Here is a 67,666-nt window from a genome sequence, read left to right as displayed (position 1 = left end):
AGTTTGTGAAATGTTGCCAATACGTATCTCCAAATCGATCAGTGCCTCTTTCAAAATCTTTGGTAATTGTGCGCCACAAATCAATACTAGTACGGTACTCCGATCCTTGATTCATTACTATGATCTGGGTTATAATTGAGCAGAGGGTAATATAAATTGAGAGAATGATATGGATAATGAGGTAGATGTGGGTAATCATGCACTGGTTAGAAGGTGAAGGAGGATATGGATATTGGTAATAAGGGTTTCAATAATTTAGATGTGGATATGGATAATATTGATTGGGAATCTTTGGGGCATTTAAATTTTATTCTTCCTATTTGAAGATATATTGAGATGAATTGCAAATTGAATGGAGAAATTGTGAGAGTCAATAAAATTTTGAAAGGAAATATAAGTTTGGACAAAATTTGAGAGTTAGAGTATATATATGGATAGAAATATTTTTTTAAAAAAAATCCTCAATGATCAATTAGCTATTGAGGAGGAATAAAACTTAATTAAAAAAAAAAAAAATCTTTCGTCAACCATCAATATGACTGTTGAGAGAATTTAATTTTTTTTATATGATGTCATGGTGGGAAACAGTTGTCCCCCCACCGTGCGTAGCGCATGCAGGCCAGGTGCGTGCCTCCACGTGCTTAAAACCCCTTTTCTCTAGAGAGAACAATATCTCTGTAGAAAAAAAAAAAAAAAAAAAAAAAAAAAAAAAAAAAAAAACCTTCCCTCCCACAACCCTTTCTCCCCACATTGGAGATGCCCTTATCATCCCCCCCCCTCACTAGCCAATTTCACACATCCTAATTTAACTTTGATATACTTTTTTCTAATCTCAAACAAAAGCTAAGAATTTGATTCATCTTTTCCCTCTCTAGTTATGAAATTGATATATGTATATAGAGGAGTACGTTGCGAGATGCTAGAGGTGGCAAGAGCATCAAAGTCATCGTAGATCGTAAGATGCTTTATAAATTTACCCATGCCTTCAAGACTAAGATTATTTTTGAAGGTTTGAACTAATCACTAACAAAGGAAACTTTTGTTGCAAATGACAATGTGTACACCCTCTTCGATATCATTGAGAAGTTCGTTACAAATAAAAAGTGGTGGTTCTCAAGCTCAATTTTTGAAATATATGTCGTCTCCGGCCTCCAGGCACCATCAACAAAAATCCAATTCATCAATGCCCTTATTTATTCTCTCTTCACCAATGTTTTCATTGTTTGAAACCTCACATCTTTATCTCCAAACACTCCATGCACTTTTAAATGAGAAAAGCTACTGCATCAATTTACGAAGATCTGACATCAACTATTCATAAATTGGATGAAATAAAAAATTTGTATAGAAGATTCATGAAACATCCAAGAAATAATTTTGAATACTTTTTTTATGAGGTAAGTTTTGGAGTTTCAAGTGCAAGAGATTCAAAACAAGCTCAAGGCTTTTGAAAGAATAGTAAATCACTAAATTATTTACAATTTCTTATTGAGTTTAAAGATGATAGAGTTTTGATTTGAAGGAGGAAGTTATATAAAGTTCATGAAAATAATTTGAGATTATTTAAAAAAAAAAGGGTTATAACTGAAATTTTGATTAATAATATAGATGTTTTACAATTTGTGTTTTTGAATCTAGGTTAATTACACAATCCATTAAAATGTGTGTATTATTTTAATAAGTTATCACTAGAGTCGATAAAACAAAATGAAGTTTCAGAGTTGAATGTAGTGAAAAAAAAAATTACAAATTTATTCATAATTTTAACGGTTAATAAACGATAAATTGAATGAAGGATAATTCATCGAATTAGAGTTCAAATTTACTCATACAAATTTAAAATTTACATCTTCTTTTATTTCTAAATATAATTCTATTAGTTATTATTGGTATTGTTGAAATTATAATATATATGAAATACAATTAACAATAAATTTACTCAAAAAATAACAATAAATCAATTTAATTATGTAAATTTTCTATATAAATTTATCTAAATGTGTACATAATTAGAGACTATATTAACTATACAAAATTTTAATTTTAATTTAATGTTATGAAGATAGATACTTTACCAAATATATGAAATTGCAACTATATTATTATATTATAAATCTTAACATATTTTTATTTTTTCTAATTTTCATTCTAAAAAATAACATAATTTTTTTCGTGTATCGTACAGGTAAAACATTAGTAGAGTTTAAAATAATAGCTAATTTAGTTGCAAATTAAAACAATATCATAAGCTAATTTTTAACCTATATGTGTCAAACAGAATCTTGGTTAGAATTTTTTTTTGAATGTTGCTGACTCTATTACATTGTAGTATATGTTCATACTTTCTCAACTTATTAAAACACAAAGAGTCAACGACCTTCTTTATGAGAGAGGTCACTACATGGCTTTTGAGCAAGTAACTTAGAATTTAGTTGCAAAACAATAATAAAATGGAGGAAAATGAATAAACATACACTAGTACAGAAACAGTCATTCGCGTCCAAAGTTAAGACTAATTCGCGTCCAAAGTAGCTAGGACGCAGATGTCGGGGACGCTGATTGTATAAACAATCAGCGTCCAAAGTAGCTTTGGACGCGCAAAATGATTATTTGCGTCCAAAGTTGAAGAACTTTGAACGTGAAAAATGATAATTCGCGTCCAAAGTTCGTGAACTTTGGACGCGTATAGTGTTTATTTATTTTTTAAAAAATACTATACGCGTCCAAAGTTGAGAAACTTTGGTCGCGTATAGTAAAAAAAAAAATTTTTAAAAACATTTTTTTTATAAAACTACCAATATTTTCCTGTACATCCCAGCATAACTACCAAATAATATATTTCAACATTAATCAAATATTTTCCTGTACATTCCAGCATAACTACCAAATAATATATTTCAACATTTAATCAATTTAAGATGTACACTACACACCAATTCTATCAACATTTGTTTAACCTGCAAAAATTATAGATAATACAAAGGATTTAGATATACATAATTAACTAAATATGACCTCAATTTTGGCTTCCATGACCATTTACAGTGAGAAACTTTTCTTATATGTAGAAAAAAACAGACCAAGAATGAATTAAGTCAGAAACAAGGCCAGAAAATTGTCATAGTGGGGTCATCCAACAACATATATGATATATCCATCTATCAGGAATGCAAATAGCAAGAAACAATCCATCGATCAATTATCTGACCAGGTGTTTTGGAGCATACCATGTCCAAATGGGTGTAGTGCTCAATTCGTATGTTTGCAAACAACCTATACAGCAAAAATGGTTATGGTCACTTGGCCAGTTGCAGCAAAGAAACCAAAGACAATGGATAAGGGAAACCCTTGTTTTAAGGTGGAGTTTTATAAAATTTAGTCCTTACTTCTCATATGCAGTTTGGACTCTAGCATTCTGTATCTCTGTAAGTTCATTTACTCTTTCTGTTCCACAACCTTCATTTATATCCACAAACCCATAGAGAAACATGTTCCTTTCCAAAAAGATGCTATGATTAACATTCAAGCTCTTTCCTTTATAGGTCTAATAACATGTACTCTACAGGCAAAAGAATGAGTCAAAGTTAGTAGCACCAATTAAGAATCCATTTATAAGTCTTGTTTCCTTTCCTGAATAATCAATGTAAAATTTATATTCATATTTAGGCCCCAGGGGAGCAGGTTAGGTAGTGTGCGTTACTTGACAATAGACACTAACTTCAGCGAATGGCCAAGAACTATTTCATTTGGAGGAATTGTAATGAAAAGAGAGATTGGAAGCTAAAAAGAGAGCATGCTGAAAGAAACAAAGAGCAATAAAAAGTAAACCATTTATGCTTTACATGGCTCATAGCCTCATGCAGTGAAAGAAAATATAAATGCAGAACTCAAGAGAGGAGTTTAAATGAAAAAAAAAAAACATTTAATCCCAACAAAAATGTAATTGTAGACAAAATACTAAAATACAAGGAATTTTCAGGATCTGTAATTCTGTATATGTACAACATAGAATACCTTTGATAACATTTTCTCACAAGGCCACAACTCACAAGGAACACTTATTTTTTCATTTCATTTTTTTGTAGCTTTGAAGTGCTAAGAAGGTTATTTGAAAAACACTTTCAACAGATAAGCTAAAATATGCCCTGCCGAAACTGCTTTGAAATGCTTAGTACTAGAAAACATCTTTTCTTTGAAATAATTAATGATTTTCGAAATAATTACTGATTTTCTAATTGCAATTACAATAATTACTGATTTTCGAAAAAAAATAACAAAAAAAATAAAAATAAAAATTACGTACCTGCGGTCGGCCGGCGTGCGTAGCTGCGGCGGCAGTCGGCGTGCGTGGCTGCGGCGGCGAGCGTGGAGACCGGAGGCGTCAGCGGCGGCGAGCTTGGGCGGCTTGCGGTGGACGATGAAGCAGCGACAATGCGGATGGAGAGCGGCGGCCGGCTGATGGACGGCGTCGAAGTGAAGAATGGACGGCGGGGACGGCTGATGGAAAGCGGCGGGCGGCGGATGAAGATAGGAGCGGATGAAGATAGGAGCGGATGAAGACGATATGGATCGGAGCGGATGAAGACGATGGTTTACGCGTGAGAAGATAGGAGCAGCTGCTGGGTTGCTAGGGTTATTTGGGATTTAAAAAATATTTCGCGTCCAAAGTTTGCCGCTTTGGACGCGAGTGATGAATGGGATTCTATTATTCGTGTCCAAAGTACTGAGCTTTAGACGCTAATAATAGAAGACTTTTAATATTGGCGTCCAAAGTACAGAGCTTTGGACGCCAATTTTGTTTTAAAATTTTTTTAAAAAATTATTTATATAGTGACATTTTAATTACAAAAATACCACCACATTACACTTTAGGCGTCCAAAGTTCTAACTTTGGACGCGAATTAGTCAATTTTATTGATGTTTTTTGTACTAGTGATATTGGCTTACTGCACCAATATCATAATTTTATCAAATTAATATAAGTTGAACGGTTGAAGTATGTAAAATCCGTTTGCACCTAACGTTATCATAAAATAAAATAAAAACAAAAAGAATAGGTCTAACTTCAGATATATAATACTTTTCTATGAATAAAACAATATTACACATTTTATTTGAAATGTTCTAACACAAAACCAATTTTTTTTTAAAGGGATAGTGAATATTATTTTTGAGTACTATTAACTCTATTACAAATAGGTATTATCTGTTCTATATTTCTTCTATCTGTTGCAGTCCGCCATCCGAGTTTGATTCTATCAATCGTTATATCGTGCACCAGGGTGCATAATGCATTGTGCGCCCTGGTCCAAAACGACGTTTCTATAAGTTGGTACGGTGGAGAGTTGACGCGACGGACACCGTTCCGTTCGTCCAATCCCGTTACAGTTTTTTTTAACACTTGTGTTTATGTGTATTATGTTAAGAGTTTATGTGTATTCTACTATACAATTCTGTACATACGCAACAGAGAAATTTTTTTTTAGAAGTGCAGAAACGAAAAACAGATACAAAACGACGTCGTTTTGGATGCGCCCTGGTGCACGATATAATTTGCCTTGAGCCCTTGATTCTATGACCTTCTGGGGTTTGATCTTGACCTTTCCTCAAAGAAATGAAAAGAGGTGCCATATGAGCATATAAAGTGCTTGGCAGGGATGGTGAATATTTGAATATAGAAAGAAGAAATGAATATGTTAGATAAATAAGGGAATTCGTGTATGTTGTCATACACAGCGCCATACAGAGGCAGTTGTCAAAGGCTTATCTTGCCAAGCCAGAGAAATGGCCATCCCATCGTCTCTTTCAAACACTCTAAACCCACCATCAAACCTCACCCTACAGCAATGGCCGCCGCTACTCGCGATTTTCAACAGCAGCTTCGCTTGCATCACATTTTGACAGCTCAATCTGACCCCACAAAACCCCTCACTCTCCATCCTCCCTTTCCACGTCTCCATCTTCTCGTACCTCGGAACAATCAAGTCCCCCTCCCCACATCCGCCATTGTTCGTCATCACTCTCTTGATTTCGTTCCCCAGATAGTTCTTCTCGATGCTCAGCCTCTCCTGGCTGTCTATGGGGAGACAATCGTCTAGCGAGTCAAACATGGCGGCAAAGTAATGGAGGGACTCCATGAACCTCGACAAGAAATTCCGCGGGCTTCTGAAGAAGCCCTCTTGTTCCACTACAGTCACAACGGACGGGCTGAGGAGATGGACGGCTCTCAGAGCGTCGGAGAATTTGGGTAATCTGTTTAGGTAAAACACGAGGTTTACCGCGACGGTCTCGTGGGGGGTTTTGGTTATTTTGGCTAACGTGTAATAATCAATGGAGTTGAGCAACATTCCAGTGAAGGAGAAGGATAAGTTTCGAAAGCCCTTGGCGAAGCTCACTAGTCTCGCTTCGGTTTCTCGGAGCTCTGAGAGGGTTGGGCCGAAGGCGGTGATTTTGAGGGATATTTTGGTGGGTGGGGAGGAGAGGGATTGGATGAGGGAAGGCCATTGGAAGCCGTGAGAGACGTCGAAGTCGATGACGTGAAGGGTGGCGTTGTTGGTGTGGGATTCTTGGTGGAAGGCTTCGATGATGGCTTGGTTAGCGGTGAAGTGGGCGAATTGGTGGAAGGGGGAGGCTCGGTAGAGGTGGGTGAAGGCGAAGAGGTGCTCGTGAGGGGTAGGGGGTTTCATGATCATGTGGTAGAACGGGGATTTTCTCGTGAGGAGACGCGCCACCAGGGCGTCGGCAAAGTAGGCCGCCACGCGCTGGACCGCGTCCCCGCTCAAGGAGGCGCGTCGGTACAGCTCCGAGAGGCTCTCCGCAGCGGGGCCAGGGGTATTTTCGTCCACCGCGGTGGCAGAAACTAACAAGAGATGGATGAGGTGAAGACCCCCACCTTTGTCCTCCTCCTCGTCCGCCACCGCTTTGGCGGCTCTTTTTTCTACTTTCAGCATCTGTTCCCTCGTCTGAAGGAGGCTAAAAATTTGACCCTCATAGCTTTCGTCATCACTCAACACAAGTGTGTTGTTGATGAAGTTGTCATCTCTCCTCTTTCTCTTCCTCTTCATCATAATCTTCTTCTTATTTGATCCTGTGGCAATGCCAAGTCTAAGGCTCAACAACTCCTCATCTACACTACCTTCCATATTCCAGATCATGTGTAGAGAGGGGAGAGGTTTGGTGTAAAGTTGAGATCGAGGAGATTAAGGTTGGCCTTTTGAAGAGAAGTTTCGGACAACCAACAGCTAGAAAGGACAAAGGTTGGATATATATAAATATAAACTTCTAGAGAATAATTTCATAAAATTCAAATATTCTATTACAAGTAGTTGGAGAATCGTTTCATAAAATTCAAATTTGGTGTCTTGCACCAGAGAATTTTTATATTACACAATTTAAATTTATTAAAAATTTAAATTATATATATACTAATGCAAACTTACATTCATTTTCAATGTAAAATGACAAATATACCTAGTCAAACTTTAATTTGTTGAGTTAATACAAAGTATTTTTTAAAAAAAATCAAAAGCCATAAATGTTTTTATTTTTGCACCAATAAGTCAAAACTAAATAGTTAATGTAACGTAATCCTGTTATATCATTATTATAACACTAGATTATAACACTAAGATAAGTTATGATAATATTAAATATTTAATATGTGGTACGTGCAACACTAATAACCTGAGACTATCATTATGATTAGGAGTCTAGTTAGGGTTTGAGAATTAAAACATACAATCATAATGATGACCAGTGGTTATATAAGATCACTAATCCTCTCACTACTCACATTACATACCACATACCTCATACACTATTTAGGGAGAGCTTATTAGAAGTGAGAGACAAAACTCTGCAGTAGACCGGATCGCTCAATACAAGAACTAATGAGTGGAGAATAGCTATTATCACATATTATATGACGCATGTGATATATTTAATTCTAACAGTTAACAGTTAAGTGCTAATAACGCAATTATTTTCCAATTAAGAATGTAATAATACATATCAAATAACAGTATAACATACTTCACTGTACTGTTTCAATAAAGCAGTAAGAAAAGAAGATTGATGAAAAATTTCTCGATACCCTTGCCGCCAATGTCTGTACATACTAAAAAAACATGAGAAAGGTAGTAATATTTTGATGAAAATAAATAATATATATAATTGAAGAAAGGGAAGACATTCTTTCACAACTACGTAGTACAGAATCGGCGTAGTCGTAGGTTGCATTTGCATGTGCGGATGAGTGGTACACCCAATTTTTGTCATCTTATGTGGGAATGGCATATATCGATGGTTTTGGAATTTTGTGTGTGAATTTTTGCATTCCACATCACAACTTCTATATATTCTGCAGCCTGCGCCCTGCGGTGAGGTCTGCCTTTTTCATTTTCCAGCTCATGCATGTCTAATTGTTTACTGTATGTTTATTTTTATTGTCAGGTGTTTTGAGCAAGTCCTAATTGTATGAAGTATCATTAAGTTCGTACTATATTTCATTCGCACTGAGTCGATCCAACTAAATTGCAAAGTGTTGGCCAAATTGATTTTTCCATACAAGAGGAGAATTGAATTCCTGACCTCTTTTAAAAAACGAGAGTGGGCGATACGTTTCATTGTTTCCAGTTTCTATATGCATGCAATTCCAACCAATAGTTGAAACGTTAACCATATAAGATATAAATAATAAATGGCAAAATTAAATCTCTTGAAACTGTCTCATGGATCCTTAATTATTTGTAAGATAGATAAGTCAAATTTTTATAAATATTATATTTTTTTCTCATAAATAATTTTTCAACTCCTAACATTACATTTCGATTTTAAAATATTATAATTTTTACTCATAAGTATTACACTTTTTCTCAACTAATAAACAATTAATTTATCCATAATGATTAGTGTTATTACACTTTTTTTTTTCTTTCTCATAAGTAATTATTTAACATCTAAATATTATATTTTGATTTTACGGCCCGTTTGAAAACTTAAAAATGTTTGTCGGAAAATGACGCATCTTCTAAAAAATAGTTTAATTTGCTAGTGTTTCGTTGAAGGTCGTAATTTTTTTTTATTTTCTGTTTTGCTGAAAGTTAAGAAATTATTGCATTTTTTCTATTTGGCTCATTTTTCTTGAAAATAAACATATTTTTTGTTACTTAGTATATAATAATAATAATAATAATAATAATAATAATAATAATAATAATAATAAGTGGTCTCGTCAGAAGACATTTTATGCCATATTGGGCCTTTCGGTTGACTAGAATGAATATTTTTTTGAATTTATTTTCTTTGAATACCCGAACACGGAAAATTTCAAAAAATGTCTTGCAGGAATCATTTTCAGGGTTTTCAAATAGACCCTATAAATGTATTACATTTTTCTCAAAAGTGTTACACTTTCCCTAATAAACAACAAACAATTTATTCGCGAATGGATTACATTCCCATACCCGACCCGTTTCACAGGAGATTCACCCATAATAAATATATATACTTTATCTATCAATTTAAATTTTTTACTTATAGTTAAAATAAAACATAATTTCTTTTAATTTGATAACAAAATTAAACCCATATAAAAGGTTCTATATATTTTATTTCTCAATCGTTATATCGTGGACCCTGATCTAATACACCGAATTTATGTTTATAATGCACAGATCAGAATTCATGTTCATAAAATACATACACATAAATAAGATATAATGAACATGAATTATATTCTGTGTATTATATAGCTGAGAACACATAAACACTTAACATAATACACAGAATTCATGTTCATAATGCACATAATTCATATTCATTATATCGTGTTATAAACATGAATTCTATAGATTATGAAGTCAAATTCTATGTATTAAATCAAAATTAGAATACACTATGGATCCTGGTACACAATATAATTTGCCTTTATTTCTCTCTAACTCCATTTTGAGACGTATCGTCAAGAATTTCTCTCATTTTTACACCAGACATTATTTATTTACATATTACGGGAGAAACACATAAAGTTTCATAAATTTTATTCGTCAACCATTCATGGATGCCCAAAAGACAAATGAAAGCAGCACGCTTCTGTATATTATGGCGGCATCTAATGTTAGAAATTACAGTTTTAGAGATTTTTATGAGATAAAATTTAGTTTGTTGAATTTTTTACTATATTTTTAAATTTGGTTATTATCATAATAAGCTTGCCTAATCATATAAATTTTCCAAAGTTTTATATTAATTCTCCCTATTTTATTATTCTATTTTTGTTTTTACGAAGGTGATATCATTAGCCACCGGTTGGATCTATTTAAATTTTAACATCTAAACAAGTACTTCGATACTTACAGTGACAGTTTTTATGTTTTTCAGTTTCTTTTTTTGTCGGCAAATGTATTTCTCGATCTTTAGTTTTCTCGGAGGAATATAGTAAAATCTAAGGTTTGAGGATTCTTCAATGGTTTATATAAAATCTATTTTATTAATGTTAGTTGAAAGCGATCGTCTAAAAAATTAACAAGGATAGATAATCGTGTTAATGAGGTGTTTAGTAAATAAATTAAAGGATTTGCTAATTTTTTATGAATTTGTCAAACCCTTGGTTTTATGACTCTGCAGCCAAAGAAACAATTAGCATACTTTCAGAGATAAAACATGGGCGTCGGTGGCAAATTATGCTTTGCATCCGTTATCCGTATGCATCATGCATGGTGCATACGAATGCAAAAACGATGTCGTTTTGCATCAAAACGTGCGTCTTACTTAAAAAAAAAAAAAACAGTTTCGATTCCCAGCAACAACATTATGTTATTCATTTTTTAGTTCATTCATTCTGGATTTTTAGTTATGAAATTCTGGATGTATAGTTATGCAATTATGTATGTGTAGTTATGAAGTTATAGATGTGTAGTTATGCAATTCTGGATTTATAGTTATGAAGTTATGGATGTGTAGTTATGCAATTCTGGATGTATAGTTATGAAGTTATGGATGTGTAGTTATGCAATTCTGGATTTATAGTTTATGAAATTATTGATGTGTAGTTATGTAATTCTGGATGTATAGTTATGAAATTATGGATGTGTAGTTATGCAATTCTGATTTTTTTTTTTAATTTTTTTTTTTTTTTAAAGTTAGACATCAAAACGATGTCGTTTTCGCATCCGGATGCACCATGCATGGTGCATACGGATGCACAGCATAACGATTGGGGGTTGGTCGGGTTGGTCAAATTCAGCTCCTGCTCAATTGATTCGGACCCTATGGCATATCATTGAGTGATTTGTTAAATGATTAATGTGTTGGAAAAAAATAGCTTAAAATGGCATGTTAAGTGACTATTTTGTTGTACAATTATCAGTGAGGTCCACTTCCGATTTGGGTCGGGTCAAAGTGGTTCGGATTCTTCGTAGTGAGACGAAGAGATCGATATATTGTACGCTCAAAACGGATAATGGGTGAATGAGATATTGATTCTCAAAGTAGACCCATTTGAGTTGGAAAATGGTGGGAAAAAGTGAGTTTTTGTCCCACATTGGTTTGGGAAGAGGATTTGCCCCACTATTTATACAAGAGCACTTTTTAAGCTTATTCAATTGTATAGCATAGAGGTTCTCTCTTGCACGCGAGGGAGGTGGGTGGGTGATGCGCACGAATGTCGCCTGGAAATTGACGTTACGGAATTAATTCCAATTTTACATTTTGAATTAAAACCCATGTTAATGGTTGCTGTTACATGAACGTCGGGAAGGTGTAGGGGTAGCCTTAAGTGCCATAATAAAGGCTATTCACTCCTCAATCCCTATATAAGGAGTTGGGCAATAGCAGATTTACACACAACAAGAAAGTATAATTTTTTTTTCCAGCCTCAAAACCTCTCTGCTTCTACTCTCTTCTTAGCCTAAACTGCATGTGTTCATCCTGTTGCTCTAGTTCGCCGGATTCCTTGTTTGGGTGCTCAGCTCAAACATTGAATTGTAGCAAGTTTTATCTTGGGAAGCCTAGGCTACAACGCTCCTAGCACTTGTGGGAGGTAGCAAATAAGGTTTTAAGGAAAGAGTGATCGCTTGACTCTTGCTAAAAATCCTACACCAAACACGAGCCAATCTCTTTATCTTTCCTTCCCCTTTTCTACAGAAAAATAATCCTTATTTTATAGGATTATTATTGGGTTTTACCAACTAGATATCCAACATAATGTTCACCTATTTATCACAATTGATTTTAAATAGGATATGGCAATAAGATAGTCAAATTAAAGAACTATGTAGTTAAGTATATTTGACTTACAACAGTTACGAGATTGATGACCCTAACTATTTTTTTTATTATTTTTTTTTTCAAGTTCAAAATCACTTGATTTGATATCGGACTAAATTTGGTACATTTTCAATGGTTTAATATATTTTGAATTCAATAATTAAAAATAGAGTAGACATCAAAATTAAAAACAATCCAAGATAATTAATTGGATATTCTATATGCATTGAAAATGCTGTTTGAAATAATCAATTCTCCCCAGGAAACCAGCAAGAAACATGGAATCTGTTAATGTTGCTGTGTTGGGTGTTGAATTTCAAGCTTATTTTGGGCATCTTCTTGATGGAGAATATGCACTTAATTAATTATATATTTTGATTGTTAAAATATTAATTGCTCTCTTGTACGTCATCCTGCCTGCTAACAAGAAGCTGTCATTATTATTAAATGGTGTCTTAACCATATATATATAGTCCATAGTTAGTGAGTCATTTATGTTAAAATAATTTAAGATTAATAGATTACAAGTTGCTAGTTGCTCTTGAAAGAATGAAAGAAGAATAAGAGATTGAGTTGAGTTCTTGAATTGTAAAACAAAGCAAAAGTTAGAGTCCTATATTTATGGGGAAATTATGAGATTTAAAAAATGTTAACAATTTTATTAAAAAAAATTGCCTTTGATTAGTTAATATGATAGCTAGGTATAAATGAATGTTAAGTAAATATTAATGATTCATTGCACATTTGCACTCTTCACACTTCACAATAATATTTTACTGTGTTGAATTGAATAATGAATGTTAATGCTGCGTGCATGGGATTGCCTCATTGCCTGCATTGCTATTTGCTGCATTATATAAATGTTACTTTGTATAAATACTTACATATTAGCTGCATTATATAAATGTTACACTACTTTGTATAGATACTTACATATTTTACTTAAATGTTAATGTTGCATTGCAGTATTATTATATAAATAATAGATCAGATAGATTATAGAGCAATAGAGAATTAGAGACTAGAGTCCTTATTAATGTTAATTACGGTAAATTAATATTTAAAAAAGAGTGAATGGTATTATATATATGTTAATGTTAATTAATGAGGTAAAATAATAACAGTAAACTTCTGATAGCTGTTGGCTAATTGGGTTAGTGAGTTTGGCTAGTTGATAGCATTAGCTTATTGTAGAAAAGTGTTAGCTAAATTAGTTGTTAGCTGATAGATGATTACATTCAAAAAAAAAAAAAAAAAAAAAAAACATTCAAAATGACTTTCTAAAAAAGCCGACCGAAAAAGTTAATTTTAACAACTTTTTGAATTTTAACATTTTGGAGCAATGAGTTATTACAGAAAGCTAGTTAATCAAACATTCATATTGATTGTTTAACCAAGTCAAACAACTAATAGTAGTCAAATAAGCCAAAATTAGATGATAAGCTAATTATGTTACCAAATGGCAACATAGTGTTAATTGTTTTTTTTTTTTTTGAAAGTGTGTTAATTATTAATTGTATTGATGTATATTTTTTTTTTTTTTTTTTTTTTGGAATGTATTGATGTATATTATTTTTATTATATTTAAAAAAAAATGTACGGGCCAATGGGCCGAACTGGTCCATGGACCAAAAATTAAAATCCGACCTTGTCCATAATATAAAACGGACTAGTCATAGTCTGCCTATTGTAACAAATTGACTGAATCGGATCATGTTAGGACTGAATTCGGGCTAACCGTCTGTTTTACACCTCTGATACACACACATTATCTAAAGTTAGAAAACAATTAATTACATAAATTAATATTATACAGGTCGCATGGAAGGTTTTTGTGTGTGTGTATGAGAAGCTTGGATAAAGATAAATTTGAGATTGACCTATTTATGACGAGGAATCAGATTAATTATCTAAATGCAAATGGTATTCCTCTCTCTACCCCACCTAACTACCCATAAATATTAAACTTAATTTTCAGAACAATATTCAAAAGAAAATTATTACAAAATTGACTTATTATGTCATTAAAAAAGAAAAAAGAAAAAAGAAAAAAAACATAATAAAAAAATTCATCAACTTCATCGTATAAGCTTACTAAGATATTATGTCAGGAACCAAGAAAAAAGAATATTGGGCTGAGAACACAATGATATGAGAATACGTTGTTGTTTCCGTTGTGTTATTTTATTGCTTTTAATTAAATATCTAATATCTAATTCTTGATTTTCTTTCATTCATATAGAAGAAAAAAGGTCAAGGCTCTTTTTACATGGAAAGATGCCAATAATGCTTTAAAATTAAAACAAAATGGAAGTTTCCATGTTTTTACTTGATTTTGGTGTGAAAAGAACGTCAAGTTTGTTTCTATGTTCTTGTTTGCTTGTGGTGAAACACATACTTTCATTATATTCTCCCTTTTTTTTTTCTTTCTTTTGAAAACCAAACAAATAATAAATTTATAAAAGAGATAAAACAAAATTAGAGGAGAAAGAATCTCAATACAGATTATTTGCCGTCTGAGAATAATCTATTATAAGTAAAGCATGAGTTAGGCAATTAGTATAACACGGAATAAAATGAATAGAACAAGTAATAAAATAACTTATAAAGTTCCTACATTCACTATTGATAACTATTGATAATGTCAATATAGGATCTTAGATTAGTCTAAGGAGATACCAGATTATGACATAGATTGGAGCAACTGATTTCATCTGGTCTTCCTCCAACAACGACCATGCACCGTATATAACAACGAGCATTCCACTTTCACGCCAAACACACTAGGAAAAGTCACAAGAAATTAATGCATGCATTATTGTTAACATGTATGCCCTAAGAGTCAACATTTATTATTTTGGGCATTGATTTTTTTATTAAATAAATATATAATAAATAAATTTTTTATTTATTTTATTTTGACTTAATTAATATTTGATAGTATTCTGTACAATCTTCTTAATTCTTCATTCTTAAGAGTTTATAAGAATAATATGAGTGACGAAGAATTAATAAATGAAGTGTTGTAAAAATGTTTATAGTTATAGGAGTTCTAATTGAGCATTAGAATTCCGATAAAACTAGCATTTTGTCCTTATTATGGCTCTCATGTCATTCTGTATGAGATACAGAGAGTGGACATGTGGATGATTGTTAGAGAATAAGTCAATAAACACTGACTGACTATAACGTACCATACAGTATATACCTACATATCATCGGTATGTTGTATGTTACAAGTATGCAATAATCCTTTGACTTGAGACAAGACGACATGGTTGTCTCGTGCATATGGTGGACTAGTTTTTGCTAGTATGCGTCTTTTGCTCCTTATGGACTATAAGTGTACTTGGTGGCCTAGTTCAGTATTGTTCGAAGACATGTGTGCGCTCAATAGAGGATCCACCGCCTTGAGGTAACAAGGATGCTCTAGTCTATTCAATAATCATACAACGAGAATCTATGGCCAGAGTATAATGATGTTGGACTTCAAGTTAAGAATATTGAATAGACATATTGACCATGTTTATGAGTTTGACCATGACATTTACCTGGTTTGAAACAACTGTTGTGTGGAAGGAATGTTGCATGATATTTGTAACAGAAATGTTCATTATAATATATAAATATATTTCATTGTAAACTAGGTAGTCATTACATACTACTAGGTGTCACTCATAACTTACGAGTTATTTAATAATGGTTCGTGGTAATATTGAAAACTTTAAAAGAAATTAATAAAGAGTTATCAATATTGAATTAATACATTAATAGCTTATTAGTAAATTAATTCAATATTGGATAGTTTTGGGCTTTAATGGCTAGCACATTTGGGCCCAAACTATGCTTTATAAATAGTCTTGCCCATTTCTTAAACTAACTGAAGTGAAAAACAGAGATTTGTCAGAAAAGAATTTTCATATAAAATCTATGGGAGTTCTCGCATGCCCGGTCGGTGTACGGACTAGAGCCTGTACAATTGAATGGTTTTGGATTTGCATATGTCAAAGCACGTTTCAAGGGTAAAATATTCTAATTCTCTCTTTAAACGTAGAATCTAGAAAAAGGAATTGATGCTTCCGCTGCTTCTATGAATATTTTTCTAACAATTATATCTTCATTTTGGGCATCACACATAGGGCATGAGAGGGTAACATTCACTCTTTTTAAGTATAAATTGGTGGTGGTGGGTAGCATATTTTTCACAACTCTCCAAAGGAAAGTCCTCCACTAGGGTGGGTTGGGGGGGGGGGGGGGGGCTTTAACTTCCAAAATTTAGACCAACTTTTAAAATCAGTAGGTTGTTCATCATATTCACCCAGGATAGCTCTATAACCCTTTTTTACCGTGTAGCAATCCCGTGGGTCTCCATACCATTACTATGCATCTTCAAAATTAGGACTTATATGAACACATGTGATATGCTCAACATCAGAAGGTAAAAACAAGTCTCCTAACAAATATAAGTCTCATGATCTGTTGATAGATCAATTAAACCTGCAACCGTTGTGCCGCGGAGCTGTTGAGGCATGATGGTTTGGATCATAGGGTTTGTATTATCCAACAGCCATGGGTCACCTCGAACCAAAGTGTTAGCCCCATTACTAATTCTTCGTCTCACCTCATTACAAATTAGACCATGAGTAGCCATAATACTCCTCCAATAGAAGTTAGGGCAGTTACCAAGAGTGGCATCAATAAAGGAGGTTATAGGAAAGTACCTTACTTTATAAACTCGTGCAACCAATGATTATAGCTTAGTTAGGAAACACCAGCCTTGCTTACCCAACATAGCAAAATTAAACGCACGAGATCTTTGAACCCCAAAACACCAAATTTTTAGGGTACACAATCGGTCCCAAGCAGCCAATGAATCCCTTTATCATTAGAACCCCTTGAGCCCCACAAAAAAGGTTCATAGTACGCTCCAAAGCTAAACATAACGAGTCAGGTAAAAGAAACACGGTAATAGAAAATGTAGGCATTGCCTGAGCCACACTTTTGAGAAGAATCTCCTTACCTACCTTCATGAGCAGCTTCTTATTCCATACACCAATCCTCTACTTAACCTTGTCCTCAATATAGGTAAAAACAACCCGTTTATTTCTTCCAACAAAAGAGGGTAAGCCTAACTACTTACCAAAATTACCTGCTTGACCAACCCCAATGAGGCCTACAACAAGCTCACGGGTACCCGCAGTGGTATTCGTAACACCCCTAATTTTTAAGATATTTAAAGCCTATAAAATAAAGGTAAATCCAATATTTAAATCCCAAACAGAGCATAACGAAACATAATGGTCGGGGTGCTATGCCACATCTGAGCTAGAGAACCCAGATGCACAGGCTACATCATCTCATAAAGCATAAACCATCACGAATATCCAAATGTAAATCAGGGCACGCAGGCCATCTAATCAAGGCTATAACTATCTAACTAAGTCCACGGGTCCGTCTAGCACGCTCCGAAGCTACTCAGCTGGTCCTGAAAACATTCGGTGTAACAACTGTCAGCGAATAGTGCTGGTAACCCACTCCAACACGTTAAGTACAATATATGTAGATATAAGAAATTATTTTGAAACTAGAATACATATATACTTACGAGACTCTAATTTAAATCCAAGATCAAGACTCAAGATATATTAACAGACCCAACAGTATAGAGTTATCATAAAGACTAACATGCGTCCTAAGAATACGATACGAGACATAACAGACAGATAAGCATATAAATAGCAAATAGAGACAACAAAGGCATTCAAGGCAATCAGTTAGAAAGTAATCATCAAAGCACACAATCCATCTTCCAACCTTATACCAAGTTCCAACCTTGTAGCTCCCCTCCGTCCTTATATCAGTTCCAACCTATACCTCCAGGCCACCCTTATATCACCACCCCTTATTCCTCCGGGTAATTACATGCCCTCTCCGACAAACCACTTATCAACCACCAACATATCAAGATGGTGCCGCAGTGCCATTCACATGATCTGCACCTCTAGTGCCAATATCAAGGGGTCAGCGCATATAGCCCTGACATGACACCGCAACACTTATAACCTGACCCATGCTCCACGACAAGCTAGTTGAAGGTGGGTTTGTGCCTTTAGCACAATAACCGCTATGACCCGTACCTTTAGTACAATGACCGGGCACAAGTGGTGTCAACCGCCAACAATTCATTTCCACCAATCACAATCTCATCATCATCATCATTCACACCGGTCATTGCGCAATGACCACTGATAAGTGCATTTTTGTCTATATTTTTACCCCTTCTTAAACCCATTTTATTTGTGAATTGCTTAAAAACTTGTGTGAATTGTGACTAATTTATGTTGGTTTTATTTCAAGGTGCAATCATTCACAACAAGTGAGAAATTCAATGATTTTTGGAAAGATCCTAACAATTCTTGGACCAAGAGATCAATCAAAGAGTTTGGAATGCATTTAGGAATTTCAAGAGTACCGTACTGCCTCCCGTACGCCCATCCATCAGCCCATCCAAGATCTGAAAAAAGAAGCAGGTGGCGTACGCCCTGTCGTACGCCCGTACGCATGCCAGTACGACCATTCCAGTGTTCACTGGAAATACACTCAAAATGGTACTGCCTGGCGTACGCCCATCCCTGAGGGCGCCCCACTGTGCTCTGCTCTTTTTAGGCGCGTTTTTGGGTAATTTCAACTCGGTTTTGACCCATGGTTGAGCCCTAGCTTCTCTCTTTCACTTCCTTTCATATTGTAGTGTTAGATTAGGTTTAGATTTAAGTTTCTTAACATTTTTCAAGCTTATAATCAAGGATTCAACACATGGATTCCAAGATTTACCATCCATTTCTTAGTGAAGTTTTCTTCTCCCTTTTATCTCTTTATCTTGCAATGTTTATGCTTTACATTTATATTTTTGTATTCTTTATGCTATTGAATCATGAGTAGTTAGTTTATGGACTTGAGTTAGGGTTGTATTATATATCTTGATGCTTGATTTGTGATTATTGCAAAAAAAAGGGGAAGAACTCCAACCTAGGGTTCATGTGTTTGTGAAGGTTTTGTATTGATATCTTGTTAATGTTTGATGTACACATTCATTAGCTTGTTTTTGGAGGATTCCTTGCCTCAACGAGAGTTGGGTGATGAATCCAAGCCACCCCTTGCATAGACCCGATTTCTTCCTACGAAAATAGGGGAAATTGGGGGCTTTAGATGCTTTGTGTGCTTGATGGACTTGGAATTGATTCACCACGAAAGTGGGGCAATTCCTTGTTCTAATCCTTGTTTATTAATCACGAGAATGGTTCGTAGACTAGGATACCTAAGTGCATTCCCGCTTGTTTCCTTGGTTACTTGTTCTCCCTAATCCCTTAGGTTGTTAAAGCATTTAGATGATAATGCTCCCTAGCTTGAGTCCTATCTCTTTATTTTGTGTTTATCTATGTGTATATGTGTTAGTCTTATCATTTCCTTAAACTTGTAGTTTGCTTAGCTTCTTGTTGATTTCCTTATGCTAGTGCCTAGTTTATTGTGATTGCATATTGCGTGCCATATCCCCCAATCCCCTGAGGACGACATTACACACCCGAGCTCACATCTTATTTTTGCTACACATCAAAAAATTTACTCATCATCATTCAATTAATCAACACATAGTCAAATAACAATCAAGACACAACAACAATGACACGTATTACACATAAATTCCTAGAACGATATTCGAAACACCAAACGAGACTTATACACGACAAACGGGATATAACGGGACACAACAAAACAAGGGGAAACGATAAACGGGGAAAAACATCACGATCCTCATACATTTTCTAGTGGGTAGGTGGCGGGTGGAGGACCATCCGCCAGCCACCCGCCGGCGACCACTCGCTATTCCAGCGGGTGGCCGGCGGGCAGAGCGTTCCCGGGCAGCGGGTAGGTGGCAGGTGGTCACCCCCCCCCCCACACCTACCCCCACTGATACACAAGCAACTTTTCGGTCCTGGGATTTCTCTTGGAACCCGAAACCATGTCTAGACACATAACGACAACACCACAGATTCAATTAACATAATTAAATCAAGAATCACACCAAATACGTTCTAACACGATTCCTAAACATGCCAAGACTCAAAATTAATCATATAATGGTTCAGGAGCATCCGAAACCTCAATAACATCAAGAAATCTATATGCAAAGTCCTAAACACAAGTCCTAGGCTAGACTCAACACCCGATCTTGCACAATCCCACCCAAATATACCAAGAACATCATAATACGAAATTCACGATATAAACCCTAGGGCTCTAGACATAATCAAAACACAAGATCATTCATATAATCAATCACAATATCAAGAATATCAAGATTATCACATAAACACAATATAAATCATGTGCAAGGGCTCTATCAAGACTCAATCACAGAATTACACATCAAAGGAGGCAATAATCAAGATATAGAAAGGAAAATATGTTTTTGTAAGACATGGGTTACCTCTTAGCCTTAATTAATCCTCCATTGGCTATTAAGGTTCTTCTCTAAGATTTCCCTCTGATCGATCTCCCTAGGCTCGGTGGTGGGGAATCTCCTGGGAATAATCTCGTGTAATTAATCCTCCCTTTGCTATTAAGGATTCTAATTGCTTTCTAATCCCCTATTTATAGATTTAAGAATCCTAATCAGAGTCTGAATAGTAAAGACCTATGTTCTATTCCTAACAACTTTATAGATCTAAGATTCCTAATTAGAATCTGACTGGTGAAAGGTCTACTCTCTTTATTCCTAATAGGCTTAAGACTCGGGTCCACAATCCATGGTGGACCATATTAATTAATTAAAGGGAATCATAACTAAATTAAATCCTTTTTAATTATTATTACGGAATTAATTAAATAATTAGTCCAGGATTTAAGGCCGTAACACGGGGTGTTACAGTATTTCTGCTAAAACATATATTAGATTTGTGGAAATCAACTCCTTGACCAGACATGCCTTCATATGTGTAGAGGCATTGTTTGATCACTCCAGCTTCTTATGCATTGGCTTTAAAGAACAACATGCTATCATCTGCAAAAAATAAATGTGAGATAGCACAGACTCCCCTACCTACCCTACAACCATGAATGGAACCTGACATCTGAGCTTGTTTTAACCGTAAAGAGAGACCTTCAGAACAAATGATGAAAAGATAGGGAGAAAGTGGATCACACTGCGTCAAACCTCGTGAAGGGATAACCTAGCAACCATTGATCAGAATGTTATAAGAAACAAAAGTAACACATCTCATTACCAAGTCCACTCAGTTCAAATTAAACCCTAACGCCACCAACATATTCCTTAGAAAGGGTCATTCCATCTTATCATAAGCTTTAGCTGTTCTAGTTTAAGTGTCCCCATCCTACCTTGCCCAACTGTTTCCTATTCAGAAAATTCCATATTTCCCTTGTAACAAGGATGTTATCAGTGATAAGTCTGTTGGGAACAAAGGCACTTTGGGATTCAGAAATCACATCATTCAACAAAGGCTTCATTCTATTGGCTATCATCTTAGCCATAATCTTATACACCACATTACATAGGGCTATTAGCATCAAATCAGTCATAGCTTCAGGATCTTTCTTTTTCGGGATAAGCACTACATTAGTATCATTCAGCCCATCCAGCCATGAACCAAAATTCAGACAATCCAATACAAAATCTGTAACATCCCCGCCCACCACATCCAAAAGTGTTGATAAAACCTTGGATTCATCCCATCAAGGCCAGGAGCTTTATCAGGAAAGATAGAGAATAGGCTATCATGACCTCCTCTCTTTCAAAAGGACAACTTAACATTTCGTTCTGGCCTTGAGACACATGTGGTGCAATAAACGAGAAAAAAATCCCCACCATTACCAATAGATTGGCATGTAGAAAAAATATCCTCATAGTAATTTAATATAGCTGAGTTAACACCTCCCCCCTTGAACCTAGTTCCCTAGTTTATCCATGAGCCGCGAGATAGTGTTTTTACGTTTACTAACAGAGGCATACCTGTGGTAGAAACGTGTATTGGCTTTAGCACATTGCAACCAATGTTCCTTAACACTTTGTCTCAAGAAGGCATCCTCCTAAGCTTCCAGGCGAACCAACTTCGTATCCAACCAGCGAAATTTAGCCAAAGAAAAAGGATCAGTGTGCCCAAGACATTTCATCTTTTCCTTGTGAAAGATCCCAATTCTTTTTCCGAATTTGTGTTAATGGTCCCCTCCTCACCTCATCAGTCTATCACCACAGATTCGTACACAATACATCAGTCCTTTCTCACGCCTTTCGCATGATGCACCCTCCACAATCCCACGACACCCTTCATCTAACAACCAAGCCATCTCAAAACGAAAACCACGATTGCCACTACCACCCCTACTTCTTAACCCAGGGATATCTAGAAAAGGAGCCGAGTGATCAAATGTCCTTGTAACAACGTTTAGGACCCTGACAGTCTTTAGAATCCCACACCACTCTCCATTAGCTACCACTCTATCCAATCTCTCCTCCACCCAGGCTTTAATACCTCTGCCTCTTTCTCAAGTGAAGGGATAGCCTTCAGTTGGGACTTGAAACATACCACAATCATCCAAAGCTTTTCCAAAACCACGAAAGAGGCCCACAGGGTGTGGGTTAGGCCCCCCTTCTCGTACTAGTACATAAGATCGTTAAAGTCCCCTACAACCACCCATGGTAGCGTGGAACGATGACTGAGGTTCCTGAGTAATTCCCACGAGTCCCCATGCCTGCTACGTTCCAGATAGCCATAGAAATAAGTCATCCTTTAATGGGGATATCCAACAAGATTTACCACAACATCTACATGACTTTTGGAGAAACTTAACAAACAGGTTGTGTTATTCCTCCTCCGAAACAATGTTAAACCACCACTCAACCCTACCCTATCAACATAGAATATCCCTTCAAAACTAATCTTAATCCGCAACCGCTTTGCATGTTTTCTCCCCACTATGGTTTCCATAAAAAAGACAAAATCCGGCTTCTTACTTTACACAAAGTCCACCACTCCACGAACTGTACATGGATTGCCTAAGCCACGACAGTTCAACTCAAGGTACTCATGGTGATGGGCGGGTCTAGGAACTATAACCTGCCAAGAACAAGTTTTTTGAAACATAAGTCATAGCTTCGTCACCACCGCCCACGTCATTGCCACCTTCACCAACCTCCTCTACTGACGTATGACATCGCTTAGACGCGACCCCCACCCCCGAATCTCCCACCGCCGACCTAGTAGCCAGCGTCTTCCCTTTACCATTTTGATCATCCAAGACATCCTCTCGTGGCACAACTCCAATCGAAAACAAGCCACCACTTCCCCACAACCCTTGGCCCACGATTCAGACCGGCACGCAAGCTAGGCCCCAAACGGATACTTGTCTACAAAGATCACTGCATCACGAGCCTTTAAGTAGAACTTGTGAGAGTTTCCTAGCAAACTACAAAAGAAGCAAAACATATGGACCTGTTCGTATTTGAAAGAAACCTAGGACCAAGACTTATCACGCTTGATCAGTTTCATACGCAGCTTGATCGGTTTGGCAATAGGGATAGAGACACATATATAGTAAAACGCACGTCATGACCCCCCAACTTCCCATTCATCACACTTTACGAAGGTTTAGATGAATTTTCCAATCTGCTCATGAATTACATCTGATGTATAACCAATTGGTAAATTGTATAACTGTACCCAGATGTCAATTGTATCTAGAACCACCTGACCTGGCAGCTCCCAACACCAATCTACCTGAAAACTAGAGTATTGTTTTTAAAAGACCAGGGACTCTCATCCAGAACTCGCTGCATGTCAGTCTTATGGAAGAATACGTACATGAACATGTTCGGTTCAATCTCAAATATTTTCACACCCCTAACCGGATGCAAAACTGAAGCTATAACTTGCTGCATAAACTCTAACTTAACCAGTTTTTATGCGAGAAACTTGCCAACAAAGATCCAGGAGACCCAAATTACTCCCACAGCGGCGCTTGCTTCAACTCCTACCAGCGCCAAACCAATATCTTCTTCATCCGAAGTGATGTCGACATACTTATGCACAAGCTCTACCACCGCCGACTCACCAGCAGACGACGCCATGCAGAACCAAGAAAAACAACAGTACATGTACATACGTACGTAGGAAAACTGGCAAGAAAGCTACCAAAACGATGAAGCCAAGAAAACCAAGAAACCATAGAAATTCTTTAAGGAGAGAGGAGAACCCTAGAGAGGCTAGAGATATAATTTTTTGTCCTTCTTTAAAGTAAAAGGACTATAATACTTACATATTCTACTGATGGTGGCTCAAAAATAGTGTCATTAGATTGCACTCCAACCTCTTGAAAATCAAAATATAACAATTAATAGTGCTTATGTAATAGTTTAGTTTAAAAGTTTTTAAAACAAAAAAAAAAAAAAAGAAAATAAAAAACTAAAACTTACAAAAGAGGAAGTAGCAGAGACAATTTCTATATTCTCATTGTTTGCTAGTGGTGATGCCTCAACTCTGGAGGCACTAGAGAGATCCCAGCCACCTAAAATCAAAATATTTTTAACTAGTAAAGATTATGAATTGTATCTTCCAACAATTTAAAAAATAAAAATAAAATACATACAGTGCTCTCCCTATCATGGGAGGCTATATCACCTCTCTGATATTAAAATATACTCTTTATTTCAGAATAAAACATAATATTTAGTGGAATTAAGATATGGTGTACTATATTTCAAAACAATATTTGTGGTGTGCGTGCATCGTTTGTGTGTGGTGCGTTCGTTGTGTGATACGGAAATCTCGAACTAATTATATGTATGTAAGGCTTTCAAATGTTAGGTTTTTGTTTCATAAAAAAAACTTTATATCTATAATCAGTTTATATATATATATATATATATATATATATATATATATATATTTCATAAAGTTTTTTTTTTTTAATTTATGAAATAAAAACCTAAATAAAAACCTAACATTTGAAAGCCTTACATACATATAATCAGTTCGAGATTTTTGTAATCATACTCCATTCTCCACTCATAAGAGAAGTCTATCAATCACGATTTAATTATACTGCATTCTCTCACTTACATGAGAAATCTACCAATCACGGTTTAATCCCCAAAGCATTCGGAGAATCACAAAATAAAATGTCACAAGATAAAATAAATTGACCAAAACACAAGGGTTATCACTCTCCTTTATTATCTTGATCTCTACAACCAAATACACAACCAGATTAAGTGTGATAACCCATGTAAGAACCACAAAAAATGTTGAACCCTTCTGGGATCTAGCATAGGATCCTAAAATTAAATTGATACAATTACTAATTGGAAATGAAATAACTCTTAATATTATTATGTGTTTTTGTGAAACCTTAATATTATTAATTATGTTAACAAAACATGTATCTAGAAATTATATTGAAAATATTAAATATAAAAAAGAAGCATAAAAAATTATGAAAAATATTAAAGAAAATAAGTTTTTGAGAAAAAGTTTGTTTGACCATTTTATAATAAATTAGACAAATAAAATAAAATAAAAGGAGTATAATACTTACATACTCCTATTGATGGTGGCTCAGAAGCAGTGGCATTGGATTGCTCTCCAACCTCATGAAAATCAAAATATAATAATTAATAGTGCTTATGTAATGCGGAACAAGAATTGAGGAAATAATAGAGAAATGGTCACATGCATATTAAGTCTAAGAGATATGGAGTTTGGTGGCTACTTTTTATGGAAAATTTGAATAAGCTTTAAATGTTATTAATTTTCATTATGTTTATTTTATAGTTCCATGCATGTTTTTAATATTTGCAACTCTTTCAGTTTTCTTAGTTTTCTATTTAAAAAGACTTTGTATTCATGAGTTTTACCTTTGAATACAATTTGAAAGCTTGTGAGTTAATTGGTTCTTTAGAGTTTTTTTCTCTCTTTCTCACTTGTTGACATCGTTTCCATTGTCCTTCATTAGTTGATATCAGAGCCTCAAGTTCGGTAAAGTGTGTAAGCTTACCATTAATGATGGAAACTTCTATAACATCAATTCCAAAGTCGTGGCACCTTGGCCGGGAAATTGAAACTCTACCAAAAATGTATACAATGGAGGTTGATAAAAGTTATGAAGACATTGTAAGGTGGGAGGTCATTGGTCCTACTGTGTACCCAAAACAACCCATGTCTGCTAATGGTTACTGGTATCGAGAGAATTCTAGAGATTTGAAGATTGAAGCTTTTGCAAAAAATTTCATGATACAAAGGGAAATTAAAGACAAGATAACATCTACTGGCTGTAAATATAGGACCCGGGCATTTCATTGCAAACAAGTTTTTACAATTAGCAGGGAGGTTATGATCTTTTTAAGAAAGAAGTGTGCTCCTGCAAGAGTATCTCACATACTGAATCTTATGAGATATGGTTATTTTAAGGTACGAAAAAAACAATTAATTATGTTTTCCATTAAGTGAAAAAATAAAAATAAAAATTTGAAGGTACTCAACATGACTATATTTTTATATATTACACCAATGAGGTAACATTGTATTTTGATGACTTGGGACGAGTCTTTCGCAACCAAGGGAGAATGATACGGAGAATTAAGAAAATAATAGAGAAATGGTCACATGCATAAAGTCTAAGAGACATGTACTTTGGTGGCTACTTTTTATGGAAAATTTGAATTAACTTTAAATGTTATTAATTCTCATTATGTTTATTTTATAGTTCCCATGCATGTTTTTAATATATTCAACTCTTCAGTTTTCTTAGTTTTCTATTTAAACAGACTTTGTGTCCATTACCTTTGAATACAATTTGAATGTGAGATAATTTGGTTCTTCAAAGGTTTTTTTTTTTTTTTTCCTCTTTGTCATAACACTGTTTCCCTTGTCTTTCATCATTATGTAATAGTTTAGTTTAAAAAAATTTAGAAAGAAAAATCTAAAACTTATAAAGGAGGGAGTAGCAGAGACAATTTCTATATTCTCATTGTTTGCAGGAGGCAAAAGAGAGATCCTCAGCCACCTAAAATTAAAATATTTTTAACTAGTAAAGATTATTAACTATATCTTGCAACAATTTAAAAACTAAAAATAAAATGCATGCACTGCTCCCCCGCCCCCCCCCCCCCCCCCCCCCCCGAATGGAGGCTATATCAAGTCTCTGAAATTAAAATATAATATTTAGTAGAATTAAGATATGATGTATTATGCCAAAGGCTTTATGGTCGAGCAGTATAATTGTGACCTCTCAAATAAAAGGTTTCAAGTTCAAACCCTAGTGTGGGGCTAAGACAAAGACAATTTAAGACAATTTTGTGCCTCAATGATATTTTAAAACTAGTAAAGATTATGAATTCTATCTTTCAACAATTTTAAAAAAAATAAAAATAAAATCCATACACTGCTCTCCTAGAACGGACAATTTAAAAAAAATAAAAATAACATCCATACACTGCTCTCCTAGAACGGGAGGCTATACCAACTCTCTAAAATTAAAATATTATGGTGTACTATCTTTCAAAATATTATTTGTAGTGTGCATGTATTGTCTGTGCATCGTCCGTGCGTGGTGCGTGCGTTGTGTGGTATCAGAGCAATAATTCATGGTATCAGAGAAATATATATATATCCAAGGGTATAGATGATGATATTGCAAGCCATGAGGTTCTAAGTAAAGCTCCATATTTGCCTTTACTATTGAAACAAGTGTGTTTTCACATAAATAAGCCATATGCGCTAACATCTGTTTTGGTTCTAATGGTTTCTACCAAAAATGCTTGCAGTAATAGGTAGTTATTGGACATAGATTCCAATGAGCTTCACTGTCTTGCAAATGAGATATCTAGCAACTTCTGCAGCACAACATATTTTGAAAGTGCATGTACTGGTTCTTCATCCATGATCTCAACAATCATGTCATGATTCTTTCCACAAATGATGATGGGTCACATACTTGCCTTTCTAGACATGAAGCCTGGATATGGTACATTGGTGTATGACTTTCACATATTGGAAAACACGAAATCTTCTCCAGAAGCTGAAATAAGACTACTTGTTGCTCATTTAGATAATATAGAGACATCATCATGTCTCATAACACCCCCTAATGTGAACTTTCTCCTCAACGGGAAAGGAGTTCAAAACCGAAACAATATGTCAATGATACTACACCTCAAAGGTATTGCTCAACCATCTCCTTCAATCACTAGAAATATGCATAAATCACTTCAATCACTAGAAACTTCACTCCACGAGTCAACCCCAAGGTATTGCTCAACCATCTCCTTCTAGTTTCTCTCGAAGTTCTTTCCAAGCCAGTTGAGAGGGTGGTGGTCAGGTAAGAGGCGTCTAACAACCAACATAATAATAAATCGAGGGATGTTTCCTTGCGCACTACCCAAGTGGCTAATCAGTGAGACCAAGGAATCCATATCGCGAACCCTCCACGAAGGCGTCGGTTAATCCCACCAGGAAAAGTTGGGAAGCAACAGGAAGATGGTGAGCGACACTTACATGCTGCTCTCTACCAGGCCGTGCTCCTTGGCGACACCAAGCCGATGCATTTTGGTGAAACCAGCGACGACGACAACGACGATGTTGATGATAAAGCCTTGTTTTACGAAAAGTGTGCTGATTTGGATTAAATGACACCTTTGCCCTCCCATTTAACGCCCTTTTGACATAAAAGCTAATGAAGGACCATGGATTGTTATTTTTAAAACTAGTCGGACGTATACTGGTCGTTGGACCACAACTGGTAATACCCCAATACTCGGAGGACCATTGGAGATATTAACTATATATATATATATATATATATATATATATATATATATATATATATATATATATATATATATATATATAAACATTTGAAAGCCTTACATATATACATATAATTAGTTCGGGATTTTTGTAGTCATACTGCATTCTCTCACTTATATAGGAAGTCTACCAATCATGGTTTAATCATACTGCATTTTCCCACTCACATGGGAAGTCTACCAATCACACCTTAATTCCCAAAGCATTAGGAGAATCATGAAATAAAATGTTACAAGATAAAATAAAGGGATAAAGTACAAATAAGCCACTGAACTATTTGTGGAACAACAATTAAGCCATCAAATTCAAATAACCCAAAATAAGCCATTGACCGGGAAAAAAGAGCAAATTACTGAACTAAGAAAAAAAGAGCAATTAACATTTTTAATAGGTTAACTCTAGATTTTTGTTAACTGGATTGCCAGAATTTTGAATATTTCTAAATTTTATTCAATGGTGGAGTGTTCAAGACATCAATTGAAGAAAAATCCGTAAACAAGAAAAGTTGTACAGGTATATATATTCAAATTTCAAATTGCGCGGGTACAAGATCTCTATCAAGAAGTCCTCTGATTCTTCACTTGGTTTACTTGATTTGAAAATTTTGGCTGAAGGGCCTCCGGAATGCCGCTTGTTCTTCAATGAAGGGCTTTGTTGCTTAATCTTCGTTGAAGGGCCTCCGGTCTTTAATTGGCTTGATCTTTAGTCCACTTTAGCTTAGCTTGAATGGTTGAAATATTTGATCTTCAATCCACTCTAGCTTGACTTGATTTCTTAGATGCTTGATTTGATCTTCCTTTAGCTTGGCTTGATTTCTTGGAATTTGATCTTCAATCCTTTAGCTTGGTTTGATCTTCAATCCAGAGCTTGATTTGATCTTCAATCCAGAGCTTCTCTTCAAGTGTGATTTTTTGGAATGAATGAAGAGCTCTATTTATAGGGGAGAATATGGAAGACTTTCACTAGAACCCAAACTCTTCAATATTATCCTTATATTATCAATTAACATTTTAAGATAATATGAACATTTATCCACAATGTATCTAGCCACCATTGTATTCAGGTTCATAACCTTATCACATATTCAAATTAAATAATTAATTAATTTAAATATATGAATATCTTATCACATATTCAAATTAAATAACTAACTAATCTAAATATATGAATATCTTGTCACATATTTAAATTCAATAATTAAATTGAATATCTTCTTGCTGGCCAAATACATATCGTCCTTATAATCCGAGTCCATTAGTAGTCTTCAATTTATATTTAATTCGGGAAATTGGGCCAATTTAATTAATCCAAATAAATCAATAATCGGTCCAATTTCATCCAACGAAGTCCCAAACATATGAACCAGCCCATTTATCGACTTCAAATTTCCTGTGTCTACATATGTCGACACATGATTTTTGTACCAAGATTCACAATGTAAAATAGAACTCGGTTCACGATGTAACAATTGTCAATTCCCACATTTCAAATTGTTGTAAGGGCTTTTAGCCAAATCATGGTAACGGCATCTGCAATGCGGAGTGTATATTTTCCTTTGACACATCATCACGCTCATATTGGGGAGGGATTTCCCAGGATCAAAACTTAAATCATGTTCGATTAACGCTAATACTGACATGGTATACACAAAACTTGAATTTGTTTTAAAATTCAAACTATGAGTTACAAGTAATATATATTAAACACTAGTAGAGAATTGATAAGAAAAATATGATAATAGACATATATAGTTAAAAAAAATGACGCCTAAACTTATCCTAAACAATATATATATATATATATATATATATATATCTAAAAACATAATAAGTGTCAATACAAGTTATGTCCTTGATTTTTGTTCCTTCTTTATATGCTAATAAATATATACATTTTGCTTTAATTGTTGTACATTCATTTGCATTGGACAAAATCACCCATTACACCGTTATAACACCGTTAATTTTTAATATATCTACCAATCTTACCATACACCTACATCTATCATATCTTTTTCCTATTTTTAATTATCATTTTATTAAAATTATCATATAACAATTAATTTAATTATAAATTATATTTTAATTAAATATTTATATGAATGTTAAATTTTATATATATATATATATATATATATATATATATATATATATATATATATATATATATATATATATATATATATATACATATATTATTTGTGTATCCATATCAATATATCATATATGTGAGTCTTAGCTTAGTATTATTTGTAAATTATTATTATATAAATAAATAAATATATATATATATATATATATATATATATATATATATATATATATATATATATATATATATATATATATATATTGACGGTAATAATGTTACCGGTAATAATAATATTATAATAACACTATAAGAGAGTAACAATAGTTGTATTGCTTTTGTCTCAGTATAGAAAATACAATGTCTTTGTCCAGAGTATTGAACGTCCCCCTCCAAGCTGAGGGGAGCCCCTACTTATACAAAAGCTGCTAACGGTAACAACATGAAGCATAAATGGGGAGCTAAGCCTTTAATTCTCTCTCATCAATGGTGACATCAATGGTGGCTTCAATGGCAGTAAAGGTGATAGCCCTTGGAATTCTGCCCGTTGGAGTTTTGCCCGTTGGGTTTCCATGTGGTGTCGGGTCAGATGTTGCTTATGATCCGGGTTGGGTGCCAGCACCATTCCATGTGGTGTCGGGTCAGAGCTGCTTATGATTCGGGTCGGGTGCCAGCACCATTATCCTGTCACCAGTCCCACCTACTCCTGAGTCCACGGATGTGTTTGAGTTGACTAGGGAGTAAGACTGAATTTACTTGATATAGTGCAGAATCCCGGTTGATCCCGAGTATGTGATCTTATTTTCCAAATCACACATGATTTTTTTTTTATGCTGGCCGAGACGGGCTGCGGCTTAGGCTGGTCGAGGTGCGTGCCTCCGTCGATCACGGCCGAGGCGTTGCCTCGACCGATCGTGGCCGAGGCGTGCACCCCGGCCAATCGTTCGTGGCCGAGGCGTGCGCCTCGGTCGATCGTGGCCGAGGCGTGCGCCTCGGTCGATCGTGGCCGAGGCGTCGCCTTGGTCGATGCGGTTGAGGCGTCGCCTCGACCAACCGTGGCCGAGGGTGCGCCCCGATCGTAGCCGAGACGTGCGCCTTGACGCCTCGACCGATCGTGGCCGAGGCGTGCGCCTCGGCCGGTCATGGTCGAGGCGAGCTCCGGCCTTTTTTTTTTTTTCTTCTTTTTTTACGGACAGGCTGAGGCGCCGCCTTGGCCAGTGGCAGAGACGCGGGCCTCAGCCTGACCGAGGCGTGCGCCTCAGGCCCTAGGCCGAGGTGCTGCGCCGCCTGAGGTGCTGCGCCTCGGCCTGGCCAAGGCGTGCGCCTCATGCCCTAGGCCGAGGCATGCGCCTCAGGCCCTAGGCCGAGGTGCTGCGCCTCGGCCAGGCCGAGGCGTGCGCCTCAGCCGGTGGCCGAGGTGCTGCGCCTTGGCCAGGCCGAGGCCTGCACCTGGCGGTTTTTTTTTTTTTTTTTTTTTTTCTTCGGCTGAGGCGTCGCCTTAGCCGGGTTTGGCCGAGGCGTCGCCTCAGCCGTGGGCGCTGGCCGAGACGCGTGCCTCGGCCAGTAACCGAGGCGCGCGCCTCAGGCCTTATTGCGGCTCGGCTTGAGGCGCCGCCTCAGTCGTGCCTTGGGCCGAGTCGTGCGCCTCGGCCTTGGTTTGTTTGTTTTTTTTTTTTTTTTTTTTTTTTTTTTTTTTTTCGGCTGAGGCGTAGCCTTAGCCGAGTTTGGCCGATGCGTCGCCTCAGCCGTGGGCGCTGGCCGAGGCGCGCGCCTCAGGCCTTTTTGCGGCTCAGCTTGAGGCGCCGCCTCAGTCGTGCCTTGGGCCGAGGCATCGCCTCTGCCCGCGCTGGGCCGAGGCGTGCGCCTCGGCCTTGGTCTTTTTTTTTTTTTTTTTTTTACAATGCGGCGTCGGCCGGCTTTTGGTTGATCGAATGTGGTGTTGAGAACCTTTTATTTCAGCAAAGTAACTTGGGCAGCCCATGATTACAAAATATTGTTTACAGGTTTGGGCGGACCTCGACTGCAAAGTATTAGTTATAATATCTAATTAAATGTTCTGAGTTTCATACCCGATCGATCATCCTTGCAGATGCTATGGACTCGTAGGTCATTTTCGCCAATCTTTTTGCATGCTTTTACGTAACAACTGCGTGCTGCTCACTGGTGTCCTATGACGACTCCTATCCCACTCGGAGTAGGGAACTTCATACACAAGTGTTCCACCGACAGTATGGCCTTGAGGTCCTCCAGTGCCGGTCTCCCCAAAATGATGTTGTGCACACAAGTGAGTCTTACCACGATGAATTCCACGTCAAGTTTGCGAATGTTTGGGCTCGTGCCTATCTCCACTGGTAAGACCACTAACCCCTCCGTCTCCACTGAATCACCCGTAAATCCAGAGAGTGGGGTACGTACTTCTTTGAGCTGGTTCATAGGTATCCCTAACTTGGTGAAGGCATCGTAATACATCACATTGACTGAGCTTCCCGTGTCGACTAAGATGCGGCGGACAATGACATTGTTGACGTCCATCTCAATCACCAGGGCGTCATGATGGGGTAACGGGTCCTCTGGGAGGTCATCATTAGAGAAGGTGATGGCCTCCTGTCTCTGTTTCTCTTCTCTAGGAAGACTCACCACTTCTTCCACGTATAGCTGCCGGCTCCACTTCTTTCTTTCCGCTGGCGTGTCACCCCCTGCGGGTCCACCATAGATAAAGTGTATGATGTGCTTCTTTTGTCGTTTGGGCGCCACCTCGATTTCTTTCTCGCTATCATTCTGCTCAGATATTTGGTCGTGTTCTCTCTTTTTTTGGCGTTCGAGGTGGACGACTCTGTGCCATCCTCATTCCTCCAGACATTTTTTGGTGGATTGTGTTGCGGCTGTTGCTGCTGCTTGGATCGCTTGATGAAATGTCGGAAGTAGCCCTGCTTGATGAGTTCTTCTATTTGTCTCTTCAAAACGTGACACTCATCCGTATCGTGGACGGTTTGCCTATGAAACCTGCAGTACTTTGTTTGGTCCGCCTTCGGGGAGACCTTCATGCACTCCTCGGGGAATTCTACCATTCCCATCTCCTCAGCTTGCTTTAGAATGACACTGACGGGATGGGTAAGAGGAGTTAAATTATGCAAGGGGACCAGGCGAGGTCGTTTGTGGTCTCGGCCTTTCCCTGCGGTCGGGTGGTTCGAGAGTGGTGCCTGGCTTGGCGGACCCGCTTTCCCAGGCTTCCCACCTTTCCTACCATCCTCTTCGTCTTTCTTCTTCCTGTCGACGTCCTCTGCTTCGGCATAGCGGCTAGCCGTCCTTATCAGATCTTCGTAAGAGCGGGGGTGGTGGGCGTTCAGCTGCTTGTGGAAATACCCTGATCTTAAGGCATGGATAAATATCGTGATCGCCGCCTTGGAGTCGAAGTCGTAGACATTATTAACTTCCTTTTTCCATTTTATCAGGAAGTTTTTGAGGCTCTCGCCTCTATCTTGCTTCACTACACAGAGGTGAGAGAAGGGTTTCTTACGTTGTATGCTACCGGAGAAATATGTCAGGAAGCTCTTGGACAACTCCCAAAAGTTTTGAATCGACCCATCCGGGATGGTGTTGAACCAGTCTTGGGCCGCTCCATCCAGGGTGGACAAGAACGCTCGGCACATGATGGCGTCCCCTGCCCCGATCATTACCATAGCAGCCTTGTACCTCGTCATGTGGATACGTGGGTCAGTGACCCCCATGTACTCCTTGATGGCGGGCAACCTAAAGTCCCTCGGCAAAGGTACGTCCATAATGCTTGGGGAGAATGGTGCTGCCATCCGTACCTCGGGTTCCGGCGACTGCTCCCTTGCCTCCACCCTTCTTGCTAACTCCTCGATTCTTCTCTGCAGCCTCTCGATCAGGGCCGACTCATCAGGGTGCCGGCGCGGGGCCGGCTGCCGCTCCTCCAAGTGTCGGTGTGGACCCCGCTCATCAACGCGTCGCTTCCCCGCCGAGTGCCGACGCCGAGCTGGCTCTTCGACGCGTCGCTCCTCCAAGAGTCGACGTAAGGCCGACTCATCAACGTGTTGGCGTGGGGTCGGCTCCCGAGACTCGCCCGCCTCCTCTGTGGGTGATCTCTCGGCTTCTCTGTTTTCGTGTTGGCGAGGACCTCTGGTAGAGGATCCCTCGACCCGTGATCCTAATCTTTGCCGCACGGGCGCCCTCTGTCCCAATCGTTCTGGTGCAGATTGGGAAGGGCGTGGTTGTCGTCTGGCCGGTCCACTTCTTTGGGTCTCCACCCCTATTTCCTGGGGCCGCGGCGGGGGCACTTGGCCTTGCAGTCCCACCGCCACTTGGTTTAGCGCCGCCGTCACTGCTTGTTGAATGGTCGCCTGGAGGTTCACGACTGGGTTCACTCCTCCATTGTTGAGTTGGTCTCGAAGGTCCCCGGGCCTCCCGTTGTTGAGCTGTTCTCGGAGGTCCCCTGAGGCATTGCCATTGTTCACGTTGTGGGAACCATGGGAGCTGCGGGATACCATACTTTCAAGCTTGCTGTTGAAAGAGGAATGAGTTGTGTGTGTCGTAGCCTGCTTGAGTATTGGACTCAGGCTCTCAATGAAAGCACCAATGACGGTAATAATGTTACCGGTAATAATAATATTATAATAACACTATAAGAGAGTAACAATAGTTGTATTGCTTTTGTCTCAGTATAGAAAATACAATGTCTTTGTCCAGAGTATTGAACGTCCCCCTCCAAGCTGAGGGGAGCCCCTACTTATACAAAAGCTGCTAACGGTAACAACATGAAGCATAAATGGGGAGCTAAGCCTTTAATTCTCTCTCATCAATGGTGACATCAATGGTGGCTTCAATGGCAGTAAAGGTGACAGCCCTTGGAATTCTGCCCGTTGGAGTTTTGCCCGTTGGGTTTCCATGTGGTGTCGGGTCAGATGTTGCTTATGATCCGGATCGGGTGCCAGCACCATTCCATGTGGTGTCGGGTCAGCGCTGCTTATGATCCGGGTCGGGTGCCAGCACCATTATCTTGTCATATATATATTTTGTTTTGATCACTATATTATTCAAATATATGATAATTCAAAAGTATCATCACTTTAAGAAATTGCAAAACATAATTTTAACTAATTTTTTAAATTTTGCTACTTACAAATATTTTAATATTGGGCATAAGTTTTCGCGCATCGCGCGTACAAAATGCTAGTATATATATATATATCCCAAAACAATAGTGCTGCTGCTTGTTTGTCCAATCGTTATACTATGAAATCGTGTCCATCCTATGTTCATAATTACTGAACTATATGTTCATAATTATAAAACTATATATTCATAATTATAAAGTTATATATTCATAATTATTGAACTCTATATTCATAATTACAGAACTGTATGTTTATAATTATTGAAGTATATCTTCATAATTATAAAGCTATATATTCATAATTTTTGAACTTTATATTCACAATTATTAAATCTCTATATTTATAATTATAAAACTATATGTTCATAATTATAGAACTATTTATTTATAATTTTTGAACTATATATTCATAATTATGAACAGTTTTGGAATCGTGTCAATAGCCCATAACAAATACGGAGCAATATTAAGCCCAATCCAAATATGCAATAGCCCAATAGAACTCAATAGAGAATAGCCCTACCCTTCTCCGTTTCTCAGCTTCTCCACTCTCCCGTCTCTCCGTCTTCGACGCTCTGCTTCTCCACTCTACCGCCGGATTCCGCCCTCGGCATACTCCGATCACTCCCTCACGCCCTCTGCCACCAAACGGTCGGACCCAGTCAGCGACTCCGCGGCGACCGTACGGGTCTCAGCGACTGCAACTCGCCATATCCTCGGTTTCCTCGTCCATTCGTCCTCAAGGAGTCAAGGTAAAATTTTAAGTATTTGGTTAGTTTAATTATTTGTCTTTGACAATGAAGTTTCTGACTCTATTCATGTTTAGTTTAATTATTTGTCTTTACTTTAATTTTTTGACTTTACTACTATTTCTGCTTCTGCTGACTGCTGCTAGCCTGCTACTACTGATTTTGCCCCATTTTCTTTAGTTTTTATCATTGTTAAAACTATCATCATTGTAAGTTTAAATTCATGACAGCTCTACATTGTTTCTAATCCTGGGTACTGGACAATGTTTCTATCATCATTGTAAGTTTCAATTGAAAACATATTAATGTACTGGACACTGGGTTTAAAACATTTTGTCTACTTATTTATTTTGAATTTGGAATTATGTAGTATTGCTCATTAGAGTTTTTAATTATTAATTGTGGAATTATTTGTTATTCTTAATTAAAATTTTCAATTGGTTTTTCGGTTGGTTAGGTAACCCACCGACTGTTTGCTCACCTCTAGATTTATGTATTCATAGATTCATAGATAAACTAAAGTGCCTTTTACACACATGCAACTGTTTTTCAGTCATACAGATGCAAATTGTATACTTGCTTTTTTCCTTTGGGTTAGAATTTTAATTATTATGCATTTTATTTTTAAATTTATAGGTTATAGATGTTTAGAACTTGGAAGGTTATTGGGGGATTTGGGGCAATGGTGTTTCTGAAGCAGAATTTAGGGTTTTCCTAAGAATGTTAAGTAGAATACAGCATTACAGTGTAGTGGATTGTGTATTTATTCTATTTTGATATGTTTCTATGTAGTTCTACTTGAATCTTTCATTGATAAATAACATCATAGAGTGTTAAATGAAATGTGTGTGTGTGTTTTTTTTTTTTTTTGGTTCTTTTTGTTTTTTTTTTTGTTTTTGTTTTTTTTTTTTTTTTTGGATTCACGAAAGAAAAAAAGAGACAAGAAAGAAATAGAATAGGAAAATTATTAATATTTGACAGTTCAAGATTTCTGATCGATGGTGGAGTTTTGCACTTTGTCCTCATTAGAGCTTCAATCTCTAGAAATCAGTGGGTTAGAATTTACAAATTTTGTATTTTTTGGTAACTTTAGTTCAATTTTCAGTATTCTAATTTTAGTTCTTTATTTAGGGAATTATGGTAAGTTGAAAAATATGTTCTCTAAGATTTCTGTGCCTTAATTATGTTCATTTTTTCAGCTGATAGTCCTCAATTCCATAAGCTGTTCTTTAAGGAAAATCTTAAGCTGTTTTTAGTGAAAAATCTGTTCTTATAAGCTTTCTACTGATTGTGTCCAATTCCTTTTATTCTTCTACTAAAACTAGTGAAATGGATCCTTGAGAATGATTAAATGTTGTTCTGTCATCTCTGACATCAATAGATTAATTGATGATTTTTTTTTCCAATTTAATTGATTAATGTGTTTTTTAATAGAACTGCCTTTTATTTGAACGGTTTTGATTTTTAAAGATGTTCTTTACTTTTTGACCCTGTTCAACAAAATTTCTGCATCCAGGGACCACTGGGGCGTTGATTTCAATTTTTACCATGTAATAATAATAATACTAAAAGCCTGAATCTTATTCTGTCTCAATGTTGTGTGTGTGTGTGTTTTTTTTTTTTTAATTTTTTTTTTAAAAATAAGTTCTGCAATATTTTGTGATATATATTCAAGGAAAGGGGCACATAAGCCTCATGTAGTTATCTACAAATCTTATGAGTTGCACTATATTAATGTATGGATAGTATTTGGGTCGACTTTTTGTATGGATATAAGCTGATGTTGTATTGGTGATTTTTGTAAGGAATTAGATTTATGAATGCTTGTATGGATTGATGGATGATGTTTATATGAATTAATAAATTAGATTTATGGATATGTTGTATGAAAGATACCAGTTCGGTTAAAGTTAAAGGTAGAAAATTTGGCTTATTTAATGGTTTGAGAAAATTGAAAAATTGGTAATTTGGTTTCAGTTAATTCAATTTGAAATTGACTGTATTAAGCGATCCCTACTTGTTGAGTCATTCATTCTTCCAGATGCAAAACCTAACTCTGTTGTGAATGCTGTTTCAGTACTACTGTACAAAACTGGTTAATTCCTGAAAAATTATCTCGGGTAATAGAATGAAGAAAGCAATGGAGCCGGAGGTTGTTGCGACTTCAAGCAAAATTAAATTTGAGGACAGTGATGAGCATGACTCTTCCTCAGAAGATGTAAGAATCTAGACTGTAATTGTAAAACTCCTTTTGTTTGTGTATGTACATTTAACAAAAATGTGCCTTGAATGTATGAGCAGGTAGAGGAAGAGATAGAGAGAGAGCTTGCAGAAGTTACATTTGAGGAGCTGCAGAAGGCCCGCTCAGATGGGTCAGAGGTACTATATAGGAAGCCTACAGCAGAGACCAAGGGTGGCCGATCTAACAAAAACAGGTTACACATGCACATAAGCACTGTCTCTCCATTCATTGGATTTGTTGGTTTTGGAATGTTATTTTTGATAAATTTGTTAATTCTGAAATTTGTCAAGGCCAATGGAGATAAGTAGTAAGAAGCCAGTTAGCAGATTTAGAGAAGTTGTTCAAGTGCCAAAAAGGGTTAGTCTTTATTCTTTGCATTTTTTAGGTATTATTTGGACAAGACTTATGATCCATACTAACAATTAAATGAAGTTGATCATAATATAACAATTATTTGCTTAGATTTTACGTGCGGAACCTTTTTTTCCATGCCTTTTGAAATGCATTCTGACATGCTGTGACAGTGATTTGATATGGTTCTTATTTGTTGAAGGGAATTAATTTTGCAATTTCAAAAACTTTGGGTGCGTTTACTAACTGGAGAGATTGAAAATTGGAGAAAGGAATATAGAAACTACGTTTACTTTGTACATTTGGAAAAGCGAAACTAGAGATAGGAGTGATGAAAAACTAGAGAAAGGAATACAAAAAATACATTTATGTTGTACATTTGGAAAATAGAAAGTAGAGAATGGAGAATAGAAAAAACTGGAGAAATGAAAAACAGATAATTTAAGTAAATGCAACGAAATGTTTATTGTGCTACTAGCTGTCTGAACTATTAATCATGTGTATATCTTGAAAATAGTTTCACCTTGATAAAAATTTCCTATTCAGATTGTACGTGACCCTCGATTTGAGACATTGTGTGGCACGCTTGATGAGGAAGGGTAAGCTTTGTAATACACTGTTTTGCGCCTTTTATTTTGAATAACAATTTGTATTTAATTCCCCAAAGTTAGGTATTCCAGTATTTGTTTATCTGTTTTATGTTCCCATAGGTGTTTATATTTCATTTAGGTGCAAATTTTATACACCTCTGCCCTGCTTCATTCAAAATTTAAGACCTGTTCTCCAAAGCATCTAAATGGTTGTTATTAGTAAATAATGAGTCAAATAGATAAAAATTTTATTTATTGGGGGAAAATGAGTAGCACTGCCAAATTGGGGGAAAATGAGATGGATATATAGCACAGGCATTTATTTAAGTGCAATGTTATTTCTCTAACATAAAGGTCTTCTTATGTTTAATGAATAAAATGTGTTTATATTGGGCTGCTTCTTGACAACCGATTTTATTGCCTGCTTCAATACAGCCTGGGTGGCTAAGTGGAGATTTGGTTGAGCTTGCTTCTCTTCTGCTTCATTGACACACCTGTTTATATGTTGCATGTGGCACCTGTTAGTGGGATTACTAATATATATATTTTTAATATTTCCTATAATTAGGTGTAATAGGTCATGATGGTATTCCTCTGAATATGCTAGCTGTTGCATCTTTAAATAAAATATTTTATTAGTTTCAGGATGAAATTTTATGTTATTGTAAAACTCTTGCGCTACATGTTTCAGATTCAAGAAGAGATATAAATTTCTTTATGAAAAAGATCTTCCAGCTGAAAAACAGGTTGGTTTTGCTCTACAGCCTCAATTCATACTTGATTCACTTGGAATTTCATGGTTGGTTGAAATGATTTTCTTCTGTTTATAATTTTTTGTCATTTATAGGATCTAAAGAAACAGATGACAAGAACCAAGGACCCACAGGTCATCGATGAACTAAAGAATCGCATAGCTTGGATTGTAAGTGCTAACTCAGATAGTTGCATTTTAGTTTTGTCAATTATACTCATCCTCTGAGAGAGGTCGGGAGTTCAAATCTCCTCTTGTATGGAAAAACCAATCTGGCCAGCACTTTGTCCCTTAATTGGGCCGGCCCGGTGTGATCGGGGATTAGTCTGAGTATGGTACATGCTTAAAGGTGCCTTCTACAGTTCATCCTGGTGTAACAAAAAAAAAATTACGGAGTATAATGTTTTCTTGGTACACTCTTATTTATGTCTCATCTTTCTCTCCTCGACTTTTTACCTGCCAGGATAAGCAGTTGAAATCTGCTTCGACAAAGAATACAGAGAAAGTGATTCTATCTGAGCACAAGAAAAAACAGAGAGAGGCTGCAAAACAAGGGAAACAACCTTATTATCTTAAAAAATGTATGTTCTCTGACACACAATGTTCCTTTACTTACCCATCCATTTCGAAAAAAGAGCTATGTTGATGGTATTTCTTGCTTGCAGCTGAAGTACGGCAGCGTAAAATTATTGAGAAATACAAGGAACTCAAGGTATCTGCACCCTTTTTGAATTACCAGTGTACACTGATCAGCTATATGGTATTGAATTGAAGAAACTAACCTTGTTTTTGGTTTACCAGGAGTCTGGAAAGCTTGAGGCATTTATTGAGAAAAAGAGACGGAAAAATGCTTCCAAGGATCACAGGTACTTGCCATACCGCCGTTCTGAAGAATAAGAAAAACATCGACATTGCTAGTTTGCTTTCCAAATTAATGGTGTCCTTTTATGGGGTGGTTTAAGCTGAAATTAATGGCCACTTCCATTTGCCAAGGGTTGAAGTGTTAGATAATGCCATTCAACATGATTGATTTTGGTTTTATGAGTGATAGGATTAGAAGGCTTGATGATTTATGTTCACTGCGAATGTTTTCATTTTTGTGCATAGATTCCTTGTGTGATCACAAAATCCTCTGTTATTTTTATTTTTTTTTGTTGAACAACGTAATATTGCAGTCTGACAATAAACATACATGCATCATTTGAGAATCATATATACAAATGAAGTTAGAACATAAACTGATATCAACAATCAATTAACATGCCACTCTTTAAAAGTTTAAATATGAGACAGTCTCACAAATCCTTGTTTGTGAGACGGGTCGCGATAGTATAAATATTATATTTTCATCTTAATTTGACTATCTTATGGATAAGGATCTGGGAGACTCAAATGAGAGTCACTCTTAGAAAGTAACAAAAGTTCCAAAATTGATAATCAAGTTCATCTAAAAATAAAACCTTTATTTACCATTACAAAGATAATTACCAAGTATGCATGCCAATTGATTTAGCAATGCAACTAAGATGAAATGCTTATCCAAATTTTGACCACAACAAAAACTCTTTAAAGTGTTAATACTAACAACAAGCTAAGGTGTTCAAATGAAATGCTGCTGTAGCTGATTATTGATTGTGTTTCTCTAAATGAACAGGGGATCATCAAACTTTACGAAAACAAAAGTTAGCTCATTAAACTCAATTTTTTTTTTTTTTTTGAAGGGATTAAACTCAATTTTTTTTTTCTAAATTAATAATCAAACTTAACAAAATGGTGCAATTGCTGGCATTTTTAGGTAGCTCTACATAAGCACCTACGTGGAAAATATATATAATATGTTATTAATTTTTATTTTTGTAATATATTTATTATTATTTTCTTTTTATTCTTGTAATTCTTAAAAAAAAAATTTATGTTTATTCATGAATCATGATTTCAATTGTTAATTATAAAATTTTCCTTTAAAAACAACAAAATAAAATGTTAAGCATATTTTCCAACCTCACGGGGGGGGGGGGGGCGGGGGGGGGGGGACGCCAACCCGAGTGGGGACCGGCCGATCGCTTTGACAATAATAGCCGAGCAGTGTGGAACCTAATTCGAAAAGGTGGAAATAGATAAAAATTCGTGTTAAATGCGGGTTTACCTTATACAAGTTGGAGGTTTAATTTTTAGCCTAGATCCATTTGAAAATTTAATATATTACATCCGTTTATATATATCATATCCATACAGTGTCACTTAACACACACACGCACACACATATAGCTAGGGTCATCATGCTCACACAAGAATCACTTCTCACGTAAAAAACTATGGACAATCGTAGCCATTGAAACTAATAAATCAACGGCTACGATTAAACATAAAGGCATAAAAGGAATTTGCTTATTAGCATGTCAAATCCCCCAACATCAAGCTTAAGGACAAATTTGTTTGGCTAAAAACCTACTCTCCTGTCTAAATAGGGATAGAGTCTGAATTTTTCTCACACTCTACGCCTACCCATTCTAATTCACACCAGTAGGCAATAACCCATAATGCACACCACTGACGGTGTAAATGCACACTTTAATGCCAGTCTTTTATAAATATTGCAACTTAAAAGTTTGCAATAATTATAAAATTAACCATGTACTTTGTTATTAAGACCCTCAACTATTGATGAATTATGATGGGTGGCTATGATTAGTCCTCACTTGTTACTGGAAGACATTGTTCCTCTTCTAAATCATCCAAAATGCACACTACCGACCGTGCAAATGTACACCTATAGAGGCCACATTGCACACAAATTGCAAAATTAAAATTTTATAATAATTGTAAAATTGATCCTGCATTTTTTTTTTTTATTAAAACCCTCAACACCTTAATAGATGGCTATGATCAATCCTCACTTTTTACATAAAGACCTTGTTCTTTTTCTAAATCACCCAAAATGCATACCACCAACCGTGAAAATGCATACATATGATGCATGCACACCACCGATTTTCATATAATCATTTTGCCACTTGGGATCAACTTTACAAGGCGTTCATGCAAGAGTATTGTCCTCGATCTAAGACCGCCAAGCTCAAGAAGCAAGTATATAATTTTCACTAATTTGAGAATGCATGAAAGCTTATATGAGGCATGGAAGCCGTTCAAGGATATAATAAGAAGGCAATGCTCTAGAAATTTACTTACTCCGATCCGGTAACTTCATTTCTTCATTTTATGAGGGACTCATGGCCAACTCCAAAACTATTCTAGATACATCTTCAATGGGAGGAGTGTTCATTGACATGGCACCAGAGATAGGAAAACAAATGATAGAGAGAATCACGGCTAACACCACATATTGGTCAAGGAGGTTTCAATCTTAGCTTTCATTTTTTTTTTTTTTTTTTTTTGGAGCTTTTCATTTTATTTCTTTCCATATTTGTTTAACGTAAAATGAAAACCTTAGCTTAAATTAAACAGAAATCTTCATTCATTCTTCACTGGACATAAAATACACTTCTTACACACTACAATTCCTTAGGAGCAGCTAAATAAACAAGCTTGCAAATAGGCATCAACTACAGATCAGACGCCTATGGGAACTTCATGAGCCTATATTCTTAGGCTCTATTTAAGGGTAAAAAACAAAAAACAAAAAAGACCAAAGTTTAAAAAGAAAAAAAAAAAAAAAAAAAGGGGAATTGAATTTTTTCCCCAGCTTCTCATTTAATGAAAACCACCAACAGGTACTGCAGCCTTAGCATCCGGAGGAGGAGCTGGAAGCATTGTGATGGCAAATATTCCGCTTATCGCCGCCGCAACCGCCGCCGCCACAAATCCCGGCAAATTGCCGCCGCCGAACAGTGCGTCCCAGGGCCCAACCACCACTGACACAAACATCTGTTCCATTTTCATACAACGTTAGTTAAACTCAAACAAATACCAGCAAATAATTCATATAACTAAATACACCCTTAATTTATGTCCATCAATTAACGTTAAAACTTGTGGTTCCAGGTATAACTTATTTTAGAAAAGATAATGTAAACATGTGAACAAATTTACTACCCAAAAACCTTTGGATAGAGGTGAGGAGCACGGGCTGGGGGGTCTATGCCACAACTTTATTTACATGAATTACAGGGGAGAATGAAGCCACATCATAACTCATTATATTAAAAGCATCACAAATGTTTATTACACATACACACACACAATATATATATACTGGTCAAGTTCCCATGCAGACAGTGCTTCCTGTGCTGTCACTCACCATTAGGTATGTATAAATGCACCACAAAGTGTTTGGAGATGCACCAATAGGTGTGCTGCGTTTTGTGGTGCATTTCCGAACACTGTGATGCATTTATGTATACCTGAAGGTGAATCTGCACCGATCACACGAGAAACACTGTTCCGTATTTAAACCAGTATCTATATGTACTCACATTAAACTTACGAAATACCTTTTTGTTAAACAACCTTAAATATTCATGTTAGCCCATACATTTTAACTTGAAAATGACCCCCCCTCCCCCTCTTTGTACCATCAAACAATCTAAAATCAAAAGTGAGCAGACTGAATAGTGAGTACACCTATACATGACTTGGAAGATAAGACTTAAATTAGCATTTTATTTTATGGTGACAACGATGTCCTTTATAGTATGTATTGTTGTAAGGCACACAAACCAACATTTTAGTTGCTACTTTAATTTTCTAGAAGTATAAAACAATGTTATTTACGTTGTCTGAGGGATGGGGGACAGCAGACTTTATATATCTACTAGAAATTAGAATAAAGCTATTATCAAGCCTTTCTAAGGTGGGTCAAAGAATCTGATTCCAAATTATAACAAATGAACCTCAATGGACCACACAAGTTTTCAACAAATGTAATTAAATTCAATTGTAATAGTACAAAATTGGATGAAAATTAAATTTTTAAAAATTACATTGTGTTATTTTATCTGTTTCTTGGGGTGTTATTTTATCTGTTGTTTACTATTATTTAATAACAAATTACTTTTTAAAAAAGATTGTTATATCTAAAAATTTCTTGAGGAAATGACAAAAAAGTACCTGAGGAATGACAATTGCAAGATTTAGGACTCCAAGTGAGAGACCTGTCGAAGGTTAAACAACATTATTAGCGCAAGAATTCAAAAGTATTATATTTTTTCCTTATAAATATTACATTTTATCTTGATTCGATCTGTTTTATGGACAAAGACTCGTGAGATGGTCTCACATAAAAATTTGCCTATATTTTTATAGTGGAAAGAAACTTTACCTTGTCCTGCACCTGCATTACTTGAGAAAATTGACGCCAAAGCGAATGGAATACTGAAAGTCACCTACAAAATAAATAATGATAATAAATTAAAAGAGAAATAAATGATGAGACCACCTTAATTAAGTCACTGAGTCATTAAGTCATATATTGCCAATGTCAAACTTGTCTGACTGTTTCACCTCATCAAGAAACTCACTTCACAACCACTTCTAGGAAAGCAACACATGCAACTTTAGCATTTAAAGCTTTCAATTCTTATCTAATGTTGCCATTGTTTATTGCTATAGTTTTGGATAAGCCTATATGCCTATATATACGCTATACCCTTGACCTAATCTCCATCCCATGCAACATATATTAACAAAAAATTGAAAAAAAAAACATTAAAAATTATAAGGTTGTCAAAAATTTTAGAAAAGATTGTACTAGATACAAATTTAAAGTCTTTCCAAAAGTGTTTGGCTTGTACCAGTTACTAGTCATGTCTATTAACGCGGTAACCTTTTTCTAAAATTTTTAAATTTATTAAAAAATAAAAAGATATTCTCAAGGTGAGCAGTAATAAAGGGATTTAATGAAATTTTATCTTCAAAGAATATAAAAAAGGATGAAACAAAAGATGGGAATCAATGCTATTGTAATCTTGTCCTTGTACTTGTGAAATCAACAAATTATCAAGGAAGCTAATTAGGGCAAAGGTAGATTCTCTTCCATCCTTATATGGTATCAAGCATATACAAAATCATATAATAGCACAAAATAAATTATTATAATACATGAAAAAAAATCATATAAATGATGGCCAATTTTTTTTTTTTTTTTTGTTAAAATACTAATACTACTAATAGTTCTTTCAAAATTTTCAAATTATGAAATATATCAACATTATTAAAATTTTCTTATTATATTATTATTATTATTAAGATTATTGTTATGAAAAAAATAAAACAAATGACGTTAATTTGCGTAATTTGCGGTCAAAATAAAGACCGAAAGCATATAATATAATTCAACCGCTTTAATAAATTAAAGGACCTTCCTATCCGTTGACTGCTGTCCAAACAAATCTCATAATCAGTGTTACAATAAGAATTGTTAGATGACACATGTTATCCAAATCTAAATACTTTATCCATATAACATTTCCCAAAGTCACAACTCACAACTACACCTCCTTTATTTCTTTTTTCTTTTGGGAGATTTTATAATCAAAAATCAATTTCTCTCTTAACTATTTTGCTGAATTAACCAATTTTTTAGTACTACTGATTCTATAGTATCTGTTCATAACTTATTGAGTCAATATCGTTCATATTAAGGTTTGAACCTATAATCTCCTAATTAGGAGAGTTAATTCGTGCCACTAAATTATAAGGTCACAGAATAAAAAATTTCACATTTATGAGTGTTGTGGGCCAATTGAATTAAGAAATATTGAAGTCAAATTGGTGAGAGTCAAAAAGAAAAAGAAAAGAAAAGAAAGGAATGGAGATTGTTGACATTGTGAAATAAGATAATAGACACAAATTTATGAGGCAGTAAATGTTGTGTAGTTCCACGCAAATGCATGTTCTCCACTTAGCAGTAATTCAGTAACTTCACGCAATAACTCAATATGAATGCGAGAAAAACGGTAACCGCAAGTCACCACGTGTTATTGCACTAATTAAAATACTGCAAATTCCTATAACTTTGAAGAAGGCTAAATGTCGGTCCATATATAATGCGTTGCGGTTACTTGTAGGGTACTAATTAGTTGGGTTGGGCTGGGCCCCAGGAGATTTTCCTCCCACCGCCCACGCAAAATCTAATAAGCCTTTTTTGTGAAACACGGAACTTACAAGGCTCATAACACAAATTTTTATTCCTGTACAACTTAGTACCTATTAGTTTATTTTGAAACGCTACTTAAAAAATATCGTTTCAAAATAAGTTATTATTTTAGACTCTGTTTATTAGAACTTATGATTTAAGTTACAATTAAGTTATAAACTCTATTTGGTAAAACATGATAACTTAAAATAATAATTTATTTTGAAATGTTATCCTATTCAACAATATTTTTACTTGAATTAGTTAACTTATTAACTACGCCGGTTAAACATAACCTTAAACTCTTTATATTTTGTCAAATAGATAAATTTTATTTTAAAATGTTATCACAATTAATTTTATCAAATAAGTTATAAGCTCTAAAATAAATTATACTGAATATAACGATGTTACTTTTATTTACTAGGATTTCTCTAGACGTAGGCTTTAGGCTTTCTACAAGAAAGTCAAACATGTAATTAAAGAATTCATGATACGCAAAATTTGAATTGCCATAAATGAAAAGAAAAAGAAAAAAAGGAAAAAGAAAGACTTACTGCTTGAGGAATTCCGAGAACGGAAAAGATGACCAAAGCTCCGGCTTTGGCGCCGGCGCCGGGACCGAGGGAGTTGCCGTGGAGGTCGTGCCTCTCCGATTTCTTCGCCAATTTCGTCACCAAAACCGTCATGCCCAAACAAATCGCGAGGATGAAGTTGGCGCCGGCCCAAAGCTTGTTAACGCCGCCGAGGCGCCGCGCCAGGAGCTCCACTCCGAGCGACATGAAGCCGAGGACGACGGAGTTGAGCAGGAGCCCCAGCGCGCCGGCGTGCACTCCGCGGTCGTACAGGCCGCCGTCGCCGACCTCGCCGCCGTACACCTCCTTGGCCATCCAGTCAGTGTCGTACAACAGGAACGGGAACCAGGCGAGCCAGTTGAAGAACGTGACGAGGAGGAGGATCCACATTGGCCTCGGCAGGTCCTTGAAGGCCGCCGCGATCTCGCCGAAGAACGGCACCTTCGCCGCCGCCTTCTCCTCCACCTTCTCGTCGTCCTCATCCTCGCCGCCGTCGTCCACCTCTTTCCCCAGCTCGCTCTCCCTCACCGTCGTCAAGGCCAAGGCCGTTATGGAGAGCAACAGCGTCACGGAGATGAAGAAACAGCTCTTCAGATTGGCGCAGTAAATGTCGCAGGCTTTCGTCTTCGTGAAGGGGAAGATTTTGTAGAGGCGGGAGTATGAGCCGGCGGCGTAGCCCAGCACATTCCCGACCGCCATGAAAAACGAGAATAAAGCGTTCGCCGTTCTCATCCTCTTCGCCCTCCCGCCGGACAGATCCGCCAACAGCGCTCTACATGGGCCCTGCAAATCAACTCCTTGTTAATTAATCATATCATATAACCATTAATGTGCAACCCAACTATCAGCTTAAGCTTTTAGTCGAATATTTATGTCACCCGATAAGCAACTATGATTTCAAACGATTTTTTATATTTTAGTAAGTTGAGAAAGTAGTTATGAACAGATATTATTATATAATAATAGACTCAGTATTTAATACTGGAATCAAACTTGTTCCAATTGAATTATGTGAGTGTTGGTGGGTAGTTAACAACTTTAATAACAACTGTAGTTGCTGATGAGGGACCATGGCATGTTTTGCTTAAAATGATGGTTTCAAATTTTTTTTTTTAATTATTTGTATATCCTTCTAAAAAATAATATATAAAAATGAATTACCAGCCAAAAACTCTACAAATTAAAAAGAATTAGCTACTCAGAACTCGTGAACATAATTTGTGTTTATATGCCATACCAGCTGTCTTGATATTATTAAATAATTTTTATAAATTAAATTTCTTATTTAAAAAAACGTGAATATATGTAATTATCGTAATATCTTTATTTTAGGTTTTTATGTAATTGTTGTTCATGCAGATAGATTTGGTTTACCTGTAGCATGTTATTTGCGACGTCGAGAATCCAGAAGCCGGCGACGAAAACGGCAATGGCACGGGGCTTAGAGCCTTTGCCGAGGGAGTCGCCGGAGGCGTGGCCGATGTCAGCGGCGAATCCGATGAGGATGACGGCAATGGTGACGAGGGAGGCCCCGGCGGCGATGAAGGGGCGGCGGCGGCCGAAGCGGGAGGTGCAGTTGTCGCTGTAGTAACCGACGAGAGGCTGGACGACCATGCCGGAGATGGGCCCACAGAGCCAGATGAAGGAGGCGAACTTGTGCTGGATCCCCAGCAGCTGGATGTAGGGGGTGAGGAGGGAGAGCTGTAGGGCCCACCCGAACTGGACGCCCGCCGCGATCGCCGCCACCATTACGATCTTCCACAGCCGCGCCTGCGACGTCGCCGCCGCCGGAGCTTTCTGGGCCACCTGCAAGGAGGAGGCGGAGGAGCTTTTGTTATCCGTTTTCGTATTCATGGAGCCTTTCTCCATTTTCTCTCTCTCTCTAAATCTCTCAAATGGATTTATGGAAACTCTCTTTCTCTCTCTCTATATATGATGTATGTATATGAATTCAGCGTAGAGACTTTGAATCGAAGTGATTGTAACTACTGAGACCACGGGAGGTATTTATAGGGTTTTTGAAGGCAATGCTAAGGGGCAGGTGTCAACTGTCAAAGCCTAGTCTGGACCCCACAATATCAACCCAAAAACAAAATTTCACTTCCACCCTTTATTTTTTACTCAATACCACTTGAAACCCTAACAAAAATGTTGTCCTTAGTGGATCGTTTGCTCTGATATCATATGATAACAAGAATTTCTAGACAGAGTTTTATTATTAAACAGTCGTATCTTCAAAGTACATGAAGCGATATATTTATAGGGTTACAAGAGATAGTCCTAATTAGAGAATGACTGGTAGAAGTGAGATTATAATAATATTTAGAGATGGAGCAGGAATCCTAAAGCTGATAAAATACAGAGTCATAATAGCAAGTAAATAAAAGAAAGCTTTCTACAAAATTGGCAACTAATTAAAATATTTCTAGTATTATTGTTAATGTGATTGATGATTGTGATGGTAGGTGTTTGAGGTAGTTGACTTAAGCCAATAGATTTTTAAGTGTATGTGAATGTTTAGGTGTAATCAGCGATGCCAATTTATATAATTACAATTAATAAACAAAGAAGATGTTGTGTGGAAGAGTATGTAGGTGAGAAGATGTTGTAGGGTATTAAATGTGTTATCCCTTCATTACTGTCAAATTGAGGAGATTATATACAAAAAAGAGTTACAACTATTATTATTACATGTGTATCTCCTAATGTGATTCATTGATGACTAATTGAAAAACACTATGCTTTGTCAAAAAATCACTCGTTGATATAGTAAGGCATACAATAGTATCCTGTATTATGATCATGGTTGAAAAAATTGCTAGACATTCCTCGAACGCTCAGGGGCGCTTAGGCGGCGATTAATCGGTGTCTAGACGCCTGTGTATTTTTTATTTTTTTTAAATATTTATTTTTTTAAGTTTTTAAGACTTGATAATTATAAACTATTTAATATTAAAATATTAAATATTAACCTAAAAAATATCTAGAGTTTGAACAATTTAGATTACTTCGCTCAAAATGATATCGTTTTGAATAAAATAACACATTTAAAAAAAGAAGGGAATTATAGTTAATTGACCGACTAGGCGACCTAGTTGGTGCCTAGGAGCGAGGCCTAGGCAGTCAACCCCTAGACGGAGATTAGGTAGCCTAGTCTGCCGCCTAGCCGTCCAGCCACTTAGACCACCAATTATGGTGATACGCTAGGCGGCTGGCCAACCCCTAGCGCCTAGGCGCCGATTAATTGATTCATAGGCAGGATTTTTACAACATTGACTATGATACATGGAAATAGAATCTTTAGTTTAAGACGTCCTTAATAGTTAAAATTTATAGGGTCTGAGAATGACTTGAAAAGAAATTGGGGGAGTACATGTAAGTTTAATAATCCTAAATTTGAAGTGGTTGAAGTGAAAATAACCATTTGAGTTGTTGCATCTTGGGGTTGGGGTTGTGGAGGTGGATCCAACTTGGATTGGATAAAGATTGAAATTACTACCAACCAAGTTAGTGACAACAATAAATATAAAGTTGCAGCCTTTTCCTTAATTAGTCTCGGTAAAAATAAATAAATACATAAAAAGAAAATAAATTGTGAACTAGTTTTTGGTGTAATTAATGAGTAGGTTGGGAGATTGTGAGATTACATATATTTATCGATCTGCTTCCTATCCATATGGGTATGAGAGATTATGTGAATTTTCTTTTCCTTGGCGACAGAATATATAACCTGTTTTTCACCAACTTTATATCCTCTACTATTTACATTGATAAGAATTGTTCCTAAAGATATATGTAAGGGCTCTATTGTTTAATTTGTGCCTTAATTTTACTTTTTAAGGACAAATGGAGCCTTGTGTATATTTTGTTTAATTTGTGCCTTAATTTTACTTTTAAGGACAAATGGAGCCTTATATGTATTTTCATGATTGTAACTTTGTAAGTTGTTTAAGTTTCCAACTTAAAAATTACTCTATAATCTATTGTAAATTTGATGTAAGTTCCGATTGAATAGTGATACAATATTCAAGTAGTTAAAATCTGAACTTCAGCATAAAAGCTAACTTACGAGTGAAGGTTTAATTTGATCCCAACTTAAGTATTACCCTACAATCTCTTGTGAAAATAATAGCCCTTTTTTCACTTTGGATAGTTTCGATTGAAACCTTATCAAACACTAGGTAGTCCTATGTTACTCCCTCTCCTAGATCGACACTATCAGAACTTTCTTGGTCCCTAACCTTATCATAGGTCTTTCCCGCTACACATTGGCCTCTCAGCGAGAGCCCCAACTCACTCTGTGAATTGTGACCCTAATCCACAAAGGATCACAAAGAGATAAATCAGTCCTGATTATCTATAATTGGATATGCTTAAACCAAAAAGGCCAACAGGTTGTCGTCAAGGAAAGTCAAACTTGAAACATTATGATTGTCAAGAAAGATGATAAAAAAAATTAAGTGTAGTAACATGTTAATCATTTGGGAGGATATGAATCAATTAATTTCCACACTATGGTTATTGAGATTCAAACCTTAGTATCTTCTCTCAAATACTAGTTACTCAACCAATGAACTAAGCCCATGTAGATAACATTTTTTTTTCCCATATAATCATAGGCAGTGGTGAGAAAATTTTCCAAATAAACAATGAAATTGATTAACGATAACTAATCTAATTATTGGTTGTAGGTTTTGTTAAAAAAAAAAAAACGGCAATTCAATACTTCAATTATAAGTCTATTACGCACAAATAATAATCACATTTATTGGATAATTGAGTACATTTTAGAAATAAAAAAATATTTAAATATTATATATATATATATATATATATATATATATATATATATATATATATATATATATATATGCCCCTCAATGTAATTAAGGCTTGTCCCATAACTCAAAATAAATACTTCAAATTTTAAATTTATAGTTGCTTTTATTTATAACCAAAATAACTAAAATTAATAGGTTAAAATATTTCTTTAGAAAAGAGAGCGAGTCTAAGCTGGAAGCTGACATGTTGATCACTGACTGCAGAACCAATATAAATCAGATTCAAGGCAGGACATTAATTAAGCTCGTCCATGTTCTTCGGGAAGGGAATCAATGCGCTGATTATTTGGCCAATCTTAGTCAATCTATAGACTGTGGTACGATGATTCTGGAGCAACCCCCGGAGGGAATCAAGGCTTTGTTGGAGAAGCTAGGATGCCAGCGAGGCGTTGCCACTAGAAGAATTTACTAATTTGGGACTTTTATTGGGTCCTTAGGCGTACAAAAAAAAAGGTTAAAATATTTCTATTGGTTATATCTACGTTTGTGGTTAAAACAAATAATAATAATAATAATAATAATAATAATAATAATAATAATAATAATAATAATAATAATAATAATAATAATAATAATAATAATAATAAAACAAATATTTTCTTCCTCATCATCTTCTTCTTTTATTATTATTTTTAAAAATTCTTTTATATGTCTCTTTTTAAAATTTTTATGAGGGTGGTGGCCTGGTGGGGTTTGGGGAACAAATGTAAAGAACATTGTTGATACTAGATACAATTAAATGGATTAGCAAATCTCTTTGGAATCTTTCTATCGATAGAGTTTTATTCCCTTGCATGATATTATTGACGTGTTATTAATGGGTTAAAAAAAGGCTTATGCAATTCAGTGATTCCTTTGGTCTATGATAATGCTTGCTGCACTTCAATTCAGAACTTGTGATGGTTCATCAACTTGCTTTAATTTAATTTGTGTTTTATCCTTCTTATGTTTGTAAGCCTAATTGCATTGTAATTTATTTTATTTTGAGGTGTTTGATAAATAGTTGTAAGCTGATAGCGGTTAGCTAATTGGGTTAGTGAGTTTGACTAGCACTATTGGACCACCTAAAAGTGATCTTAAATCAAGTCGAAAGCCTTGTTCCGACCACTTTTGGTATCTGGAAAAATCTTTATTGCTATTTCCGACCACGTTTTGCTTTCAACTTGATTTAAGATCACTTTCAGGTGGTCGGAAATTCTATAATTTCCAGTAGTGTAGTATTAGTTGATTGTAGAACAATATTTTGTAAATTAACTGTTAGGTGATAGCTGATTACATGTAAAATGACTTTCTCAAAAAACTGATTGAAAAAGTTGATTTTAGCAGCTTTTTGAATTTTAGTATTTTGGAGCAATAAGTTGTTACAAAAGTTAATTAATTAATCAAATACTCATGTTGATTATTTAACCAAGTCAAACGGCTAATAATGGTCAAATAAACTAAAATTAACTGATAAGCTAACTATGTTACCGTATTATTTTATTTATGAATTCTGATACAGTAAGTATAACACTATTAAATAAATTAAAGCATTTATAAAGTTTATCTCAATTTTTTAATTCACTAAATTATGTTCTATTGGTAAATTTAAAAAATTATAAAAGGTTTACTCTTAATTCTAAAAAAAAAGAAGATGTATATATAGTCTCAATATTTATAGAAAATTCAAAATCCATGTAACTTTTTATCACAATGGCATTGGATAAACAATTGATAGTGCTCTTAGTATATATTTTGAAACATCCATTAAGATGCTTATGTATTTTCAATATTGTAGGAATCAAAGGCTACATACTTCTAATTTGTATATATCTTATCTTCATGCATTGGTCAGAAATGGTGGTTCAAGTGGAAGTGATTGATGCAATTTTGGATAATGAATCCATGACTATATATCCATGCATCTTTGTCATTATCATATTCATCTTGTGCTAGTTAATCTTGGGTGCATCTATAGCTTTGCTTCAATCCCTTTTCTTGAGATATATAATTAAATCTTGACGAATTTTAGAGCTAAACATAATTTAATTTTATCCAACACTATGTTATTTGCACTAAAGGTGGACTCAGAAACAATGGTTAAGTAGGAAATGGCGAAATGCAAGAATATCTTTTACAATTTTTCACAAAATATGACAGGGCAAATTTCACTTTTAGATCTTGACTATTGTGGCATTGCCACATTTTATCCTACTCTTTTAATTTTCTCTCATTACGTTCTTGGCGTTCATTTGCTTGCCACAATTAGGTATTCATTTAATTAGCTTAATAAGCCATTTCACCATTTAATAAATATAGCTAACATGTAATTTTACCATCCAATTGATTTTTTTTTTTTTTTTTTTTTTAGAGAATGATGAAATTACATATTATCCCTCTTTATTATTAAAAAAGAAATGCTAAAATTTTAAATAGAAGATTAATTATATCAAGAAAATGAAAGTCAACAATATAATGAGGGAAAAAACAGAAAAAGGAGAATAAAGAAAGGGTGTGGGGCGCTGAAAGAGACCTAGACAGGGGTACGGTCTAAAAATATTCTAATAATATTATAACCTAAATTTTGTCAAATAATTTAGCCATTTAAATTAAGGTCAAATGTGTATCATTTGTACACTTACAATCTCTTCCTTTGGTAATTATTTGGCAAATCTAAAAACAGATAAACTTTTGGCAAGAAAAGATAATTAAACATTTTTTTTGAAAAAATAAAAGTCCCTAAGTATATTTGTTAGACATGCATAACCTATAGATGAAGACATTAAAAAGATTACCAATATAATTTCGGATCGTACTCCATCCATAAACCGATAGGGTGATCCATTTACCCAAACACGAATAGAGACAAGATACGTCATCATTCACCATATTGCAGAAACAATCACCATACAACAAAGAGATAATATAGATAAACCATAATAATTAAAATTCCAAAATAATCAAACATCCAATCACGTTAAGAGAATATCCACAAACCATACGAATAACCAAGATAATATCTAGCAATACGAACCATAATAATATCTAAAAACCAACATAATTTTCCAAATTCAAAGTACCAAACACAAATTCAAAGTTTTACCACCAAAATACGAGCTCCCCCACAATTAAATCCTCCTCCTTTTTGCCAAAAAATTGACAAAAGTGAACATCACTAGGCTGGCAGAGTACCTGAAGAGCATCTGAATAAGCAGAATCCTCAGAATCAGAGACAAGATTGTCGTGGGTAGCAATGATTTCAGCATGGAGCCTCTCCAGTTGGGTAGCAATGATTTCAGCATCCTATTGTGAAGCAATCGAGTTGCGAATCTGAGTCAAGGAGGCTTGAACAGCATTAACAAGCTGACGATGAGAGATGAGAGATGGAGGTTGATAAGTGCTTATTTGTCTATATTTTCTCCCCTTTTCACTAAACCATTTTGCATATAGATCATTCTAAATTTCATGAGATTAGGACTGAATTGTGTTATTTTGCAAGGAGTTTGGTTTGAAAAGCGTTGGAAGCAAAAATGAGTAGTTTCATGCACTTTGGTGGTTATTGGAGTCAAAAGAAACGTTTTGGATGGATTAGGAGTCCATGGGAGCCAAGGAGAAGCTAAGAGGATGGCAAAAATACTTCCAAGGGAGCCTAAGAGTGGTGTATTCAATGGTTTTAGTCATTTGGCAAACCAAAACAAAAGAGGAACAAAAGATCAAAACAATGCAATTTTCGCTCATTTTGACCACTGTTCGGTATTTTGACCATATGTCAGCCTAGGAGTGTTGAAATGAAGTTATTCTTGTGTCATTGGAAAGAAGACTCAGACTCAAAGGGCTACAATTCTTATACAGACATCAACGCCTAAAAAGGAAGCCACATGGGTCAAAATCGTCCTTGAAGTTGAAGTTCCAAACTTACAGTCCAAAACCGATCACTATTTGGTTTTTGGATAATATCTGCGCATAGGAAAGTCCAAATGAAGTGATTCTTGCGCCATTGGAAAGAAGACTTGAAGGGATACAACCTTTGTGAAGACCACACATCCAAATTCAGAAGTTGTGAAGGTCAAACGACACGGACAAGTGGATGGCTGTGCTTAAGGCCGTGTGCATTTCCAGAACACTGCCCAGAATTGCAGATATTGGACACAACCAGTGATATGGCCGTGTCGTCTGTGCTCTGCCCTTTTTAAAGTCCATTTTTTGTATTTTTTAACTTGGTTTTGGACCTTGTTTCAACCCTAGACATTCTCTACTCATTTCTTTCATATTTTAGAGATAAAATAGGCTTATATTTAGGTTCCACAACATATTTCAAGCTTGTAATCAAGGATTCAACACTTGGATTCCAAGATTTTCCATCCATTTCATTAGAGAAGTTTTTCTTTCCCTTATATCTTTTCTTTTGCAATGTTTATGCTTTACATTTATATTTTTGTGTTCTTTATGCTATTTAATCATGTGTAGTTAGTTTTTGGACTTGAGTTAGGGTTGTATTACATATCTTGATGCTTAGTTTGTGATTATTGCAAAAAAGGGGAAGAACACTAACCTAGGGTTCTTGAGTTTATGAAAGATTTGTATTTGTATGTTGTTAATGTTTGATGTACACAGTCATTAGCATGTTTTTGGAGAATTCTTGGCTACAATGAGAATTGAGTTAAGGATTTTAGCCACCCCTTGCATAAACCCGATTTTTCCTATGAAAATGGGGAAAATTAGGGATTTTAGATGCTTTGTGTGCTTTGTGGGGCAATTCCTTGTTCTAATCCATGTTTATTTGCTCACGAAAGTGGCTTTAGACTAGGATACCTATGTGCATTCCCGCTTGACTCATTGGTTACTTGTTCTCCCTAATCCCTTAGGTTGTTAAAGCATTTAGATGATAATGCTCCCTAGCTTGAGTCCTATTTCTTTATTTCGTGTTTACATCTTGTTCATATGTGTTTTTGTTATTTTGTTTAGTTACCGTAGCCTTAACCTTGTTATGATTTGCTTAGCTTCTTCTTGATTTTCTTATGCTAGTGCTTAGTTTCTTGTGATTGCATATTACGTGTCATAACCCACAATCCCCTGAGGACGACATTTCACATCCGTACACTCACCATCACTCATTTTTGCTACAACCAAAGGTTCAGCTGAAAATCTGGAAGATGGAGCTGGTGATCCAGAGCCTACAAGTGAAGTTGGAGCAGAGGTAGGAGCTGGAGCAGGGGCAGCATCTAACTCATCGCGATCATCATAATGCTTTCCTTGAGACAGTCAATGATCAAACAAATAGACACCATTGTTTTCCAGAATGGGGGCTCATCATCGTAGGGCTCGGAACCTTGATATGTTAACACACCAAATATGATGCTTAGGAAAAGATGTGGGAAAAGATAATGGAGCCGAGATCAACGTACATCATGTTTCGAACCTTGTAAAGCAATAAAGTCATCTTTTCAGACACAAGGCGAGTATTAACAGCCAGCAACTAGTTTGTAGCAGCGATGCGAAGCAACACGGAATACACGATGGTTAGCTTTTGAGATGTAACACTAACTTTCGGCCATTTTACCTCCTGGTTATGGGTTAGTGCAATGGCTAGCAAAATGAGATCAAGCTTAGCATCTTCATCTAGGGCAGAGCAGTGCAGGAACTGGTTAATCTGTTCAGGACCAAACAGGTACCACTTGTTGCGAATAAAAACCTGATGATAGTGAGTGGAAATAATAGTGGCAGAATCAGCAGTCAAATTTGTGTAGAATTCAGTAGTTAGCCGAGAAGAATAAGGGCTAATGTTCGGAACCGAGGGCAGCAGATTTTGATCTCGAAGAAGAGATATAATGTTGCAGTAGAGAGTCATACTGTTCTAATTTAGGACATAGTCAGATAGCATTTGACGCATCCATATCAATTGTGTGCAGCAGCTCCCAACAGCTATATACTCAGCTTCATCTGTACTAAGTGAAATCGAATTCTGATTTTTACTTAGCCAGGCACTTAAGTTTTTTCCTATAAAGAAGCAGCTACCAGAGGTGCTTTTTCGATCATCAGCATTTCCAGCCCAGTCGGCATCACTAAACCCTGCAAGACTCAGATTAATATCATTAGAAAACCAATATCATAGTTTAGTGTACCTTTGATGTTTTTGATAATTCGTTTCACAGCCTTTGATGTATCAAGAGGCGTCAAGTGGTTCACAATTTACTTTTGTTGTCTCGATGTTTTAATTAATTGTCTTATTTTTAAGTTTCATACTAATTCAATTTGGTATTTCCAATCAAGTTAATTAAAATAATTTACAAGACCATGTTCACCAAATTTCCAAACTTGTTGAACGATGATATATAATCATATTGAAAATATTCAATATACTAGAGCTAAAACACTCATGATTTATATAGCTTTTCAAATTTTGAAAAAAGTGATTATTTGAAATATTTATCTTTTAACATTGAACTTGAACCAAACTCCTTTCCTAGATTTCAATGTGCAACACGTTTGTTACATTTCAATTTCACCCTTAAAGACAATTTAGCATTTCACATGTTATGCTACATATGCGTAAAGCATCCATATCGAATCTTTTATACATCTAAAAGCTATCCTAAAAATAGTTTTATCATATAACAAGATTCAATAAACATAATAGAGCTATTCCATTTTATTCAACAATAAAAACTTTATTTAACAATTAAATAAAAGGAAATACATTTAGAAAATAATTTTCTTATTCCTATCTTGTAGTAATCCATATGACCCGAGAGTCATGTTCCATTGTTTAGCTGAACCACTCCTTGAAGGATGGTACTTGTTCGCACATTCGGTGCACTTGTCAAAGAAAACAAGTTGGGACTTCAGTAGCCTAAGTGCCTAACCAACCATTTTCATACACAATTGTGAAATTATATTCAACCTTCTCTGCAAGATTGTGTTCACTTCCTTGTGGCCACTAACCGTCTTCTCATAATCATTTTCAAGGCTTAATTTCGTGAGTTTATAACTTTATTGGCTCATTAAAAGTGTCTTAAGCTAAAGAGGCGCACAATCGTGCGATCAGATGGGCAGGACATGTTGAGGTAACATGGGGGTCACAGCTAAGGAGATTGATTATCTACTTGGAAAACCGAGAGACGCCACATCTAAGCAAAGGAGAGAGGAGTTACCTAGTTGGCAAAAGAAGGACAGTTGCACTGCTTGGAATCGCCTTTAAAATTCGAGGAAGCTGTTGGATGAGGTTTTTTCAATATTTTCTCATGTTGTCGACTCTGTGAGCCATAAGAAAGTATGGGAAATGGATGTTGGGGATGGTACTAGAGCCTGGGCCGTTGACCTAAGGTAGCCAGTTGTTTAGAGCCGAGAGAACTATTCTGGCCAGTGGCCTCGTGCTTGAATACTTGGATAACAGTACCAGGGTATGGGAGCTGTATATGTAGTAACGTATAAAAGGAAGGAGGGTTGGTAGAATTTGGATTTTGGAATCCTTGGTTACTAAAGATTTTAGGCAATTCATTTCCCAATGCACTTTACTAAACTAGATCAATTGTCATAGAAAGATCATTCATGCCCATATTCGTGTGGGATCTCGTTTCCTATTTTAGTCCGAATAGTCAAGTATAAATAACACCTCCAATGTATAGTGTCCAAAATTCTAAGAACTTAAAGGCAATATATGCAATATTCTTCGCTTTGAGTTCGTATGTGCATTCTTATTGCCTACTCTTTTATATATTCATGTTCATCTAAACAGTTGTGTTGGCGGGCCAGTGGACGACTAGCCAAAAATCGTAAAACCAACTATATATATATAGCAAAATATGGGTCATAAAGCTATGCTTTAATGACATTGCATGGTTGAATATAATAAATCTTGGCTATCTCTTCAATGTCATTTATGGTGGAGGATAAGTCGTAAGGTTATTGACATTTCATATCAACTATAGAGGTGCAAATGGCAATCCAAAGGCTTCAAGTGATGCAGGATAGACGTTATGGTAAGATTACTGAAATCTTGATTACAAATTTACCGTTGTCACTATAAAACTTTACCTTTAGTTAAAATTTATAATTGGAGTAGCAAGTTACTCTAATCTCTCAAAATGCTAATCCAAATAAGAGTTCAAAGAGTGGTCCCGCTCCAATCACTCTCCAAAACGCACCTTAAATGTTGAAATTAATGGTGCAATGTAATCTCATGACACAAATTATAAGTTAACAATAGTCTCATTTTAATAGAATATAATCATGTTGTAGTCTTTCTTTTTTTTTTTTTTTTTTGGTATGCATATTTGTTTTATATTATTTTAGCTAGATGTTATATTATATTTTTAGTAAATACTATATAATTATCATTTTTTTTTAAAAAATATAACCATTTACATTAAGTGTTGTAGGGTACGTTGTACTTAGAAATGTGTATTATGAGCAAGATATACCAATTGAAGATTAAAAATAATTTTTTTTTAAAGAACAAAAAAGAAATAAAGAGGTAGAAGATGAAAAGTGACATTAAGTATGAAAGCATCTTCAGTTTGGTATCTATCCTACCTGGGATACCTCCATCCACTGGCATGTGCAATTTACAAAGGCCTTTTTTCAAGTTCTTCATGTCTCTTACTTAGTTGGACGTTGTTTCCTTTCAAAAGTGGGGAATTTTAAACAATAAAATTAAATAAATTTTTAAAAAATAAAAAAAATAAACATCAAATAATAATAATAATAATAATAATAATAATAAAGCACAAAGTGTAACATGGCTAGCTCTGTGGTTTAGAGGAAGAGACTCATTCATCATTAACCAAAGGTCAATGGTTTGATCATTGGCTTTGGGTATGGAGCAGTCTTAAATCTCCAGGTCAACTATCTCACCTAAAAGAGGAGAGGTGCCTACAATTCAGCAAGGAGATTAGTTACTGTGTTCGACGAAACCTGGGTTAAAAAAAAAAGAAAGAAAAAGAAGCACAAAGTGTGACCCTACCTAGCCGACCTTATATTCACAAGTTTTTGGAATGATGTGTAAATTCTTCTCTAGTCAATAATTTAGTTTGAATTCCACTCATTTAAGCAATGATCATGACCCTTGTAACATTATTAACTCTTTATTTTATTTTATCTCCTTTGTATTTCCAAAATCGTTTTATCTTCTATTTTAATTTCTAATAAACGGTTTGGAATTGAAGTTCTAACACTCTTAATTGATCATTGATGAAAATTAAATATTTTGATATGGCTATCTCAGCTGTCTCTCTCCAAAATTGAAAAAGGAAGGGATATTTTACTTATATCAGTAAGTTGAAAAATAAAATGAAAAAAAAAAAACAATTTCTTTCAAAAATATATATTCCTTATTTTCTTTTTAAACATAACAAGAAACAACAATATCAAAGTCATTTTTTCCTTTTCCCACCTCTCCCGCCAAATAGACACACAATATATGAACTGGATGAAGTGCAAGGAGGCACCCAAGTGTGGACGTGTTAACTCAAAAGTGTAAAATGCAAATTACAAAAAAGTACGTGTAACATATGATAGGTAAAAGTGTAACTAAAAAATTCAAAAAATAAACTTTGAAAAATCTAAGAATATGCACAATATGATATTTAAAAATGCACTCCAAAACTCTAAAAAATGCTCATCATACAAGTGCGATTCACAAACTCTAAAATGTGCACTTTTATAATGTCTGAAGTTTACTTTTTAAATTTTGAGTTACTGTTGGGAGGTGGCTCGAATAGTCAAGTTCAATATCTTGTCATCGAAACGTAACGCTAACTATTACAAGTATAAGGAAATCAAGTTGCATCTTTGCTATTAGTTATAACTTTTGACGTAATAATAAACACTTAATTTGACAGTTACACACACTTTTACATATCATATGGTGCACTTTTATAGTTTACACGGTACATTCCAACAAATTCACATATTTACACTTGAGCGTATGTTCTCACCGAATTTGTTTCTTATATTTATATATAAAAGAGTGCAAATTTTACTTTTTAGTGGTTGGTGGGATGGAGAATATTGCAATAATATAAATATATAATCCATCTTCATCTTCACACCAAATTCACCATGCTTGGAGTTGATTGTTTTGCACGCTGTCTAAACCTGTCTCACACTTTTACCGTTGAGATCGGATTTTTGCACTGTCACTTCTTTTTTTACCTTTTTATTTTTATTTTTATATTTTATATTTTTTTTACTTTTGTTCCCCGCCCAAAAATAAATCAAGGAAAATTGATCAACACTTTTTCTTTTCTTCTTTTATTTTACTTTAATTTTTTTGAATTCTTTTAGTAACGGATTATGGGAATTAATCTAGTTTAGGAATGAATTGCATGCTTTGTAATTGGCTTGAAACTGCGTAGTGACCTGGGTAATACAATAGGTCAATAGTCAACAAATTATTTAGAATCCGATCCGTAACATTATCTTATTAAAAGACTTCGAATAAAAAGAAAGGAATTTTCAATTAAATAAATTAAAGCATTACCACAATAATTGATTAACAAATTAATGTAAGTTTATATCTTTGAAATTATTCTTTAAAAAAAATTATAATTGAATCACCATTTAAGGGTGTGTTTAGAAACCAGGAAAATAACTTCTGGAAAACAAGTCATTTTTCAGAAAACATTTTCATTTTCAGTGTTTGATTTACATCATGAAAAATTGTTTTGATGTGTTTGGTTCATTTTCTAAAAACTGAGTAGAATTGTATAATTAAACATTTTAATTGTTTTATTTAAAATATAAAAATATTTATAATAATATTAAAATAATATTATTTATTAAAAAAAATTCAAAAAAAAACTTGAAGTACTGGTTTCCGCCGGAAACTAGAGCACCCCGAAAACCAGACTAAGGTTGTGCTCGTCGATATAGGAAACCAGACCAAGGTTGTGCTCATCGATGTAGCTGTGGTATGTGAAAAATGACTTCCGCTAAATTATGACAGAAGTCATTTTCTCCAAAAACACTGTTTTTCTTTTGACGGGAAAATGATTTCTGTTGACTTTGATTTTTTAAACTCTTCCAAACACGAGAAACCCAACAAATAATTTTCATAAATCATTTTTTGAATTTTCAAACACCCTAAATTCAAATACAACAAATATGTATGTATGTCAACCCTTGAATTAGTCGGATTAAGATAATTCACGTGGAATTACTATTGATGGATGTGATCCATCCCTGAATTCGTGCCAAGATCCCTGAATTCAACCCTTTAATTACTAGTAAGCCTTGTTTGATTGTGTGTTGCGGCTATTTTTATTTGTTGTACTTAAATTTAAATTAAGCTCTCAGAGCTGTCTATTAGTATTATCGGTTTAAGATGTTTAGTTGTGCACAATTTAAGTAAATTTATTTTTTTGTAGTTCTTTACTCTTTTTTTTTTTTTGATGAAAACCACACTCTGGTCCGGGTCTTTCTCTGTCCGTTTAACGGTTTTGTAGTTCTTTACTGGTTAGAGTAAACCATTGCTCACATTATGCACTTTGCCACTTTTACAATTCATATTATGTCCATGTTTGATAAATGATTGTTAGCTGTTAGTTGATTTGGTTAATTAGAGGGTATAATTAGTTGATAACATTAGTTGATTGTATAAAGGTGTTTGGTAAATTAGCTGTTAGCTGATAGCTGTTTGGTATAATTTCTTTTTTCAAAAAAGTCAATTGAAAAAGTTACTTTGAGTAGCCTTTTGAATTTTAGTATTTTGGAGTACAAAAAGCTAATTAACCAAACACTTATATTGATTTTTAAACCAAGTCAAATAATTAATAGTGGTCAAATAAACCAAAATTGACCTATAAGCTAACTATTTTACCAAATAGGCCTATGTATTTTTATAACCATTGATATTATATACTTTTAAATTAATAATAAAAGAATATATTTAATTTAAATGAATATTTTATTATCCTGTAATTTGGGGAGATTAATAATAAAAGAATAGAGCAAATACCAATTTTGGTTCTACGAGTACTATTAGCCAAATGACAGTTTTGATCTACATGTTTAATTCTTACCAATTTTCATCAACTACTATTTTACATTTGTACATTTTAATATCAATTTTCATCCACGACTATTGTTGTAGTGCCAAAATCCATCAAGCCGGTCACTCATTCGTTTAACACATGCCAAAATTTAAAAATTTTAAGGGTATTTTCGTCATTTTCAACTTAAGATCCCAATTTGAGCATGAATATTGAGATTTAAGCCCTAAGATCGATCCAAATTTGCAGTTCTCTTCCTCATCCTACCTTAATTTGAGGAGGAGAACTGTGAATTGAGATTGATCTTTTAGGACTTAAATTCCTTTATTCATGTTCAAATTGGGATCTTAATTTGAAAAGGACAAAAATACCCTTAATAATTTCATATTTCGGCATATCTGAAACGGAGGGGTGACCTGTGTGATGAATTTTGACACTAAAATAATAGTCGTGGATTAAAATTGGTACTAAAACAATAGACGTGTATAGAAATTGGTAGGAATTAAACATGTGGACCAAAACTGTCATTTTGCTAATACTCTGGGAACAAAATTGATATTTGCTCTAAAAGAATATATTTAATTTAAAAAATATTATAATAAAAGGAATATGTTTATTTTAATATCCACGTAGGCACCACCGTTGCGAGGTAACTTGTTGAGGATGCATGGGACCAACTTGCTAATTGATACAAATGAACAAATTTGGTTACTTGAGGGATCTAATTGCACATTTTTTATGTTCAATAACCTGCTTATATTTTTGTGTTTAGTTCGAGACAAATTTGAACTTTTTTAAAAAAAAAAATTAAAAAAAATGAAAATACAATCATTTAAATCTTACCAAGCAATTATCTCCAAACAACAAATTAAATGAATACTTTATTTAGTAGAAGAAAGCTAGTGATTGATGTTAGATTTCAGTAATAACTTAGCACGTTTGCGTTGCTTAATCAAGTTGTTAGTTTGGTTATTCGGTCATTTTCTCTTATGGCAGATTGGCAGGGTGGTGGGATGCCATAATCATATGTACGTATAACTCATGCAATCTAAACCATATTATTTCAGCATAATTTAACTAATCAATCAACTCAAAATAAATTTATAAATTTTCCTTTATACTAGCTAAAAATTTAGAATACGGCAAATTTTACTGTGTTAGCTGTGTGGACCATGTTCCAAAACGATGTCGTTTATTTTAATGAAAAGAAACAACACTCGTTCGGCGTAACTAGTTCTGTTTGTATAACATATTCAGTTTCATTTTATATACATTGTAGTTTCATTTTAGCACAACTAAAGTTTTATTTTGATTCAACTACAATTTCATTGGACATTATACATACAATAATCTTATTATATATAGTGAGAAAATATTATTAAATTTCACTTTACACACATTGTAGTCTTATTACAACATCAATAAATTATAATTCTTATTCAACTACGGTTTCATTAGACAATATACACTCAAATATGTGAAACTATTATTCAGTTTCATTTTATATACAATGTAATTTCATTACAACATAACTAAAGTATCATTTTGATAGAACTACAGTTTTATTTGATAATATACACTCAATATGTGAGACATGTTATTCAATTTTTTTTTTTCATTTAAGCAAAATTAAAGTATCATTTCAATTCAACTACAGTTCTATTTGACAATATAAACTCAATATGTGAGACATATTATTCAGTTTCATTTTATATATACTACAGTTTTATTTCAACATAACTAAAGTATCATTTCAATTCAATTAAATTTCATTTGATAATATAAACACTTCAATTTAATTTTACATACATTATAGTTTCATTTTATTATGAACATACGAAAAATATAAAATTTGTTAAAATTTCACATCTTCCATTTTTTTACTTAAAGCAACAGCGTCGTTTTTAGATCATAGTCCACGGTATAACAACCATTATAATACAGTAAAAAAAAAATTTGAATTCATTGAAACGATTGTTTTTTTTTTTTTTTTTGGAGGGGGGGGGGGGGGGGGGGGGTGTTTCTTGACGATGAAAAATGTAATTTAATTACAATTAACGGCCCAAATGGACATGAATGTTGAAGTTTCATTTAAACAAAGTTCCAATAACCATAACCAATAACAATATGCATACACCAACC

General features: G+C 35.2%; 3 protein-coding genes across 4 annotated transcripts; 1 reads left to right on the top strand and 2 right to left on the bottom strand.

Moving 5' to 3' along the window:
- Positions 1-5,673: 5,673 nt before the first annotated feature.
- Positions 5,674-7,163, bottom strand: LOC109151310 (scarecrow-like protein 23). The gene has a single exon (XM_019299257.1). It carries the CDS (start codon positions 7,152-7,154, stop codon positions 5,727-5,729), a length of 1,428 nt encoding a protein of 475 aa, XP_019154802.1. The 5' UTR covers positions 7,155-7,163; the 3' UTR covers positions 5,674-5,726.
- A 29,686-nt stretch (positions 7,164-36,849) lies between these two features.
- Positions 36,850-42,230, top strand: LOC109151333 (ribosomal RNA processing protein 36 homolog). Of its 2 annotated transcripts, XM_019299304.1 has the most exons (11): positions 36,850-37,115; positions 37,749-37,834; positions 39,190-39,330; positions 39,414-39,547; positions 39,645-39,711; positions 40,252-40,304; positions 40,987-41,041; positions 41,143-41,217; positions 41,510-41,627; positions 41,712-41,758; positions 41,848-42,230. In XM_019299304.1, the coding sequence occupies exons 3-11, from the start codon at positions 39,241-39,243 to the stop codon at positions 41,941-41,943; spliced, it is 735 nt and encodes a 244-aa protein (XP_019154849.1). In that variant the 5' UTR covers positions 36,850-37,115; positions 37,749-37,834; positions 39,190-39,240; the 3' UTR covers positions 41,944-42,230. The 2 variants fall into 2 exon arrangements, with proteins under 2 accessions (XP_019154849.1, XP_019154848.1); XM_019299303.1 differs by lacking the exon at positions 37,749-37,834.
- Positions 42,231-44,500: 2,270 nt separating this feature from the next.
- LOC109151332 (sucrose transport protein-like) lies at positions 44,501-50,685 on the bottom strand. The gene is made up of 5 exons (XM_019299302.1): positions 50,089-50,685; positions 48,697-49,497; positions 46,325-46,388; positions 46,114-46,157; positions 44,501-44,931 (listed from the first exon to the last, which is right to left on the bottom strand). The coding sequence occupies exons 1-5, from the start codon at positions 50,581-50,583 to the stop codon at positions 44,758-44,760; spliced, it is 1,578 nt and encodes a 525-aa protein (XP_019154847.1). The 5' UTR covers positions 50,584-50,685; the 3' UTR covers positions 44,501-44,757.
- Between the last annotated feature and the right edge of the window lie 16,981 nt (positions 50,686-67,666).

Source organism: Ipomoea nil, unplaced genomic scaffold (genome assembly GCF_001879475.1).
Source record: "Ipomoea nil cultivar Tokyo-kokei standard unplaced genomic scaffold, Asagao_1.1 scaffold2283, whole genome shotgun sequence".
In the NCBI taxonomy this organism is placed as follows: Eukaryota; Viridiplantae; Streptophyta; class Magnoliopsida; order Solanales; family Convolvulaceae; genus Ipomoea; species Ipomoea nil.
The sequence above is the reverse complement of the archived record's forward strand: the minus strand, read 5'-3'. Positions and strand labels throughout refer to the sequence as shown.

Excerpts from the sequence above, each read along its gene's own strand:
- LOC109151310 (XM_019299257.1), bottom strand. The coding sequence starts at position 7,154 with ATGATCTGGAATATGGAAGGTAGTGTAGATGAGGAGTTGTTGAGCCTT.
- LOC109151333 (XM_019299303.1), top strand. The coding sequence starts at position 39,241 with ATGAAGAAAGCAATGGAGCCGGAGGTTGTTGCGACTTCAAGCAAAATT. Across the intron at positions 40,305-40,986 it reads GGCACGCTTGATGAGGAAGG|ATTCAAGAAGAGATATAAAT; the intron begins GTAAGCTTTGTA and ends TACATGTTTCAG. Across the intron at positions 41,042-41,142 it reads ATCTTCCAGCTGAAAAACAG|GATCTAAAGAAACAGATGAC; the intron begins GTTGGTTTTGCT and ends TGTCATTTATAG.
- LOC109151332 (XM_019299302.1), bottom strand. The coding sequence starts at position 50,583 with ATGGAGAAAGGCTCCATGAATACGAAAACGGATAACAAAAGCTCCTCC. Across the intron at positions 49,498-50,088 it reads TCGCAAATAACATGCTACAG|GGCCCATGTAGAGCGCTGTT; the intron begins GTAAACCAAATC and ends GTTGATTTGCAG. Across the intron at positions 46,389-48,696 it reads TTCTCGGAATTCCTCAAGCA|GTGACTTTCAGTATTCCATT; the intron begins GTAAGTCTTTCT and ends TTTATTTTGTAG.